The sequence below is a fragment of the Pezoporus flaviventris genome, unplaced genomic scaffold (assembly GCF_033815535.1).
Source record: "Pezoporus flaviventris isolate CSIRO_AGI_PZ_B2104156 unplaced genomic scaffold, CSIRO_AGI_Pfla_v1 ptg000054l, whole genome shotgun sequence".
NCBI lineage: Eukaryota > Metazoa > Chordata > Aves > Psittaciformes > Psittacidae > Pezoporus > Pezoporus flaviventris.
Window position 1 is genome coordinate 5,034,737 of NW_026892602.1, and position 72,089 is coordinate 5,106,825.

A 72,089-nucleotide genomic window follows, 5' to 3' on the forward strand; every position below is an offset into this window, starting at 1 on the left:
ATGGGAAGCTGATAGGTTGGTTGAATTTACATTTTAATCAGTGTATTTATGATGGAGGCAGCCGTAAGAAATTCATTGGCACAGAGGTAAGGACCTTCCCCTGAGGGATCTGGGGGAAGCAAAAGCATTTTAATATGGCTACTCACTTTCCCCTTCTTTGTGTGACCTGGTCAGCACATAGGTAGTTGCTGTCAACTTATACCTTAATATTATGAAGGAGAATTTCATTTTCTGACATGCTAAGTAGTAAGGTAAAATGAGAAGGATAACCCACAAAATACCTGAAAACTTCTTCAGGAAACAGTTATACTGTTGTCAAAAGAAATAACCTGCAACTACTTGTGGATTCTGACTGTGTGGCTGCTATGTTTTAGATGTAATTTTGTTTAAAAAAAACACATTTCTTTTATACCTGTAAGCCCTTCTACTGTAGTAGAAATCTTGATTGAAAACAGTCACCGACTGTCTGTTGAACAAGGATTTAGAGTAGGTAGGCATGCTGGAATACTCTCAGCCAGTTTACAAGAGGGGTTCATGATCCATTGTTCAGGTGTTTGTTAGAACAACCGTCTCTGTTGCTTAAAAAAAAATCCACATACATTTGTTACTTGCAGATACCTCAATTTCTTGAAATTATACGCTTTCATATAAAAATGTTTCCAAGTCACTTTCTGTTTGAAATTAATTTTTCCTATATATGTGCACATGCTCTCCTTTAATAAAAATATTTAACTAATGCATATACTAATAGTAATGCACATACCAAACTTCTGTCAATCAAACAAGCATTTATTCTTAGTTAAGCAAGTTGTTCATATGAAACATGAGAGGTAGACTAATTATCTCGCTTTACTGTTTTTATTGACATGTTTCAGAAGTGAATAGGCACATGCATCACTTTTTCTTGATGAACTCTATTTGATATTGTTTTGTATATCTGTTCCACAAAATGAGCAATAGCTGGGTTTACTTTTTACATAGTACATTAAAGTAAGGTTTTGTAGTTTAAGTATTAGTTTTGTGGTTTTTTTACACTGCTTAGAGTAACTGATTGACAAAACTAATTCATAGAATATTAAAGATTTGGTATAAAAAGGAAAATTATATCAAACAAGGAAACGAAGCACCCCATGCTAAAAATGATTGCTTACTTTTATGTCACACTAGCCACATCAGATAATCTTAGGCAACATATAGACACATTAGGTTTGCATTATAAATGTTTTAATTATCCAGAGTTCATTAGTTTCCTTTTTTCCACAACTCAAAATAAATGAAAGTTGGATAGATTTTGCTATTTAGTAGCAGTAGCTACGCAGCATCACCAAGTGACAGTTTCATAGGCATCATGGAAATACCTTATTTCTTTAGAAAGGAGACAGATTATTATTATCACTTATTATTTTAATGCAGAAATGGGAGCTTTCTACATTTGTAATTAAGATAGGTTGCCACTTCAATGCAGAGTTGTCTTTTTATTGTGTCTTTACTTGCTCAATTCATATTGTGCCTTTTGCTTAACATGTGTCTTAGATTGGTTTTCTGGCATTGCAAAGGTGAGAACTATTGTTTCATCTTTCCACCAGGGAGGAAAAGTATAAAGCATGGTCTACAAATTATTTTTTTTCTATTTCTCAGTTTGTTTTGAAACACAGATATGAAATATGGTTGTTGCATAGCAGATATGTTGAATGATGTAATTTTGGTTTTATGGTTTAGTCCAAGATGCCTTAAGGATATAAAATCTGCTCAGAAAAAATAGTCCAATACCCAATAAATTATGATGACATCTTCTAAAAATGCATGACTGGATAATTTTCCAGCTAGATATGTATCTGTTTTAAATAGAATATTAGGTAAGTAAGTTATGTATAGACAACTCCAGAAATACGGTTGTCTATTCACAAATACTATGTTGTCAATGGATTGAATAAACAAAGATGTATATAATAACTTTATCACAGCAAAAGTCAGAAAATGGCTATAATTCCCACTAAGTTGTTGCACAGGTACTTTAGAATATATAAGATCAGGCACTTCCATTTTACAATGTTTCAGTTCTCTTCAGTTTACTGCCAAGAGCTCTCTGGGAGTAAAAATTTGACAATATTCCAATAGGAAAAATGGCATAGCAGTGGTATGATAATGATTTGGTATGTAAGTTGTTGATGTGAAGGTATTAAATTAGTTTATATACACTAGGAGAAGAGCTACTTGAGCTAGGTATTACTGCCTACTAAACAATATAAATTCTCCAGTCAATGGGAGCATACCCAGGATTTTACATGAGATTCTTTTTCGTTGTAGGATCCCCACCACTGGCTGACTCAGGTGTGCATGTACAATGTTTTTCAGAGCCTTATACTGTAAAAGCAGTCTCAGAACACTGTCTTAGGCAATTTGTTATGTATGTGATATTGCAAAGAGTACTTAAAGAAATATGTACCTGAACATGATGGCTATACTACAGACAGTGGTGGTTTTCTCTGCACAGACCAAAACTAGTTAAATTCTGTCTCCTGTGCAGTAAATAGCAGACTAATACTCATTTCTGAGAGGCAGGATGTTGTTCTAAAAGTTTTACTGTGGTTTCAGTGTGGAATATGATTCTGCTGTACCCTCTGCAAATAAACAGATTTTGCCCAGAATTAACCACCCAATTGAATAGCTTACATGGATGCTGGTTTCCTCAGTTCTCATCTGAATTCTGTCTTCTCTCTAAAAAGGAAAAAGAAAGCTTCTTTCTGATCAAAGCTGCTTCCTGCACCTTGTATTTTTATGACAGCTGATTTAAATTTGAAGGTTACTGGGAGTAATGAGGATAGAATAATTCCATTGCTCAGGAAAACAGGCCATTTAATCTGAAAGAAAGAAGGACACTGTTATCAATACTCAATACTTTTGCAATACAGAATCTGGTAAATGACCAAGCCAGCCTAATTGGCCTAACTGATTAAGCCAAACTTTCTCAGGTTTTTTGAGAGTAGGAAGAAAAACAACCAAAAAACCCCAAACCAAACATGTAAGCAAAGAGTATATACTTGCATGCACTGGAAAGGAATGTGGTGTTTCAGGAACACAGAAATACTAAGATGCATACTTAAAAAGAAAAAAAGAAAATATTCATAATTATTATTAATTTTCTGTAAATTTTCTAATGCTGACAGGTTCTACAGATTGTGGTGAGATCACTGGCAGTGGACTCATGCTTTTATTTCTGCAGACTACACTATCACTTTAATACCACTTGTCTATTTTCACCACACATGAAAACAATCAAACATTTTGTTTGAAAACTATAAAATGAAATACAAAATTTTTCTTTTCTCTGGATTGGATGTGTAAGAAATGCATTTTCATGAGACAAAAAAATAGCAAAGTTACCACGTATATTTAGCTTATGCTTGTATCTTTGTGGTTAGTTCCAGTTCACAATGGAAAGCAAAAAGTATTTCAAATAAGTACTGTCCACTTAAGTGTGAACTTAATCCCATTAAGTTACTTAATTCATGTGCATGTGAGTGCTGAAGTGTTACTGTTACTTGAATGGTTTTGAGGGGATTATGAATTTTTTTGCTTCTGTGAACATTGCAGCATTGAAATTCAAATGTTGAATGCTTTATATGAAATTCTAATGTCTTAAAATTGTCAAGCATATTACAGACTGTGCGTTGTGCTCTTTAATGTGAATATTGTGCAGTTTTAATTTTTTTATAGACTATGTTGAACATGACTGCAAGGGAAGAGAGTATCAAAATCTGCTTGTATAAAGATGAATCACAGTATATTTGCCTTTGGATGATGAACTCAAATTTTATTAACTATTAAGAAGTATCTGCAAAATTACTTGCCAGACTTACCAGATATGATAGTTAAACTTCATTTCTTTTTTGTTGCCATCACTCCTCTATGATAAGGAAGGACACTTTTTAGCAACAGCTTTGTTCGACTTCCTTTATTATGTTTCCATCTATTTTTTGTTCCTGGATTGCACCTGCTCAGTAGTTATCTAATCTTTCTTAGAAGTTTACACTCTCAAGTAAGAGCTTTGAAGTTTACACTGATTAGTGTTTTATGGCATAAGAGATATGTATAGATCCTTCATTTGCAGTGTTAAAGCTATTATGCACGTGGTGAAAAGAGAGACGTTAAAGTGCAGATGACAAATATTTAAAAAATTTAGTAGATTAAAGTACTGAATTACTCCCTACTCCTTATTCAAGGTCCTGAATATTGCAAAAAATTCTGCTAGTTTGGATTTTGAAGACAAGGGCTCTTCATTTGTATTTGCACACTGGCAGACATCAGATGTTTTGGAAAAAGTTAGCACATAGGTGTAGAAAAGAACTTTTTAACTAGAACTTTGTTAACATAGCTGATTTTAGTCATTTACCATAGTACTGCACCTCACATTTTTTTACAATTTATATGACCATTATTCATCAGATTCTTGGGAGGTTTGTTGTCAGAAAGGATTGTATTCAATATCTTTGCATGATAGATCTGGTGTACTTCTGAATGTAAAAAGTCTGTGGAATGACGATATTTTTTAAGCAGTTATTTAATGTTTGTGCACTGAGAAAACACTGAAATACAGGTTACCTGAAAGCAACTGTTTTTTTTTTTTTTTCATAATACTTAAAGTTTGATAAATACATATAAACATGATTTTTAAAAAAGCAAGCATTTTACTAGTTCATAAAATTGATTTGTGTTGTGCCACCTCCTCTGAAAGCTAAGAACAATGAACTGATTTTGTAGATATCTAAATGAAACATAAATATGAAAAACAAATTTATTATGCATGAAAATTTTAAAAAGCATTAGGAAAATTGATATGTGTTGTCATCAGCCTTTGAATATACTTGAGTGCAGCAAGTTCGCTATTATAAAGATATCAGTGCCAGGTACTGGAATTCAGGTTTGTATTCCTAGAAGAATAGGGGAAGAAAAGTAAATAAATATTTTCAGGTGCAAAGAAAGGTCTTGAAAGTTCATGAAATTAAGGTGCGAGAAAAATTATCTCTAGCATTAATATTCATTAATCAGTAGAATCCACTGGAGAAAGACTCACTGTATAGATTTTCTTCACTGTTATTTTTATTTTAAGATAGCATATAAACTGTATCCTTACCAAGGAAAATATAACAAAAAGGCTGCAAAGACACTAGAGTTAATACAGAGTAATATGTCCTCAGAAAAGCTTGTTGCTAAAAATCAGGTGAATTTAAAAATAGATATGGATCTCTGTGCAACCATTTGATTGGCTACATTTGATTATTTCTTATTTGATTATAAGATGCATAATTAACATGGAGCTTGAAAGATGCGCTGATCCTAGGATGCTCCTTTCATTAAGAAAAAACTCAGTAAGACAGCCATGTATGCAGTACTTGAGAGTCTGTTCTTCATTGCTTTAAGCTGAACACAGCCTACAGGCTTCCATCTGTTCCCAGGAAGTATGTTTGCTTCGCAAGTTGAGAGAATTGCACTGAGAATACTCCAGAGAGCATTGTGGTTAATTGAGTGCTTTTGGTAGAAGCAGTCTAGATACCACCTTAGGTTCCTTTCTAAATCATTCTGTCCTCATTATATTACTTTTTTCTGTTCTGCCAGACAGACAATTCTAAAATCAATTTCTTAGGCATCTTCTGAATTAAGAAGAGTTGGTTTGAAAACTGAGCTCTGTGTGATATTGTAGCAGTAGCAGGTAATGACAAGAATCTTTTTGTTATTCAACATAGCAACAATGAAGCTCTAGGAAACAGTGAAAGGGCAATACTAATTTTGTTAACTCTAAAAAACAAGCTCTTTCCATCCCAAATGTAACATTTGAAACTTATATTCTTTACCTGCTTTGTTCTGGAGCTGTTAATTTGTTCTTTTTTTTTTTTTTCTTTGCACAGTCTTTTTTTTTTCAGCCCTTTTTCAACACATCATTTGAAATGGCTTCATCAGACTAACTCAGAGGGTGGGGTTTTCTTTCGTTCTAAATTTGAGTGTATGCCTTGCAGCTGTCATCACTCAGTGACGATTATATACTTGCTTTCTATAAATATGTAATGTCTTATGCAAAATAGTAATCATGTTTTCGAATGATTAAATAGTCAACCAAACAACAACAACAAAAACCACTTTCCAAACCTCCCACCACATTTTCACATGATCTGGCAATCTGTGGAGATGAAGTTTTAAGGAAAACATCAAATGCTGGCAAAGTGTCACAGTACAGCCTCTTAATTGGAGGACTGGTCACATAAACTGCATAGTAAAGCAAAATAAACTCAGGATATCAGCAGGGAGAGATTTTTAGAACTGAGATACTTGATGGGCCAAGAAAGATGACAATGAAACAGGCTGGTGAGATTTCATCAGGCGCAAGCTCTTGTGGAGATAACTCTAATGGAAGAGGAGAATGACTGACTCTTGGAGGTCAGATAGCACATCAAGAAACTTAGTAGGAAAGCTAAGAATTGAACGAAAGTAGCAAAGGTTAGAGTCAAAGTAAAAGCTAAGATACTGTTCTAAGAATGAGTTACCGTAAGATTAAGAAAAAAGGAAGCAGCAGAAATCTGTGTATTGTTAAGCTAGTGGATGGTAAAAATGAAATAATATTGTTCTCCAAAAGACTGTAGCGGGAAAAGCAGTTGAGAGAAGGATTTCCTCTGGTGTGAAATGAGAAATCTTTTCAGATCACCTGTATAAGAGATTTACTCTAGCTGTGGGAATTCTGAAATATTTCTGGTGCTCTGCTGCATTTATTAACAAAGATGCACTCAACTGAAAAATGCAGGTTAAATGGAAGTCCACAGATTTCTGTGGGGTCTTGAAGCCCATCATGGTGAACTCACAGAGTCTTGGGGCACAGACACAAGTTGTCCTTTATACTTTAGTGAGGGTCTTATATACTTAGGTTTCCTTATTTCTCAAATAAGATTGTAGGAACTGTTGCTGCTTTAGAGTCTCTTGTGCTTTGCTTTAGAAATTGAACATCCATCTCAATGTCTGTGCTATTCTAGAAATGTTCAGGAATAGAAGTGCGTCTTCTGGAATAAGCAGAGCAGGGCTCTCTGGAAATGCTTAACTATCATTAATTCAAAGTAATAAATAGACTAGGGACTATGTGGAATTGTTTACTGTTGCCTGTCAATCCTGGAATTTCTTTTGGAGGTAATAAATATGAATAGTTTTTGCAAAACCGCAGGAAACTAAGATTAAACAAAATCTGAAAAAAACTACATTATATATGGCAGCTGGTAAATTTAACACACATTACATTAATATAATTTCTTTGAATTATACTACTATTTTGATAGTCCATTTAGAATAGAAATACATTATTTATCTGATGATTGATTTCACATTTACATTTTCTGTAATAGGGGCAGCAGCAATAGAGCAGTAGAAATTTTAGATGTAATTTTTTTCCATATATTTCAATACAGAAAGCATTTATGTGGATATAGATAAAGTAGGATTCTATTGGGAAAGGCTATGCAAGTTGTCAGCTTCTCAGAACAGCTTGTTTATGACAGTTTTCCTGGTCTTGATTGTCATCCCTGCTGTGGTGCTATGGGAGTTATAGAAGTGGGATATTGCGTTTTCTATCATAGTTCCTGAATGTGCTTGAAATAATTAAGCTCAATGGAACTACGTTTTGAAAACAATTTTGAGCAGCTTTGACCATCTCATGTACAGTGTAGCTGGGCAATTATTTATATTAGTTTATTTGTGATAACCAAAAACTGACTGATCGTAATGAAAGCATCAAGATGTTCAAAATAGGGAAAACTCCAAATATTTTGCTGTGTTGAAATGGAGGGGTAGGGAGACATCACATCTATGACATGCATGCAACTCTGTGAAAAAGCAATTTGTTCGCACAAATCTTCAAATTTGCATGAAGAAATACTTTGGTACATTAAAATTACACAGGTATTTTTTAAAGATGATATTGGCTTCTTTGAAGACTAACTTTTAAAAGTGATTTGTACCTTGAAAAGCGTTCTTGACAATAATAACTAAAATATACATTCTCTTTGGATGCAATTTTATGTATGCATGGTAAAGTGAAATGAGTGTTTGATCTTCAGTATTAGCAAAGTGGGCTAAAATTAGAATGCAGGTTAGATTTCACTGCAAGTTCTGTCCAAGTTTTAAATAAATCTGTATCAATGAAATAGTAGTCAAGTTAAGACCTAAAATGCAAAAATCTCTATTTCAAGACCATCTATACAATCCTTGCTTAATAAAGCTGATAAAATTCAAATGTGAAAGCAACCAGAATGCCTGGGATTAATTGGAAGAAACTTAGGTAGTTCACTGAAATACATGATTCCTGCCTTCCTTTTGGGGTATTAATATTAAATATTATTTTATACCTCAACTCCATTTACCCTAACATTAGTGGTGAGAGATTTGCATTGACTTACAGGCTTTACTGATGTTGAGAATTCCCCCAAATTCCACTATTTTGAATTTCTGGGAAAAATCCCTTAGGTAAGCATTCTTAAGTAATGGATTCTCTGTTGGGGTAGAACACCTTTCCCTAACTACTGACAAAGTGGGAGATAAACATGCTTGGAAAAAGAATGTACTGAAGAAACTTAGTATTGTGTTTTGGGGTGGGCTTGTCTTGAGTTTGTATTTGGCTTGGGGGTTTTGTTTATTTTTTTAATGTATAGCCGATAGTGTGCCTTGAAAGTTGAAGTGAGGTTTATTCAGTGTATTCAGAAAGACTGCAATTTGATCTAATCATGGCCTGGACTAAGAATGTAATAAATTGTCAATGCAAGACTTTTGCATTCATTTGCACTAATACAGAGCATCTAATTTCTGAGAAGTAAATCACAGTGGCTTTAGTACTTTATTTTCCATCTTGCATGTAAGTAAACTGCAGGATCAACTGGGAGGTTGAACCAATCTGCTATTTATTACCTCGAAATGTGACACCCTGTTTTAAATGCCTTTATTCCCTTATGATTTAGGCTGAGTAGTGCATTACATTTAAACAATATAGAAACCAGCTTTACTGTTAGTGGATTTTTCACTTCACATGTGATGGATTTACATTCGTAGAAAACTTTCAGTGACTCATGTTATTACATACATCAGAGTTTCAAACAGACTGATAGAGAGGGAGCAAGGGAAATAATTTCTATTACATTTTCCTGTCATCTAATAAGTATTAATAATTCCATAAGTTGGGTTTTTTTTGTTTTTTTTGTTGTTGTTGTTGTTTTTTGTTGTTGTTGTTGTTTTTTTGTTGTTCTTTTTTTCTAGGATTTTGTTTAAACGTACTTGAAAAACATGTTACTGATCAGTTGTTTCAGTTGGCTTAATTTTTTGTCTAGAACAGTTTGACATTTCTTAGAAAATTATTTTCCAAGAAAGCTGTGGCTGCTTGCAAAACATAAGGCATTTCAAACACTTTCCCCTAACTAGTTCTTTTGTTTTAATACAACTTTCCTCCATTCTTTTATGCAAGTAAAAAGGTAAGATTTTGGGGTTTACTTATTATTGTTTTTCATGGAGGTTATGAGAGGACAACAAACACTTTCTTCTTCTTTCAGCATTATATCACAGGGCCATGCACTGCTGTGATATCTTATAATGTTTACTTATGTCATATTTTCAATTAAATTTTTATGTTTTGACCTTCTTTTTAAGGTATTGATGGCAACAGATGCAGAACTTATGATCACACTAAAATCTCACAGATTTAGTTGACTAAAAAGAAAGTAACACCTATTGTAACCAACTTCTAAAGAATTTTGACTTCTAAGTCACACTGAACATGAATTAGTTGAGATAAAGTCCAATTTTTTATTTTTTTTTTAATGTCTCTGCTCTGTTTTTTACACTAGCAAATATTTAAGTTAAGCCCTTTTTTACAAAATCAGTGGTTTGTTGTTTTTTTTTAAAAGTTAAACTGATCAAATTAAAGAAAGTGTTAAGATTTTCTTGTGCAAATGGAAAAATAATCCATTTTCTCAAGTTCAGCCTTTGGATCTCAAATCAGAAAAACACTTCAATATATATTTTTTATTTCAGCACATTAATGTGAAGTTTTAGTGAGGCTTTGTCAAGTAACTATGACTTTTTCAATTATGTACTACTTAAATGGAAATCACCAAAAAAAAAGTTATTCTTACAAACTTTAAGAAATTTCTTATGCATGCACTGTTTGCAGTTGTGATCTTTGGCCACTGTTGTCTTGGAAGTGCATTTTATATTCAGAGTAGAAAATTTGATGTAAGGAGGAAAGACATTCACACTACCAAATTTTTCCATCTACTTAACAGTCAGGAAATACCTGCTATATGGGAATAGTGGCAGAAGACTATTTTCTCCCATGAATGACCACAGCTGATTAAAATTTTGGCATAGAGGTTAAATGACAAGATAAAACATATTCAGGCACACAAAATTGTGAAAATATCTTGAATCATTACCTGGTGTCTGAATTGGTTTGCTTTGACTAGTTTTTCTTCCCCTCCTTGTTTTATTACAGGCATACTCTATGTTCAATAGTAAAGAGACAGGAAAGCATATGGCCTCCTGTTTGAACTTCTGTAATTAATCCTTCCAAATACTATTTCCTTGGAAAGTTATTTTTAATTTTATTACAGTCTGTTCTTGTGTTCTCCTACACAATCACTTGGGCAACATTTGTATCGACAAAAACGACATAAAGCAGCTCTTAACTAAAAGGAGACTGCTGTTTTACACAACATGTAAATGATTAAGTGATAGATTTTTATTACTGTTTGTGTGTAGGGTGCACTACAGCATTTGAGCATTAACCCTCCCACCACCACGCCCCAAATCTGTGCAGCCCTACAACGTGTGTTTAGAATTTTTTTTGGTACTTAACATCCTGTGGCTTATTTGTTAGAAAGCTTTCTAAAATGCTTCTGAATATCTCACATATTTTCCAGAAGTCCATGAAATGCAACCAAGTTGAATTCTACGGTATTTTTCACCTAAGAAAGAACATATATAATAATCTTGATTACAGTTGAATAAAATGCATGGAATTATGACATTATTAATTTACCTCATGTCATTTTATAGATATTTTCTTTCTACATAATTTCAGAGATTGTCTTGAAATGCAGGTTGGGAGAAAATCTTCCCCTAGTTTAGTCTTGAAAAGAGCAAACATTATTCTACACTTCATGCTTGTGAAAAGCTGATAATAAAACCTACTCTTCTAAGATACCCCATTCAATATTTCTTTTGTCTTATTCCCCTCCTTACCCCAGTACATTTCTCATGAGGTTAAATAGGGGAGCTTTCTACAGTTCTATTAGCCTGAATGATGCTGGTTTTAATTGGGAACACAATTTCAGTTAAGAGGTCTACTGGTAAGAAATAAGACTTACTAGAAACAGTGGACAACTGTGGTTTAATTCAAATAAACTAAAGAGTGAAGACAGTGTTTAAAACATATCTCTTAGCAACTGAATTCCTATTCAACGATCACAGTAAGATCACATTTCCATGAGCGTGGTCAAGGTCTGCCTCTTAGGAATGTCCAGTTGCTGTTTCTGTTCCTTGAAACTGAAATTGGTGGTGTTCCAGAGAGGACAACACAAGCTTGACTTACATACATGCAATGCTCATTAATTCATGTGGAGTATTAGGTCAGTAGCTCTACAAAACCAGGACTAGATATTGCCATGTCTGCAAATTCAGTTGCTGTTTTTCCTTCTCAATTCTGTCACATATAAACACTGAGTTTAAATAGAGCACTTCTTATGGCCAGTTGAAGTCATGACTTTGCTGAATAGTAATGCTTTTTCTTAGCCTATATTTATGAATTATACAGCTGAAATGCAGCTGTCTACATGTTGACTTTAAGCTCAAGCATTTAAATGATGTTACTTAGCAATATCAGTTCATATATTTTTAAGCATGTTGATTAAATTGTGTAATATTTTTAGTTAATTATTATAACCACTTTTCTTATAAAATATCTATATGAACTAGCAATTAAACATTCAAGTTCCTTACTTATTGAAAAATCATACTTTTAGCTTTACTCAAGTTTTGCATCTTGTTTCAAAAGACTGTGATGTCCTTGGAAAAGTCTGTTAGATTTCTGCCTCTCTAGAAAACTTTATAGCATTTCAAAACAATGTTCCATTTATTTAGGATGCAAAGACATCCCTAATTACCATACTTACTGAAAGCCATAGTCTTTAATGTTATTCATGTCAAAGTGTATGATGTTGTTGTAGTCCATACTCTAACCAGAAGCAGAGATCAAGTTAGTTTCTGGAACTGTCAGGCAATAGTAAGATTTTGTTAATGCTGTAAATTGTGTATAATATATTCATTGTCATTTAATTTTATTAATACTGCTTTAAAATGTGATTTGTTATAGCTGTAAGTATTGTAGATATGGTAAATTTTTTTGTCAAACAACAAGCCAAATCTTACAGTCCCAAGTGAAGTGATCTGAAGGGTATGGTGAAGAAATATTCCTGATGTTATAAATTATCAACTATCTGATGTTTTATGCAATCATCTGCACTATTAAATAAACGACAGTCTCAGACTTTTAGGGAATACAAAGTGTAACTGTGGGCTTCATTCCTGCAGAATTGCTGCAGATGCTAAAACTTTACAAAACCTCAAAAGGCAAATAGAGGAACTTTCAGGAGAAAAAACACTGCCTCATCAAGCAGTGCTGATGGAATAAAGCTGATTTTGAAGAAAACAGCATTTTATGCTCTCCAACAGACAGTCCTCATTGAATCTTTTCTGCTGCTAACTGTTGCAGAAAGGATCAGTCATTTTGTGGGTAGTTTGTATGTAGTAGCTGATTTGTTTGTATTGAAACAAAAAAAATGCAAAAAAAAAAAACCTGTGGCTTTTCAGCTTGCATAGGATTAGTGCTTTTGAGTTACCTGATTTTCAGCAAAACAAAGGTATGTACGTAAAATTAGAAAAGTGCTTAGAATTAACAATCCTTTTGTGTTTGGAGTGCAGATGGATAAATATTCCTCAGCTCTGTGGCATGGACTCAAAACTGTAGTTTAATAACTAACTGTAGCTTTAGTAAAGTGCATCACAATGATCTCTTTAGCCTTCTATGCCACAGAAGCAAGTCTGGTGTTTCTTTAGTATCTGTCCTTCAGGATAACTTTGTCATCGCTCTCAATGACACTTCTGTTTCTTGAAAAGGTGGGGTTTTTTTTCATTTTTCTTGTGCTTGGATTCAGTTTAATTCTCACCAAATTTTCACACTTCAACAGTAAGAAAGAGATAATCTTCATACGTTAGTTGCCTTCTATGACTTGTAAATTTCTAGAGAAATTAGATGAAGGGAAATATCTTTAGATTTAAATCTTAATAAGCTGTGTACCAGATTCCTAATATTCATAAAGAGATTTTTATCTAACAAGAAGAATAGAAGAGAGCACAATGTAACTTGCTTGTGCTTTCACAAGTTTAATCTGCCTACAAAATAAATGATGAATCTGACACTAGTTACAAGCAGTGGAAGGCTTTACCTTTGGAAGGTGAGTCATTATAACCTAATATCCATTTTAATGCTGCTAGGAGAAACCTTTTATGAGGTTTTCATGTGATGTATGGATTGTGCAGATTTTATGAAATAAGCAATTAAGTGGGTGGTGACTGTGAATCAGGATTATATTTAAAAGTACACTAATTTACTAGAGTAGTAGTATAATTATTTTCAGCAGTCCCACCTGTAAGACCTTAACATATAGGCATTAGCATATGGATGTAACTCCCCCCAGTTTATATACTGGATATGTCGTGCTGTGGTATGGAATACCCCTTTACCTAGTTTGGATTATAGGCAGATCTTCCTTTACCCTTTAATAGTTCTTTGCCCTTACTTTCTGTTAGTAAGCTTTCTTGCCATTATAAGGTATTATGAGTAAAACTCTGAATTCAGGTGACTCTTGCAGCCTGAGACAACGTTGCAGGATAACACTTCTTTACCCCTCTTAATATCGATTCTTTAATACGATTATGTTAAAGACAACTGATTATAGGAAGCTGATGGGTGCCCATTGGTGAGATATTTAGTAGTAAAACAGTTTCAGTGGCTTGTGAGCTAACAACCTTAGAGGAGATAAGACGCAAACATGGATTGAATGCAAAAATGTAATCTGGTGTTAACTCTTTCTGAAGATAGAGAATTCTTGAGAATGTGGGGTGGTTTTTGTTGGCATGCTTTTACAATACTTCCTCCTGCCCACCTAGTACAGTTTGTGGTCTTCTGTATTGGAAGACTGTTCATCTGTAAATTGTGGGTTGTGCTATGCCATCTTGAAATGAGCTGCCAACTGTATGATACAGAAACTTATTGTCACTCAGGGAAGAGTGTTTACCTTCTTCGATAAAAATGGCCATCACTGATTGAAAGGCACAATATATTTCTTACTAATTTATTAAAAAATGTTTAGTTATAATTTGTAAACCCTAGTCTGCAGTTGAGTTGAAAGATTTGCATTATAAAGTAAAACATTTCAGTTAAAATTAAATTTGCTCATAAATAATTCATTTGGCAGTTATTAAATCACATTCTAATTCCCACCTGATGTAAGGAATTTATCAGAGTACTTTAATGGCATGCAAACAGCTGGCTGTCGATTAGCCATTCAAGGTTGGAAAGCTACTGGCTAGTTTACTTTGTTAGATTTGTTCTTTACAGGGACTTATTTTACAAGCTGAATGGTGTTGGAAGGCATTTTGGTTTTAGTTTATGAATATTTTATTCCTGTGGTAAAGGAAAGATAAAAAGAAGTTTGCATACTAGGAAAAGTTTTAGTACCACATAACTAAATGAAATGGCAGTTAGATGGCCAAAGGCCACTTCAGAATTAATGTTCTATTTGCTCTTGCTGTAAACAAAATCCAAATCTGCTTGCCCTTCCAAAGCTAAGAAAATGAAGTTTTTACCTGGGAGTTCAGCATAGAATGGGAAGATGACTTGAAAACATCAGATGTGAATTACCTTAGAGTTATTCTTTGTCCACCATCAATCTGGAGCATACAGTGTGTATTCATGTCACACTGCCATCGTGTTTTTTGTTTGTTTGTTTTGCATATGTCTGAGTACAAACGGAATGTCAACAAGTGTAAGCAGTATGTGAACCATTTGCACTAGCATCTCTGTACAGTGCCTGTAGATGTCCTGTGATAAGGACACCGTTATCTTTGCTACTGAAATGAAGAGGGAAGTAATTTTCCTACAAAGAAGTAGGTAGCAGAATGATGCAGCCTGTTTTGGTTCAGGAGTAGTTCCTTGCTTAGATAAAAGACAGACAGGAGCGCATAATCTAACCATTGGTTCTTATTGGTACCAGGGTTGTTCATATCGTTAAATACAGCAAAGAGGTTGACTATTTCATAAGCCTTCAGCTCTTGGTTGGCTTGTAACTGGATGTACTCTTTATGCATAACATTTGGTTTTGTTACGGGAATGCCAGAAAATTGGTGGGTATGTGAGCCATCAAGGGAGTCCACAGAGGCCTGGGATTGTAACTGTACTGCTTGTATTTTTGCAAGTATTCAAGAAAAGGAGTTTAACTTCGTGTATTTTACTTTTGTACTTAGGAAATTTGTACTGATCTGGAGTTCAGACTCTGATCAAGAGGTCTAATCTATATATTACTTTAATCCCTCAAATAGTATCTGTGCATGTAATTTGCATCGTTCATGTACAGAATCCCTAAAGAAATTGCTAGGGCTCTTCAGGGATGCCATGTGCTACCTGTAGAGATCTAGATTGAAAAGCAGATTCCAAACAGACTGAAGAAAACAGGTGCTTGATACAGTGGAAATAGTTCATAGATAATACAGATTTTCAAGTGATACAGAAATACAGATATTTATGTTTACATTTCTGGGACAATTCTTCAATATTACTCTGAACTGAGAAGGAGCACAGGAGGGCTATGTATGATCATCTCTTAACTTTCTAGATTAAATTTGATATCAGGAAGAACACATTCTTGCTTCTGTCTGTTCCTGTATACAGATACTGTCCTTCATTTCATTTTGTATTATTACAACTTTGTTTGTTCTCAGAAAAGTATTTTTTTAGTCTTTTTGCCTTTTAGGTTCACTATTTTACTTTTGGTTATATTTTTGAGGGGAACTTCACCTGAATTATTTAATACTGTTTATATAAGCATGTACTTGAAGCTACATACCTGTATGTCAGGGGTGTGGCTTTTAAGTATGTTAGGTAATAAATAGCATGAATACAATCAACAATTTGAGGAAGATTATGGGTTGCTGTCTTTTTAATCATGATCCTTTCCAGATGTAATCTGTAGATAAGATTCACGCTTGTGTGACTTGAGCACTGATAAGATAATAAAGGGAATTACACTCAAAGGGCCTACCAATGTCAAATCAGTCACTTGTTTTTAGCCTAAGCTCAGTGGAAACAGAAGCAGAAGGACTCTTACATAAGTCTCATTGCTAAACATGGTATTTAGTTATACATAAGACACATTCAGGGAAAACCTCAGGTGGCAAATGAAGATGCTTCAGAGCATTAATCCCAATATAGTAACATGCCATATACTGACAAATATATCCAAGCTTAAGTAATTAAATCTTTTTTCAAGACACACTATGATAAGGAGTAAGTGTCCTGAGCAGATTAAATTTTTTTTTCCTCTCACATCCTACTGTTCAGCAGTGATCTATTTGAAAGCTGTTCTCTCTGCCTTCTGTTTTTTTTCTTTTAAGATCACTGAGGATTGCTTGAACACTTATAGCGCCCCGGTGAAAACCAGACACTGTGTTCTCTAGTCTTTTAAATACTAATTTAACACCTCCCATTATTTGTATGTCACATTATCACCATTATTTAATCTCGTAATGTTGTTTTCCTTTCAGCATACCCAACTTCGTCACAATGACAGTCTAAATATACCTTTATATAAAACAATAGTATCCTATCTATTCTATCCAAAATCTTTAGTTCAAAGAAATTATCACTGAAACTGTTGAATGCCTTTGTCTCACCCGTGAAATAATTCCATCAATATTTGCATTTAAAAGAGTACTGAGAATAGTTTAAAACTCAGGAAGTTCTGTTTCATTCCATCTACTTAATTTTGGTTTACTTTTGTATAAGTCAAAAGATCAAGCTCAGATCAGTGTCAGTGCAGTTCTGACGTTTTGTGTCTAGCTGTGTTCATGCATTTATTACAGGACAGACTTTCAGTTGAGGTTAGCAGCCTCTGGAGAATTCCTGCTTCACTGACTGTGTGAGAAGAATTAGCCATGGGGTTGTGGAGTTTTTTCTTTTTTCTTTCCTGCTTCTGTGTAATGGCTTCCCCTCTGCCTGAAAAAAGTAGTTGCTTCCATTTTTAAAAGTTGTTCAGGGCAAAACACTGCATCTAATTGCACGTCCCCATTTGTGTTCGATTTGGAGTTCCTTGCTTTCTATGTTCTGCATTAGAAAGGGAAAGGAATACTGAAAGGTAGCAATTCTGTATTGCTAAAAAAAACCCCTGATTTTTAACATAGTCATTGATGTCTGTATGAAGAAATAATCAGTAATTAAGACTCCATTCACTTTTTAGTGATTGTGAAGTTATTGCAAGAGGCACTGGTACTTGAATATTCTTAAATGTGTGTTTTGTTTTGTTTTGTTTTTTATCAGTCCTAAAAGTAAATGGGAAATGACAGTGTTTTCGCACAAGCCTACACTTAACCTGAAAGATGAAATGTAAGTTTCATGGAGAGCTGAAAAAAAGGGGGAAAACAGTATTTTCCTTTTAAATGGTGTAATGCATCCTAACAATTTCACCTGCTTAAATGATTTGTTTTCAAGGTGAACATCAGGTGAGGTGGAGTGCAGTCTAAATTGGGGATGGGTGAAAGGCCTTGCAAAATGTATGTAGTAGGCTTTTTATGAAGGTGCATAACCTGGTTCATGAAGTTTTCAAACTTTTTTGTTATTTCTGTCAGAGGAGTAAATGTTAAACTAGCTGTATGATACAAGTACCATAACATGTGTCATCATTCCTAACTGGCTAGGTTAGATCTAGACAAAACTAAGAGGGAAAAAAAAGGCTTTAATTTATATGTTGAAGGTCACACTTCTTTTAAACCTTGCGTGTATGACACTAATATGTTGTTAATGGTCATATCTAATACGATGGATTAAAATCTAACTACATTTGTACTGGGTGTCCTTGTGTCAAATTGCAATTTGAGAACACTGTTTTCATAACTTTTTCCCAAAATGATAAAACTACTGGAGGCTGTGGTGTCTCCCTCTCTGGGAATATTCAAAATCAGTCTAGACATGGTACTGGTCAACCAGATCTGCATGGTCCTGCTTGAGCTGGCAGGACTGGACCAGATGACCTTCAGAGGTCCTTTCCAAACTCACCCATTATGTGATTCTGTCATTTTCCTTGAAAGTTAGTTAGATGTGGTTAAAGTGTATAACTATAAACTGCTTTATATAGGTAGACAGTTGTTTACAGTATAGCTTTATTGTTTCTGTGCACTGGGGGGGAAGTAGTGTTCAGTGTCATAAAGAAGCACATAAAAGGCTGTACTGCAGTCAAGCCTAAATGTAAATCAATGATTTGATATTACTATGAGTTTCTCCTACTGAGAAGTAGGAGAAAAGATCACAGATTAAGACATTGATTTTTAAAGATGAAATGGCATGATTATTGCTATTACAAGAAGAAATCAAAAATAGCCCCAGTTGAAGCTGCTCTACTGGATGCATGAAACTGTTTTTCTTCAGTTTTAATAGCATGGAACCTAGATTGTCAAAAGAAGATCTCAATCCAAACTAGAAGTAATGTAATGTTATGTTTTGAAAGGGGACATTAGACAGGGCCTATTTTAAAACCAAGCCCATAACAATTCTGGCACGTGCAATGCTATTTTCAAATATATCCTTTTGAAATTTTCCTCCCCTACCAAAGATCTTGTGTCTCCTAATAATTTCCCATAATGTACCCAAACAACAGATTTAATCCAAAATCGTATGTAGCACAAATAATTCTCAATCTGAAACACATATATGACTAGTGTGGAATGAAAAAAATGCCTAATTGAATTAATGTAGGCACTGTGTCAATGATACAGCCATTGTGATTAATGAAGATCGATTTCCTACAGAATGAATATTCTACATAACAGCCTACTCTTGTCAAAGATGAAAAATATCAATGAATTCAGATTTAGTAGAATGATATACGGTCTAAGTAAAGTACTCAAAAGTGCAAATTACCATTTGTTATTTGTAATTTTTCTACTTGGGTTAGGCTGTAGCTTTAAATGCCCTTCTGCATTGGCTGGTGTAAATGTGATTCTTGGTGTGCAAGACTGAATTAAACTATCACTCAAATTATTCTATTGTAATTGAGGGAAATGACTGGGGAAAATGACTGATGAAATGGGAGGGGTGTTGGCTTCATCTCTTCCTGTTTGTGAACACAAATGTATTCTCCTTGTCAGAAAATTCTGCTTGTTTTTGGGAAAGCAGCCAACTGTGAGTTCCTTTGGTAAAGAAGCTATTCTACCACTATGGGCTGATTTCAAAGTGTATTTTCAGTTAGTCTGAAATGATAGGAAAAGAGTGAAAAGATTGATTTATGTTTTATGTGTGACATATATCATAGAAAATGGACATAAGTTATTTGCCTCAGTGTGTCATGCTATGAAGGTATTTGAGCAAATGTTCTTGTCAAATACATATTTCTGCCAAGAAAAAAGCAACAAATGTTTATAAGAACTTTATAAACATTTTAACTTTTTTTTTAACTTTAATTTCTCATTGCAGTATCAGAGAATTATATAGTAACAAAATTCTTCTGTAAGAGTCTTAAAACTTTTTTAACTCAATATTACTGATCTTTAGTTAAGAAAACAGATTATTAGATTAAGTAGAAAATACTAAACGTTTATAACTTATATTTAGAATCCATTTTGTGAACATCTTGAGATTGCTTTTTTGAAGAGACCGTCGTGTTATTCATTGGCACTTACACGATACCTTTCTTGGTTTTTATAACAGTTGATAGATGCAATAGGAAGATTATGTCTAATAAAATGACCCATTCTTCCACATCATTACACTATAGAATTTCAGAAAATAAATGTATTCCTGACTTTGACTTACTACATTAAAGAAATCATGAGTATGTCAGGAAGCTTAAAGATTTAGAATCTGTATCTTGAAATTTTTTATCATAAAAAAATTCTTAATCAAATACGAAGCTGCTATCTGCAGCTAACTAGATCTTGATTGCTAGCTGCTGAAGAACCATTAGAGGAAAAAAACAACTTTGGTGTCAATTTTCATTTCCTGGGTTTGTGAAAAGGATGAAGCAATACCTGTTCTTCCCACTAATTTCAGCAAGACTGAGCAATTTTCCTTTTCTCTGTTAAGCAATTCAGTAATCTGGATAACCATTTTAAATTTAATCATTTGTGTCATAAAGAGATGTCCAGGTTTCCCAGGTAATATCAGTACACAAGTTTTACTTTGACACACTGATGTAAGTTGCAAAGGGAAGTGGATGTTGAACTTGCATAACTGAAAGGGGAGGTGGGTGGGAAATCACCTTGGAAAATAAGTAGGACTTACAGCTGGATATTTGTAGGATTCTCTTCCTTTCCCTTAGTTCCCCTACATATTGTTCAAAAAAACTCTTGAAACTTAAAATACAAAGGAAATGGTCAACACCAGAACTCCCTGCTATGTTGTACATTACCATTTGCAGTTTTAGCCATGCTTATCTTTCCCTAAATACTTCACTGTTGTTACATGTTTTTTTTAATAGTTGTAATTAGAGAATATTTTTAAAATATTAAATTTGTATTTAATGGGTGAAATTAGTTCCATCTAAAATAAGCCTTTTTTGGTTTTGCTTTTTTTTTTTTTTTTTCTTTAGCAGAAAGGAATACTTGGAATGCTGCTACTATATCTTCTAGCCTACAGTTCATCCAGCTTGAATAAATTCATTAATTAAAAAATAATAATAATAATAATAAAAGAGATGATGTATTATTCACAACAGTCTCCCTTGCTGGTAAAAAAAAATCTAGAAGGGATTAAAATACAATAAATTCTCTTGTCTTAGTTAACATTGTGCACATTAGGTATATACGCATTGATGAAATAGCTTGGTATGACTTTATATATCTGTGTTGGGAAACCTAGGCTTATTTTAAACACCAAACAGTGTATACTCACAGGGTTAAAAAGATGTTAAGGTTCTTAATTCTGGTTTATTCCTTGTTAACTGTAAGTGTTAACATGATTAGCTCAGGATTTTCCATAAAGATTAAGTAGTGAAGGAGTTATTTTATTTATAGCAAATAGTCCTACTTCTGCTAGGAGAAGTCCTAGAAGTAGAACAGATGCAGTATAGTGAGATAAAGTATTGGGAAAATAGTAAGAGACTAAAATTTATTCTTATAAATGTAGAGAAATTGCATATGCTGGACTAGATTCAGATTATGGGTTCAGTTCTCATGTGCTGCTCTTAATTGTGAAGGGTTACACGAGCATGGAGGTAAGGTCAGGTTAAGAATAAATGTGTTTACTCTTTCCAAAATTCCTAGAGGACAGGGTGTAGTTAGAGTATGCTGTTTAGAGGCAAGGCATAGGAGCAAAGCTATTGACAGTGGGAAAGGCCCACTGAGTTCACTGGCATGGAAATTCAGTATGCTGTTGTTGAATTTGCTGAATCATAACAAAAAACATTTGGTTAGAAAACTCAGCAGTTAAAATTGTGAACAACTGACAAAATTTATAAAACCAGCAATGAAAGCTGCTTGGTTCTTTTATCTGTACTTGAAACATGGGTATGAAAGGAAAATCTCTCTTGTGTGCTTCAAGACTTCAGTATCACAACTGAACCTGGCTTGGATTGTTTTCTTCCAAAAATCTATTTCAAGTGTTGCTGGAAAAGAGCTTTAATTTCAGAATTCTCTTCTCATATTGATCTGAGATGGTATCTCCTTCTCAGAACACCAAAATGCACATTGACTGTCCGATGGCCTCAATCCTGAGGCACAGTGTCTAACTTCTTTTTTGCAAATTTCACTTTTAAATGTTTGCTTCAAGCTGTGCTTGTTTGTTTGTTTGTTTGTTTAAATGTCTTTTTTATTAAAAAGATAAAAAGCTTAGATGAACTCAGATGAAATAGTGGTTATTTTGCATGCAATTACAGGGGAGATGAAATGCTTGTTCTTTTATCTTGAAAAAGTTTGGCAGATAAATTCCAGTTTTTCACCTCTTCTTCAAATGCAACAAAACCTAAAGCTCAGTTAAGAGGTCATGTTACCTTACGGAGAAAATACCTTGCCTTTTTTCTCTGAGTTAATTGGAAATAAATTTTGTTGTGTAAAAACCTTTGTATTCAAATAGTTGTTTTATTTTTTAATACAAAGTCAGGAATATGTTGTTGTTATAGAAAATGTTATCCAAATTACAAAATACAGACAACAAAATTGTAGTTTATTTCAAAGTAAATCATAGATGAAGTAGAGAGTAGCAGCATGACAATGTTTAGAAGGTTAGAAAAGAATGTGCACAGTTTCAGAATGGGGTATGAGTGGGAGTGGAAAGAATGAAGAAGTGAAAGTAGGTGAAATTGTCACTAAAAAGGCAAAGTGTTTTCTGTACTACTTGTATTTGGGTATTAGAGAGATGGAATTTTGTGACTCTCTGTTGACTTCCACTATTAAGTGAAAGCCAGGGATTTTTATTTATTTATTTTTTTTTTTAATAAAGACCCTCCTGTAAAGAAAGAGGGAAACAATAGCTAGCTGTCACAACAAGCTGATATATACCTTTGATCAGCCAAACGAATGTTGCAGGCATTTCTTATAGAAAGGAGATTGCTTATCGATCTATATCAAAATATGCATGCTAATCCCAGGCAGCAGAGAGTATTTTCAAGTGGAGTTAATAATCTGATTGCTGTCCTGTCTGGTGCAATTCACTGATCTCAGTGCTCTAATCAGTCTAGGGTCTTGCAGTCAAATGTATTTTGCTGCTTAAATTTGGATTTGTGACATTGATTGAGGAGTCCTTGTAAAGGTGTTGACAAATCAAATTGTTTGTTCCAGTAGTGTTTTGCTAAAGATCAAGTCCAAAGTAATAAGCAGTGAATTTGTTCATTACTAGTAGGGTGAAAAGAATGATAAAATTCACCTGCATCATTATCACAGACACAGTATCAATAAAAGATATGTTTTCAGTGAAGAAAATGTACTAGTATTCATGGCTAATTGTGAAGAGTGATGAAAACTAAAATATAACACTGTGATTCAAGAGTTAATTAATACTAGAGTGGAGAAAATAATTATTTTTTTTAATGACAGTTTTATAAAACCAGGAGAAGAGATAAAAAAATAAACAAAAAACAACAACAACAACAAAAAAAACAACAACAAAAAAAAACACTTATTATAAAATGTGAAAGTTTTTTGTTTGGGATTTAAATTAATTTCTTGGTTTAAAAAATATTAGCAAAAAAATGTACAGTTTATAATAGAGGTGTTTAAATCAGTTTTATTCATGTACTGTAGCTATGGTTGTACTTACCTGTCAAATAAGTGAATCTAGACAGCACAAAAAATATTACTTATGAATTTAAGCATCAGAAGTCATGGGTATGAGAACAGCTTCACACTGTCTGTATTTGTCCCAAAAATTGTCATACCTTATGCATGGAAACTGAGTTTGTGTCTTCCTGCTTATGTCTCAGCAAAAAGAATATCCAATCAACCATTTCTCTAGTGGTGGTCAAATATTATGGTCTTAAAATATGCCCTTTTTTTCTCTATTCAGAACTCTTCTCTGAGTAGGATTTCAGGTGTTTGGTCAAGTGATCAAATCTGGAGCAGTCCAAAACCAGAGCTTAAAGAATAGTTCTCACTACATTCAATTGGATAGTCTCCGTCTGCAAATCCTGGCCCATGTGCACACATCCTTGGGTGTCCTAGGGTTGCTGCGCATTTGCAGTTTACTTGTGAAGCATGTCTCCAGTGTAATGTGTCATAATCAAGATGTATTGTATGCAATGGCCTTACTTGAATTACATATTTCTTTCTAATGTAGCCTAGACAAAAGGATAGTAGTGTTTTTTTCAGTTAAATGAAATATTTATAAAACTAATAATAGCTAATTTTTTGCCAAAGGGCAAAAAAAAAGGTAAATTTTGCTAGGGAAAAATATGAAAGTATTTTAAATTTTTAAGACATTTTTTTTAATTTTCTTTAATATTTTATCTTTGACAGTAGAATAAAACATTGTCATTTAAACATTAAAGGAAATTAATAAAGCTTGTTAAAAAACCTTGATGGAAAGGGTTTTTTTAATCTCATGTCGTATCATGAATATGAACATTTTGCTTAATTCTTCTCTGGAAAGAACTAGAGTTGTTCAGAAAATTTTGTTTGGTGGCAGGTTTGGAGTGTTGAGATTTATGCATGTTCTGTGACAGAAAAACGTGTCAAAACCTTTTTTAAATTGGGTTTATATATACTAAAAAAAAATCCTAACCTTTTGAGAAAGTGAAAGATTTGTGCTTTAGAGATGGTGGAAGCCAAGCTGAAGGTTTGGGTTTTTTTGAGCAAAAGCCTCTGTTACAGATTTGGATTGAAAAGGATTTAAACATTGCTCACCTCTGCCCAGCTTCTTGGTGTGTTGGTCTGTCTCTCCCATGAACCTCTTCAACTAAACATATTATTAAAACATCTGCCAAATATTTGCACCTTGATTAAGAAAAAGAAAAAAAATACTGTGTTTCAGCTTATTTTTATTAAATTATTTCATCCACATTTGTTAGCTGCCCAGCAGGACGTCTGCTGATGGTTTCTTGTAATGATTGGTCACAAAACTGGACTGGCTTAAGAAGAGTGGCCTTGTGAGCTCTTAGGGTTTCTGAGTAATCATAGGGTCATTCAGGCTGGAAGGGACCTCCAGGGTCTCTATTCCAATCTCCTGCTCAAAGGAGGATCAGCTACAAGATGAGGTCAGGTTACTCTGGGCTTTGTCCTCTGTCTTAAACTTCCAAGGATGGAGACTTGCAGGACCTCTCATGTCCTCATTGTCCTTATGGGAACAGTGTTTTCCTTCTATTCAGTCAGAACCATCAACCCTGTTTCAGCACATTTCACTGTCCCTTGCTCTTCCACTCTGTGTTCTGGCTAAGTGCCTCGCTCATAATCTTATCAACCTCCAGTATCAGACAGTATAAATTAATGTCAGTGTCAGGTGGGTTGTTTGCAGTTTAGAAGCAGACTGTATAAGCTGGGGTATACCATGGGACTGGCAACAGGTGGGTTGGTGTTTTTTGGGATAGGGGGAAGATGATGTCTATAACTAGAATCTCCAGGTGAGTGTGAGCCAGGGAATTTGTTGGGCAGTTGTTCTAAAAGAACATTAGCACCTGGTTTGCATGCCTTCCTTGCTATGTCAGAGAGATTGACGATCCCAATCCCAGAGGTGACTCAATTTCTCAGTTGTCTCTTTTTATCTCTAAAAACAGTGTCCTAGAAATGAATTTTTTTCTTTTTTTTTTTTTTTTTTTGGGGGGGGGGTGTGCGCTGTAAAACTGAACATTGTGGTAGGAAATGGCATGGCAAACAGCAAAAATAGAAAATACCAGAGAAAGTCATGTATTTCCTAATCCTTCCCATAACTGGGCTCTGAGTCCTTTTTGTATTTCGGCTTTCTTCCTACTGTGCATTGATTTAAGGACTAGCCAAATGTTACTAAATATTTTTCCTTTTGAAATATGATTATGTTCTCAGTTTGATAGACTGATCTCTTTCTTTTTTTCCTCTTGACATGCCTGTAATTCATCCCTTCAAACATGTTTCTTCTGATGTTTCACTGTTCTTTCTGCCCCCCTATTTAATTTCAGCGTCTAGGGCCTAAGACTGTGCAGTCTAAAAGCTTTTTGCTGCTTTTTTTTTTTTTTTAATTATATTGGTAACTTTTTTTCCTGTAACCAAAATATTTCCCTTACAAAAAAGGTCTCCTAGATTCAGTGACATAGATAATTCTGAGTCCTTTATGTATCCTCAAATAGTCACTCACACTTCCACCCGGACACTCCTTGTTAGCTTCTTTTTTTCAGGAGTTTTGTGTCTGAGAACAATGTCATATCCCACAAAATCCTTTATGAAACAGAAAAAATGTAAACTGAATAACCCTTCCAGAACATGTTTCAAAACCACAGCAGCCATCTGGTTTTCCAGAAGGCCTGCTGTTCTTTTCATGTTTGGGGGAATAGTTTGATAACAAACTTGTCTAATAAATATAGAGCTGAAAGACAACAAAAAAGTCTTTGCTGTTTTTCTTGACATTTTTGATATTTTCCTAATTTATAACATTAAAAGCTGTTAAAACAGATGGGATTTAAAACATTCTCCTGTACAAACACATGGCTTAAGTTGTGTGCAATATCAGCATGTTGGATTGTGCATACTCTATTAGATTTCACTTCATCGGTTTTAATCTACATGAAAAATGTTTTAAATACTAGCAAGCATTTTTTGTAAAGGTAATCTGTTAACTGTCATAAACAAAGTTGAATTTGCACAGTGTAGCATAATCATTAATTATCTGTGTAAACAGATTGTTTTATGATTGAATTAATGAAGACTGGGAGGCCTCCTACAATCCTGGGGTGAAATCGGTGTGCTCAGCTCGCTCCCTGAAATGCCTGTACACCAATGCGCGCAGCATGGGAAATAAGCAGGAGGAGTTGGAAACCTGTGTTAAGTCAGGAGATTATGATCTGGTGGCAATTACAGAGACGTGGTGGGACAGCTCACATGACTGGAATATAGTCATGGAAGGCTATGTCCTTTTCAGGAAAGACAGGCCAGCCAGGCGGGGTGGTGGGGTTGCTCTTTATGTGCGGGAGGAACTACAGTGCACCGAGTTTTGTCCAGGGACAGATGATGAGCAAGTTGAGAGTCTGTGGGTGAGAATTAAGGGGCAGGCTGGCAGGGGGGATACTGTTGTAGGTGTCTGTTACAGACCACCGGATCAGGGTGAGGAAGTTGACGAGGCCTTCTACAGGCAGCTGAGAGCGGCCTCACAGTCACAGGCCATGGTCGTCGTGGGGGATTTTAACTTCCCTGATGTTTGCTGGAAGGACCACTCGGCAACCCAGCCGCAGTCCAGGAGGTTCCTCCAGTGTATGGATGATAACTTCCTCCTGCAAATGGTGGATGAGCCGACCAGGAGAGGAGCGCTGCTGGATCTCATCCTCACTAACAAGGAGGATCTGGTTGAAGCAGTAAGGGTTGAGGGCTGCCTTGGTTGCAGCGACCACGAGATGGTGGAGTTCAGGATCTTGTGTGGCAGGACTAGTAGAATACCAAGTAGAATTGCAACCCTGGACTTTAGCAGGGCAAACTTTGGCCTTTTCAAGCAATTGCTAGGGGAAATCCCATGGGCAGGGCTGCTTGAAGGTAAAGGGGCCCAAGATAGTTGGTTGACATTCAAGGACTACTTTTTCCGTGCTCAAGATCGGAGCATCCCGACACGTAGGAAGTCAAGGAAGAGGGCCAAGAGACCTGCGTGGCTAAATAGGGAATTGCTGGGTATGCTCAAGTGGAAGAGGAGAGTTTACAGGTCATGGAAGGAGGGGCTGGCCACTTGGGAGGAATATAAGGCTGCTGCTAGAGGATGTAGGAAGGCAGCTAGGAGGACTAAGGCATCCTTAGAATTAAACCTGGCAAGAAGGGTCAAGGACAGCAAAAAGAGCTTTTTTAAATACATGGCAGACAAAACTAACACCAGAGGCAATGTAGGCCCACTGATGAACGGGATGGGTGCCCTGGTGACAGAAGATAAAGAGATGGCAGAGTTACTGAATGCCTTCTTTGTCTCTGTCTACTCTGCTGCGGGCAGTCCTGAAGAGCCCTGTACCCCTGAGACCTTAGATGAAGTCAGGTCGACGGAGCGGTTTGCCTTAGTCGATGAGGAATGGGTTAGAGACCAGTTGAGCAATCTGGACATCCATAAATCCATGGGTCCAGATGGGATGCACCCGCGGGTGCTGAGGGAACTGGCGGAAGTCATTGCTAGACCACTCTCCATCATCTTTACCAAGTCTTGGGAAACGGGAGAGGTGCCTGAGGACTGGAGGAAAGCAAATGTCACTCCAGTCTTCAAAAAGGGCAAGAAGGAGGACCCGGGTAACTATAGGCCGGTCAGCCTCACCTCCATCCCTGGGAAAGTGATGGAACACCTTATCCTTGGTACCATCTTAAGGCATATCAAGGATAAGAAGGTTATGAGGGGCAGTCAACATGGCTTCACCAGGGGGAAATCATGTTTGACCAATCTCTTAGCCTTTTATGAGGAAATAACACAGTGGATGGATGATGGCAGAGCGGTGGATGTGGTCTACCTTGACTTCAGCAAAGCATTTGACACAGTCTCCCACAGCATCCTCACGGCTAAAATGAGGAAGTGTGGACTGGATGATCAGGTAGTGAGGTGGACTGCGAACTGGCTGAAGGAGAGAAGCCAGAGAGTTGTAGTCTATGGGGCTGAGTCTAGTTGGAGGCCTGTAACTAGTGGAGTGCCTCAAGGGTCAGTACTGGGACCGGTATTATTTAATATATTCATCAATGATTTAGATGAGGGAATTGAGTGTACTATCAGCAAGTTTGCTGATGACACTAAGCTGGGAGGAGTGGCTGACACGCCAGAAGGCTGTGCTGCCATCCAGCGAGACCTGGATAGGCTGGAGAGTTGGGCAGGGAGTAACTTGATGAAATATAACAAGGGAAAGTGTAGAGTCCTGCATCTGGGCAGGAACAACCCCAGGTTCCAGTATAGGTTGGGGAATGACCTGTTAGAGAGCAGTGTAGGGGAGAGGGACCTGGGGGTCCTAGTGGACGACAGGATGACCATGAGCCAACACTGTGCCCTTGTGGCTAAGAAGGCCAATGGCATCCTGGGGTGTATTAGAAGGGCGGTGGTTAGTAGGTCGAGAGAGGTCCTCCTTCCCCTCTACTCTGCCCTGGTGAGACCGCATCTGGAGTATTGTGTCCAGTTCTGGGCCCCTCAGTTCAAGAAGGACAGGGAGCTGCTGGAGAGAGTCCAGCGCAGGGCAACTAAGATGATTAAGGGAGTGGAGCATCTCCCTTATGAGGAAAGACTGAGGGAGCTGGGTCTCTATAGTTTGGAGAAGAGGAGACTGAGGGGTGACCTTATCAGTGTCTATAAATATATAAAGGGGGAGTGTCACGAGGACGGAGCCAGGCTCTACTCAGTGGCAAACAATGATAGGACAAGGGGTAATGGGTACAAACTGGAACACAAGAGGTTCCACTTAAACTTGAGAAGAAACTTCTTCTCAGTGAGGGTGACGGAACACTGGAACAGGCTGCCCAGGGAGGTTGTGGAGTCTCCTTCCCTGGAGACATTCAAAACCCGCCTGGACGCATTCCTGTGTAACATTATCTAGGTGTTCCTGCTCCAGCAGGGGGATTGGACTAGATGATCTTTCGAGGTCCCTTCCAATCTCTAACATACTGTGATACTGTGATACTGTAATGCTAAAATATAATTTTGGTCAAGAAGCAAATATTTATTTGACCATATTTTGTATTAACTTGATTGTATTAACATCTTAAACCCAATACTGCCCAATCTGATTAAATGCTTAGCTGAAATTTGGTTTTGAATGAGCAACAGTGTATCAGTTTGAAAGTCCATATCCATCATCAGGGAGTAGGAATATGCTAAAGGATGTGGCTAGTTCACAAAACCAATTTGATACAAATTCTGTATGTGCCTGTGCACTTTACCATTCTTCTCCTTGATTCTCCTCAACTATGTTCATTGAATGCATAGTTTTCTGAGCAGCTTACGAAATGTTGGAAATGTGGAAATGTGGGAAGTCATCAGTTATTAGTCGTATTGAAAGCTGCTGTCAGAGATGCAGGGAAAACCTAAATGTTATGTTATCAAATTCAAACAAATAATCCATCTATTCATTAAGATAACAACATTCACCTGTATTTTTATGGAAAGCTCCACCCATATCATACTGTGGCTCATGATGTTGTAGAGCTCTTAAGATCTTGAATGGTTCTGAGAAATTTTGAGATCATCTGTACTGTCTATTCTCCCTTTCTGCACTTTGTGTTAAAACATGTAGTAGATGTTCTCCTAATTTGAAAAATCAGTATATGGAGTAATAATGTAGCTTATTTTATTTTTGCATAGAAAAAAAAAAAATAAAGAAAATGAATCTTGGTTTTGCCCCATTTTATTGGTTTTACCAAGGTAGAGCATTTTAAATGACTGCTACTTCCCAGGAGGCAATCTGTTCTGTAAATATGAAATTTTCCTTCTTGGGGGAACTCCTGTGGTGCTGAAAATTCTGGCTTTGATCCAGCAAGTCACTTAAAGCACCTGCTTAGCTGCTGGTATGTTTAACTGAACAAGTTTGTGATCCGAGTAGTCAGCATCCCTTGAAAACATCAGAAGGTTTGTGTAATCTAAAACAACAATTAACCTAGTCTGATTTTTTCAGAAAGATGAGTTCTGTATCAACTTTGCAGAAAATTGAAGCTATATAAAATGTGCCTTAGCATGCCTTCCAGGAGAATCTGCTCCAAGATTTTGCCAGGCACAGAGGTGAGACTGACTGGTCTGTAATTCTCTGGGTCATCCATTTTCCCCTGCTTGAAAACGGGGGTTATATTTCCCTTTTCCCAGTCATTGGGAACTTCACATATTTTTCAAATATGATGGCCAGTGGCTTAGCAACTTCATTCCCCAGCTCCTTCAGGACCCGTGGATGGATCTCATCAGGTCCCATGGACTTGTGCACATTCAGATTTTTAAGATGGTCTCGAACCAGATCCTCTCCTACAGTGGGCCCAAGGTCTTCATTCTCACAGTCCCTGCATCTGCCTTCTAAGTCTTGAGCAGCGTGGTCAGAGCACTTACCAGTAAAGACCGAGGCAAAGAAGTCACTAAGAACCTTAACCTTCTCCAAATTCAGAGTAACCAGTTCTCCTGTTTCTTCCAGAGAGGGCTCGCATTATTCCTAGTCTGTCTTTTATCAGCAACATATCTATAGAAACCCTTCCTGTTATCTTTGACGTCCCTGGTCAAACTCAATTCTAACTGGGCTTTAACTTTCGTGACCTGATCCCTAGCTTCCCAGATAATAATGTTCCTGTATTCTTCCCAGAATGTAATACCACTATGATGTTCTTCACAGTTCTTTCTTGTAATTAGATATTAAATCTGCGTTTCACTTTGACTTAATTGTTGAACAGTGTGAGGCTGTTTATACTTGTATTACCACTTAATCCACTTCTCTGACCACCTAGATATTTGCTTACTGTATATTACACTTTTTGGTTTGTTTTATTTTTACAGTATGAAAAGTTTGTGTATATGTACACGTTTACCTTCTTTCAGTATCCTTAAAAATCTGTAAGTAATATTTTATTATTTTGTTAATTAGATGATGAATGGTGCATAAGAATTTTGTCTATATAGGCTAAAGAATCAGGAGTCACAGATCTGATGAAGAAAATCCAGGATGTACTTGTCACTTTTTTCTGAATTCTGTTGTTTTTATTTAAAGATCCTTTGGAAGGCCTGATTTAAAGAAAGTGCTTAAATATGTATTACAAAATCTTAATTATAAAACATTCCAAGGAAACTGAATCTTATGAGTACGTAGATAGCTTTTTTTTAGACCAAAATTGCATCAAGATTGTTCAATCATACAGAAGGCAGCTCATGTAGTTTACCAGGCCAGTTAGGAGTGTTGAGTTTGGGATCAGCAATGACATAATCTCTGCCACATTTTCTAACTCTGGGAAGTTGGAAAGGGACTTTCCATCTGACACATTTAATGTGATTAAGTATTTTGTTCAATTGCAATGGTAGTATGATAACAGGTCTAAAATCTGTGAAGTGAAAGGTGCCTAATATTTGAAAGAATATTATGCCATAACAGTTTATGCAAGATGTAGATCATATTGGAATTTATTTTTTCTTATGCTATTGATGCACAACTCAGTTATCTAGTTACTCTTATGCATGTTTTAAAAAGACTTGTCACTTCAAAGAACTTGTCCCTCAGCCTGTACGCATTCAAGATTCTAGTAAGAATCCAAAGATAGCTTCTTAGGCTACAAGTTTTGTGATATTAATTAATTTTATTTTCTCTCTTCTGATATACTTTAAAAAAACCTAACAAAACAAAACAAACACACACACCCCCCCTCAAAAAAAAACAACAAACCAAAAAACAAAACCACCTAAAAGCAGCAAAAATTGCTCGCACTTAAATAATCCACTGGGTTTGAAAGAGGTCAAGCTGCAAAAACTTGAGTTTACTTTGCCTTCTAACTTTAAGTGTTACATGATTGGATACCTGTTTATATTCATGTATGAGAAACTATGAATCGATAATAAATTTAGACTCTGGATGTTTGGGAACAGGTAATGTTTTCTTAGGGTTTCATTGTGATGAAAAGGGGTTTAATTTTCTTGAGTGGCTTTTTTTCTCTTGTGCTTTGAAATACTGTAAAGTGCACAGCTCAATAGATCCTTAAAGTTATGCTGTAGACAGGTTTGTGCTTATCACATTTCTACTTAATGTGATCATATCTTTTGTGTGCATGAAGGTCAGGTTTATGTGTTCCTCGCACCTTTTATTTTCTTTGTGAAAAAAATGTGTAGTTCTTAATCCATAACTACCAGAAAGAATATATTAATTCCTAACCAATGTAACTTTTATTCTAAATTATTCTGCATTTTTCCATCATTTTCTTTGAAGTATGAATATTTTTCTCAAATCTTACTCTATACTTTCAGCTGAATACAAAAATGTAACTGTTCTTAATTATTGTATATGGAACAACAAATCTATAAGCTATAACCTGACTCAACTGGGGTTTACATTATAGACCACCAGCAAATGTAATTGTATGCTGTACACTTGATGAAAAATACAATATATATCCTCTCAGTAAGGGTTCTTTATTATAAAAGGGCTAGGTATTGCCTGGGTATTAACTATACTGTACTAAAACCCATAAACACCTTTTTACACATAGAGTACACACTTCAATGCAGCAATCAAATGCTTTTCTATAAATAACAAACTTATGGAAAAAGAAGCCTTTGATTGCTTTCCAAGAATGCATTGAAACTTTAGAAGGACTTTATTTGATTCCAGGAGTTGAGTGCTAGTTGGTGCATATCAATATCGGATCTCTCATTATTATTAAAAAATAAGCTCTTATTTTAATATTGGAATCTGCATGGTTTAAAAATGGGAGTTTATCAGACTCTGATAAATTTTTATCATTTTCTGGTAATGCTCTGAATATTTTAACACTTTTAGTGCGCAAGAGGCAAGTATTTCTGAAAGTGCAATATACCTACTAAGCACGTAAGTTAGTGTGTCAAATAGTGGGATAAGGCTTGGAGGGCAACTTTTCTCTGGTAGTTACTTGAAGTCACCTCTGTGTGAGCTTTGAGTGAAGTGTCAAACTTTTCTTTACAAATAATTACTGTGAAAAAAAGCCCATTTTGTTTTATGCCTGTAACAGGTGATGCCTAAATGCTAAGTGCACATTTGGTTGAATGTTAGATGGTAGCTGCCTGTGACATCATTCATTTAATTTCATTTCAGCCTGAGTAAACAGCAGTTGTTTTGTCTAAAGGTGGGACTGAGTTATGTGTGGCCTAACTGCACGGCAGATGGAATGTGGTTGCCTCTATGTATGAATACTATCATCTAGCTATTAACATACATGGTGCAGATGGCAATTTGTAACCAGGTACACAAAGCTGAAAACTACAGCAAAGTAGTGTAATCCATGAAAAGCAGTTTGGCTGCTTTGCACTGCCATATATATGCTCCTCATATGTATATGAATTAGTGAAAGGTGGCTAGCAATGTTACTCTTTTTATAGGAATTTCTTCTCATATCCAAGTTCTAAAACTAAACCAAAATACTGTAATTATTTCTTTAAAGGAGATGTGGAAATCTTTTGCATAGTAAAATATAAAGTATTTATTTATCCTTAAGAACTCATGTTTTTGAAAGAACATGTTTTTCATTAAAAATGTATTTTTGCCAAACTGTACATCTGGAAGCTTGAGACACAAGGAAGTTAGCAACTTGCACAAAATGATACCTTGACTTAGGAGTCTTGATTTCATAGTCTTAGTGGTTTGCTCTGGTTAATCAATCACATTGCTTGCTTCTGTTGTAAAGTGTATAACTGAGAAATAAATAATATTTTTCTGTCTCCTTATTAATGAGTACCACTGGCTGGAAGAAATAGTTTGACTGGCTTATTTGTATTTTATGGAAGCATATGGGCTTCAATGTACTTTTGGCTGGCTACAAGAAAATCTTTTTGGTTGTCCAGCAGCTGATTTGGAGGTTTGAAGGAAACATCACCTTCTCTGCCTTGTCCTTGAGGAGTGCCTTGGAGCATGAAAGATGTGGGATTTCTGTTTACTGAGTTCTCCAGATTTCTTGGGTCCTTGCTTTAGAGTGTCGGTGGTGACATAAGCTTTTGAGCATATATAGCTGTATCACTACTTTGGAATACATGGGTTTCCAAATTCCTTCAAGGTAACAATTAGCTTCTTAAAAGCACCTATATGCAGTTACTTTAAAGACTTAACTCCTCAGGAACACCAAATGTTATTGTCAAGAATAGAATCAAATTGTTTTGTTATAATGACGGTGATTTCATTTCAAATTATTTTGTTATATGTACTGGGAGTTCACTTGCAAAGAGCTGACCATGGTATTTATTTTAATACAGTAATCCATTCGTGAGAGAACTGGGGGTTTTAAGGATTTTGTAGCTTCAACAGCTTTGCTAGGTGTCTAGCACTTGGTAAGATACTTGAATAGATGCTTCACTTGCAGGGAATGACCCTGAATTGCACTAAGACTTCTTTCTGTTTCTTTCATCTCACTATCTTCTGTAGTGAGATTATAGTTGCCTTCAAGCATAATGAATTCATTTGAATTCTGTTCTCGACTGGGACATTTAATTGTTCAATCTATTTTTTGCATTATAGAAATTCTGCTAGACCCAAAATTCTGTTCTCGGGTCCATGGACTTCCATGGAAAAATTTTCTTCCTAAGGCCATGTTAATAAGGAGTGAGCACCTGAATGCTTGTTTAGAACTTGGAGTAATTTGAAAGTTATGTATGTACTGTATGGACTATTTATAAGGAGGCAGCTGAGAAAAGCAAAAATTTTTTCTAAGGGCCTTACATTCGTTACCCTGATGGACAAGAAAATAAGCCTGAAAATCTGAAATGAAAGAGAAACATTAAATTCCAGATTGACAGGTAGATGTTTAAAATAAGCCTTCATACTCCAGAAAAAAATATAAGGTGAAATGGGGGAAAACATATTCTCTCTCAAATGTCTCAGTCTTTAAAATTAAGATGGTGGGTTTATTAAGCAGGTCTACTCCTGTTATTTCCTTGATAAGTAGGTGAAATCATTCACACACAATGAACGTTATAGAATTTTGTGTATCTGAATTCAGCTTTTGTATTTGCTTCTAATAATGGTATAAATCATTAGTTTTCATAAGCTAACATAAATATGATTTGATGCAATGAAGTAAATGAGGAGCTTTCTGATTTTTTGGTCTTATTCCACAGTAAATATTTAATTGAATTTTAAACATTAAAGGAGCACTTGGGTTTTTCTTATACTATTTTCCCAGTAGAGTTGTAGATCTTATTAAAAACATTCATTATGTTGGTAGGGCACTTTTAAATGAATCAAGCTTAATACCCTAGTTCTTCACCTTTGAAGGAATGGGCTCAAAAATCTGATTCAGGTCACAAGGTAAATTAGCTTGGTAACCTAGAACAGCCCCTTGTGGATGCACAAACTGCTCCTTGCAAGTCTCCCTTCAGCCCCCAATAAAGAGAAGTCAGTGTTTTCATCTTTACCCAGGACTTAAAAAGACGTTAGGTTTGCAAGGTACAGGCATGTTCTGGCATTAAAGAAAATTCTGTAATTGTTTGTTTGACTTAAGGATCTCATTATAAAGGTTGTTTTAAAACAAAAACAGCCTTGAAAGTTTTGCAGATTCCTATAAATAGCCATCCATGTTCTGCTCATGGCCTTATTTACTCTGACAGAATTCTCAGCCTTTATAGTAGGCTGCAAATCTGTTCAGTCTGATGATAACATACAGTAGAGCATCACTGCAATTAACTTCTATTACTTTGCATTTTTTTAAACTTCTTATACTTCTGGCTGGATAAACTATTTATTTAAACGTAAATTAAAAATAGAATGCTGAATGTGCAGAAAGCTATAATATCAAGTTGCTTTTATTTTTTTTTACACTCTTGCAAATACAATTTTAAATGGTCAAAACTTTCACCTGTCTGGGAAAGTGGCTTTAGCAATCTATGTGTTTTTGAAAACTTCAGTGATGTTTTTTCCCCCATGTTAGCAGTTTACTCTAAATGCAATCTTTTGATTTACTTCAGTCTTTCAGCATTTATGTGTTCTGCCCTGCTGCTGTTTAAACTCTCTGATCAATTTTGTCATTTTCCATCTGATTATTTTCAGAGTTTTGGAGTTGTTTTTTTTGTTTGTTTTCATATATGTTGGCATATCTGTTAAGTTCCTTTGTTTTTTGTTGTTAGAGTTTTTTTATCCTGAAAATACTTTTTTATAAATACCTATAGCTACATATGCACACAAGTGCACATGCCCACAAGTATATAAGTCCTTCATATGGGTTCTAGTAATAACAAATATTGACTAGCCAGCCTCCTCCAGTCTGTGTTTCTAAGTCACAACTTGCCTTATTTTAATACATTTAAAATACTGCTATAAGCATATTTTTTCTGACTCATAGCCTTAATGTGTTTGCCTGCACTTCTGAAGGACCTGTCAAGATTTTCTGCCCTACAGTGGTTTCTTGTAGATTTGTCATCCCTGACTTTACCAGGCAATGGTGATGCTCAGCTTTATTGCAAACAATGTTGATAAGCACTTTTGTCCTGTGTATTGATTCTTTTCATACTTCTGTTTCTCTCATAGAAATTTCCAAATATTAGTTGATAGGTTGTCTGACTTTCCTTCTACCTATGGAAAAAAAGAAGGTGGGGTGATTTTTCTTCTCTTGTGACATTGAGGGACAGCCAAAAGGGCATAACTTGGTTGGAAATTAAAGAGATATAGACATTACGAAAGACTCGTTTCAGCTTGTTGCATTGGAAAGTATGTCAATATTTCTGTCCTTGGCCCATTAAATAAAACTGTAGACCCACTTCTGAAAATGACATTTTGAAATAAATTTCAATGGTCACCCTGTCCTCCTACCCACAGTACCCATCTGTCATCCTGAAGGTTAAAAGCCTTCATAAGAAGTTCCCTTTGCTTGTTTGCACAGTGCTTAATGCATGTGTGTTCTTGCCTATAGATTCTGCTGTAATACTTTGTGCTAAGGTTTTATTAATTTGAAATTCTCTTTCTTGGCTTAAAAATAAGCTGTGATAAAAGAGGTAGTGTGGTTTTTTTTATTTTTTATTTTTTTTAAAGAATTCTTGGCCTTAGTATCTAATCACTGGTTCAAGAGAAAAGTCACCTGGAGAGAACGTAGACATACCTGTAAAGTTGTATTGATAACAGAAAATTAAACTCATAGCATATTCATTTTCAAGTTATTTCTAGCTTTGTTTGAAATTCTCAACTTCATTTAGTTGATATATAGACTTCTTTTTCTCTCTTTTCAAATGTGTTACTCTTGAAAGAATGTCGAAGAAATAATTGGCTTCTACCTATTCTATACTGTAAACCACAACAGGGTCTAATAATATTCATGGCCAATAAAAAACGTAAGACTGGCAGGCTGTACAACCCTGTTTAACAGCAAAGACTTTAGGAAAGCACACAGAATCTTAAGTTCTTTCATTATTTTTGACATTGATTTGTCATTAAGAAAATATACTAGTTCAGGTTAAATTGATCTGAAACATCCATTAATATAGTTGACAGATTCCTCTATTTTTTGTTTGTTTGTTTGTTTGTTTGTTTCACTGCTTTGATATTTCAAATTAAGCAATGCAGAAGAAGCTAATTGTACTTAATACTTTTATCTGATAGGTTTTATTCTGAAAAAATGAGGGGAAATCTTCAGTGACAGGGAGGCACAAGTCTGTATTAAGCTTGCTGCTAATAATGTCAGATATAGTTGATATCATTCATAAAATTGACTAAACATTATTTTCCAAAATGTATCAGAACAAATTCAAAACTACCTCTAGAGAATTAATGACCTCAAAGTGCTGAGTGATGCTTGGATGGAAGGGAATATTTCTTCTCACACTTTGGATGGAAGGGAATATTTCTTCTCACACTTTTTGATATTCCACATAGATTTATATCTTATATTCTTGATTATCCACATAATTTATGCCAGCTAAACTACTTTGTGTACTCCACATGGTTGATAATCCTCAAATACTCTAATTTCTACAGTTGAAAGTTTTGGAGTTCACCATTTCCCCAACGCAGATGTCTTTCTCTGTCTTTTCACTGAAATCCTGTTTTGCTCCTTACCTACTTTCCTCGAAGAAACAATTCTGAATGCTGGTCTGAGATATAAGACATGCTTAGCTCTTTCAAAACAAGAAGATGCAAGTCTTAACACTCCATATGCTTTGATTTTTTCTCTGCAAAATGGTTATATTGTTGTTTTTTTTTTTTTCTTTTTATTTTTAAGCTCCTGTTAAGGCTGTATTAGCATTTATTTTGCTCACGTCAAGATGTTGTCTCAATGAAATGGTATGCAAAGATGAGGTAGTAAATCATAGTGAGTACTGTATAACACTACATTTGAGACAACTTCATTTATACGCTCTCCAGCATGCCTGTATTTGAGGTACATGTTCCTAAGAAGGCATTCTTTGAACAACTCCTTTTCAGAGTCCACTCTTATATGTAATTTTCCTGTTCTAGATTCAGTTTTGTAAGTGGCATTGGTTTTGCTAAACATACAGTAGACATAAGAAACTGAGAAATATTCCTAATAACTATCAGTCTTGGCAGAATTCTGTACTAGCTCTGAATAAGAGCCCTATCAATATTTGAATTAAAAATGGGTACAATAAAAGTGAAGGCAATCATATTTGCCACTAAGGGTGTTTTTATAATGATACCTTTATCACTGGCTGTTTTGATTGTAGTGTTATGATTCAAGCATCATCAGCCATAGAACACAGAGATTGTAAGGGGGATTCTTTGGATCTTAATGACTGCCTTTGGGGTGGGAGGGGAGAGACGGAAAGCAGGATGGGAGAAGGAAAACTCTTGTCTCAACATCAGGCAGGTTGTGACAAACAACCATAGTGAAATTCAAACAAGAGCATGTATAGCAGCCTTGATTACTCTTAACTACTGTTTTTAGTAATCAGAGCTAGCACATCTTTTAAAGGTAAAAGCTGTGCCCTGTTCATATTCAGTAGGATAGTAAATAAAGTCACATGCAAATATTTATCATCTTTCATTGTTTTATGGTTTTCTTGGTATTTCTAGGTATAAATCTTCATTTGGTATGAAACTTGAGGTATGTCCAGTGGTTCTAAAGTAAAACTGTTGGCTTTATTTTATTCAAGTATGTAAGGTAGACTTCCTGTAGGAAAGATTCCCTAAACCGAAACATGTAAATAAAAGGATCTCAGACTCCAGTTTTACCAGGCTAGTGCTTTCATGTTGAATTTAGCTGTAGGTTAAAAACAACTGCATTTTACTCCACTCAGCTTACTACTCTCCAGAAGGCTCTAAGGAAAAAAGTAATTGAGAAAGCCCTGTGTTTACAGATAACTTCCCCTAAGCATTACCTGAGTGCCTACGGGATACAGACAAATTTTGGACTGAGGGAGTGAAGCGGTTATACTTGACATTCTGGACCATATTTTAATCAGTTTTAATAGCTCTTTCTGTCTGTGGAGGATATTTGTACAATGTCACAATCTGTAGATATTTCATTGTAATTCTGTCACATCCAAGTGTAAAAAGCTATCAAACTTCATAGTTCAAATTTCCTGTTTATGTTTCAAATTTATCAGATATGGAGATGATCCAGATATGCCTAATCATGTTCCTTATGCTTCTGCAGGGTAAGACATGGAAGGAGGAACACTCAGGAAGTTTAGAGTTCTTTCTGATACTCATCAACTTACAATTACAAGAAGACTGAAAGGATGGCATGTTATATACTAATACATAGTAATTTATTAATTACTGTTGGGCTGTGTATGCATTACACATATGCTGAAGCTCCTCCCTGAATGAGTGGCTTTGATATTACAAAGATAGATGGGAAGTAACCAGTTACAGTGGGAGGAAAGAAGACAAGAGGAAGAAATGGTCTGTCAAAATAATGTAGCTGTTTAAATTATTACGGCAAAGATATGCATAACTTGTTAATTTTCATTGGTATATACAGATTTAGAAATTTTTTTAATGTTGCTGAACAGATCTTACTCTATCAGTGCTGATTTTCTTTTACTTTTTTTTTCATTTTAGTGGAATTAGCAAAAAAGGAAAAAATGGAAAAAAAATTACTTTTATTGGAAATTGACCCTATTTCCTAAATATTTTTATAGATTACAAAAAAAAAGGATTTTCAAGATGTTAGGAAATATCTGTAAAACCACCCATAGGACTGTAAAAACTGTGGAAAAAATTCCCAACATCAGCAAGCTTTCATAAAGCAGATTTTTCAAGTACACTTTTGAAATGAAATAATTAAAATGCTCTCTCCATTCAGTTACCATTTTATTTTAAATCAAAGACTGTCATATTGACACTTCATGATTTTTTTTTAATAATCTACCATTTATAATGACCATGTTTAATTGCTTTAATTTAAAAAGGCGCTATCTGATTGCCTGCATGCATATAACAAAAAACGTAATTGTCTTGTGCAAACCACTGAATAGATTTAGGAATCTTCAATAACAAAATTACATTAATAGCATATGCTATTAAAGATGATTGATGGCAAAATTGGAAGCATACTGGTTTTACACCACACAAAAGAGTACGGTGCTTTGAAGATGGTTCTGAGAGTGTCAACAACAGTACAAAGAAGAAAAATAGTGTAATGCTTAAAGTCCCACTTTACTAAAAAGAAAGGGGAAGGGGTTGGTAGTGGGGTAGATCAAATTTTATTTTATTTGAGATGACAATATTTCTCTGCTCTTTCTGAATATCTCTTTTATTTGTGAATACATATATCAATATATATTGTATTTATATCTGTTCAAATACCTACTTTATCTCACAGAAGTATGAGAAGCTCTAACTTATAGCCAGGTTTCCAGAGACCAAAAAAGTCTCAGTTCCACCTTATGTCCCAGTTGGTTTAAGCTACCTTTTACTGCACTTCCTACTAAGAATGTCTAAGTGAACATGAGTTCTATTAATCAGTTTGCAACATTCTGTACCTTGAAAACCTGATTTTGAATTTCAAAGAAATCAAAACTCTATAGACAAAAAGAATAAAGGGAAAGTGAAGAAGAATGTAATATTCTTAATGTGCAAGTTGGTTTGAGAATAGCTTCTGGTTTATTGATAGCATGAGTGTAATGTGAAAGTCTCTAAAACGTCAGTGTTTTATAGCAGGCATATTTTTAATACATGTATGATTCCTGCAAGGACATGAATAAAAATTATACCTAGTTTCACATTGTGATTCTGACTTTTTTTTTTAATACCTTTTAAAGTAGTACCTATTTTTTCATGTCCTTCTGAGATTTACAGTGCAGATTTTAAAGGACATTTGATATTCATTAATTTTCTAAATATTTTCTTGTTTTCCTTTTATATTCATATCTAAAGTAATTCTTAGAAATGGAGATGGCTTATTTATCAGGTGCTTAACCTCTTTTTTTAATCACTTTGCTTAGTAACAGTGTAGTCAGGAACACCACAACTCTGAATGGCTTCAATCATAGTTGTTCTCATATTGTCATTTTTCAAATTAATAAATTTTGAAAATTATTTGACTCATCTTTTCTTATGGTAAACACATTTTGCATATATTGTACTTAAACATACTTTCATATGTAATGAGTGTCTGTGGAGGGGGAACCATTTTAGAGAATGGCAGAAATGCTTTACTTTTTTTAAAGCTGTATACATATTTTAGCTTTCTCACATAATACTAGGCTAGTGAAACATAGTATTGATTTCAGCATCCCTGGTGGTGTAAGTTTAAAGCCAGTCTGAAAAAGAAGCATCACTGCAATAAAATATTTGTGTTAATTTGTGTAAATATTTCTGAAGGGTTCTTTTGATGCCCTCTACAAACATTTTGCTGCAAACTTTTGTTCATGATTGCTGGAGGAAACTTTTTAGGGTTTCTAGTTCTGACATATACAAGTGAAGGGGCAATATAGGTTAGAGTCACACTAAAACCAACTTGTTCAATACAACCGGCTACCCAAATCTACCTCCACGTTCCTCCTCTACGAAATAGACCATGTTTCAACTTTGCAGACTTTTTTTAGTTTCTGCCCTTGTCTTTAAGCTGTGGCTTATCCAGAGGACAGAAGTTACCTTGTCCCCTTGTGGACCGTCATTATGGGGAAGTCCACCCGCAGCTTCTATCTTTTTCTGCCTTGAACTGATTAACTACTGTTTAATGTTATTGTGATACACACAGGGTTTGGTTATCAAGGATATCTAATTCCTACCATGTACTGGCTGTTTGTCATACTATATTGTCAAAACATAAATTTAGATTTTACTTTTACTGTAGCTTTCATGTGTAAATGAATGCAGAATTAGGTTTGCTGAATTCAGGTCATTTTTTTCTAAAGAACAATTTGCATGATTTATCATATTTTAAATGATAGTTGAATGTAAAACTGCATTTTTAAAAAAAAACATCCAGGGTCTCACATTGACAATTTCAAGTTAATAAAATTATGTTACAAACATCTAATTTAGAATGCTACTGTTTGGGTTTTTTTTTATATCATGTGTACCACTACAACATGTAAACAGATATTTGTACTAGTTGGAGAACAAAATTAATAATTGGATTTTACTGATTAGATTTTATTGTGGAGCACAGATTTAAAGTAACTCATTTGTTTTTGTCTGGTTTATTTTGTTTCTTACGTTCTTAGATAATTGTGAGTGAGTCATATTTTGGATATAACAGTGCATGTTATTTATGAATATGGTAGTCTTTTTTCAAAGCTCAGGCTGCTGGAGCTCTCAATTTTAAAACTGCCTTTGTCCAGTTACAAGGAAAATGAGCAAGTACTTTGGTCCATGTGACTTTGATTCTTTGTCTTGGTTTCTCTGTACTGTATTTTTGTATCTTATAATGTACTTACATGATAGTTATATTGCAAACCATGAAAGCTCAATTTTGAAATACTGAGAGTCATTCAAAAATTATTTGGGGGGATTTAGTTGATATTTTGACATCATTCATTATGATGTCAAGAGAATTTTCCATCTGTAGTAATACCTGCTGACAAATATTATTTTTAGCTTCTTCTGAAAATTATTTTGCATTGCAAAATGGCTTATTTGTGATCTCAAAGACGCTCAAAATCCTTTTAGTTTACCTGAACAGTTGTAGCTGCATTTTAATACCTCATTAAAAGATTTTAAATTTTTTTGAAATAGAGGATTTTTCTTTTTCTGGCAAGCAGGTGGAGGGGTACTGCCTGCAGGACCCACTCTGTCAGCATGAAACCAGTCTCATAAACTTTTATTGAAATGAGCTCATTACTTTTAATTTTTACCAGCTCTTTTGTGGCTCAGGAGATAGTTTTCATTTTTTAAAAACAACCAATCAATTACTTAAATACATTCATTATTATTAGATGTACAAGTCGGTCTTTCTAAGGATGATATTAAACAAAAATATATAGTTGACACTTAAACTGTTGTCAGAGCTTGGTTTCTGGACCTTGGTCTTAGGACCAAGAAGATTTAGGCACATATTTCATCTGCTGATTCGGTAGCTGTTCCCTTCTCCACCCTGCTTCCTCTGCTAAGGTATAAACTTTATTCAGGATCTACCGAACATCTCTTGTGTATAATTAGCATTTCTCTGAATGTAACAAATTCAGTTATCAACTTTGAGGAAATATAACTTCAGATGGTAGAGTTGATTAAATGTGTAACTTTTCTCATAGCTGCAAATTGCATAGCATTTTTTCAGCAATATGGTGAGAAAAGTACTTTTATAATAGTAACTTGCTGACAGTATTTGAAGTGAAAATTGCCAGAGTTCTTGAATCTTTACACATTTCCGTGACTGATCATCATTTCCTTAGAATTCCAAAGGCTTGTGTGAATCATGCCTACAGGGTACATATGTTAGACGTTAATGAGAAAATACTTCCCAGAAAACAAATGTAAGATTCTTAAAGCTTTTGAAGTGCACCTACAAGGTTGAATGATGAGAGCTTTGTAGAGCAGAATGGAGAAATAATTCTTTTGAGAACTAAAAAGTAAGAATTACCTCAGTCATCTAAAAAGTACTTCTTATTTATCAAAAAATAATTATTTCTGTATAAGTTTAGATCTGGTTTTGGTGACGTATGCTAGAAATGTCTAGTCATTAATGTACAGAACTAGTCTCTGACGATATGGCCTTTCAATAATTCATGTGGATACAACTATCATACCCTATTAAATGTATCTTAGAATGATATGCATAGTAGCTATACAATCAGAAAAATTGCTATATTAAACATTCATCTAAGTACATCAGTGAAATGAAGGTCTGATTTTATATTTAGTGGGGATAATTCCTGTTGTATACATCATTGATGATGTCCTTCCAGCTACAGAAAACCTTACAAACTTCTCAGTTGTAAATACGTTTATGAATTTCTTTGTCACCATGTTTCAGTTTCCAACTAGTACTTCTGTGGTTTGTCCTATGTTAATATTTAGCATTATTTTTTTTGCACTGGGATTCAGTATAATACATTCAATGTAGTCTTTTAAAGTTTGGAGCAGACCATTGAAATCAAAACAACAAAAAACCCTAGTAAAGCATGCATTTGTATATACATGTAAAATTAGATTTTATGATACTGACAATTTGTGTATTATGTTAGACTTTAAAGTAGGTCTGGTCCTTACTCAGGGCTATTGCTGCTCTTATGCAATGCAGGACTTTTTTCCTCAAGTGAACTAATTAAAATCAATACACAAAAGAACTTACCTCATTAGTAACAGTAGTGGAATAGGGCTTTACCTTGTTATTCAAGATCAAGATTTGACTGTGGTGCACTTCTTGTGCAGTCACTCAAAGCATTGTTAATGTACGTATGTCAGGGTTACATTTAAGCTGTTTTGTCACTGATTACAATAAAGTAAGAGAATATAATGGTAAGGATATGATGGCCATTTTAAAATGTACCTGCATGTTTTCTGGTTTCTACAAAATTCTTAGCAGAGAAACATACCTTGCTTGTTTGAACGTTCTTACATAAGTTTTGTGAATGTTTAAGACTATATTAAGACAAGCTGTCAAAAAGTAAGTGGATTTAAATATAGATGCAGTTGAAGACTGAAAAAAAAGAATTGTAAGCTTACTGAGATGACACAGTTGGTTAAGATTTTCAAAACTTATCAGTCACTTTGGTTGTGTTTGTATTTGCAAATGGAGTTAGCCTAAATTTTTGAAGAATGGTCAGCATGCACTTTAAGTCTATTCAAAATGTCACTAAGAGGATTTGGTAGGTTAAAGGGCATAACTGAAGGTTGAGGTCTGATTTGTATTTTTAGTTATTTTTCCTGTGTAAAAGTTGTTAGCCATCAGCACATGGCCAAAAAATGATGCTTTTTCCCTGTAATGTAAATAATTAGGGTGTCTTAGTGTTCACAGTACTCTTGGCTGGGGAAAGTGAAATCTTCAGACATTATTATAAAGACTGATTATCTTCAGCTGAAATTCTACAGTACTAATAACCCATAATTTCTGAATCTAAACAGGAGATAGAAAGCTGCACAATTAATTTAAACTACTACTAACTTTAGGGCTTGGGGGTTTTTAACAAATCAACTTCTTGTTGACTGCCTAAGGCACAGAGTCTTTCAAAACCTCATTTCTCCTGCATTGTTTTCAGTGTTCTACAATATATGGGGGGTGCAGGGGTGACATTTGTATACTTCTTAAAAATCTGTCTAACTCCCCTTATACGTATCCAGTGTACTGGATATGACTAGATGGTGATATGCTGTCACCTTGTCATCGTTTTCAGACAGCTAGCTGTTCATTGGTGGAAATATATGATGGTTTTGTTACTCAGGTTAAGGACACAAACTGAGTGCTTTAGAAGTTCTCTGTCTCCAGCACTGGTATTTTGAATCATATGAAAGAGCAAGTTTTTCAGCTAAGTGATAATGTCTGAATTTTTTTTTTTCTCGCTATGCATAGAAGACTGTTGAACTAAATTAAGAACAGGGATTCAATATTTATGTTTCTGCAAAAAGATAAAATAACATAAAGATAAAATATTTTAATTTCTTATACAGAAAAGATCAATGCTTTGGCATGCTCAATTACTATAGGATTATGTTACAATTCACCATGTCATTCTTTTTTTCCTAAATGATTCACAGTTTTACAAAAATTTTCAGTTAAAATTTTCTCACCTGCTTCTTTCTCTGTCCCAAAAATTTCTGGCACAATTAAAAGACTTTGTTGGGTGAATTCTTTGATGCAGTTTATAGGTAGATATGCCATAAAATTAAATGAATAGTCAACTGTATCAGAACTTAGATTAAAAATATAGAATGAAAGTAGCAACTTTCACAAAAATAGTGAAAAAAAAGGAATTAAATTCAAACAATCTATGTAGCAAAATATAATTATGTATCTTTTTATAAACATGTACAACACTTGTCTGTAATATGAAACAATATACTATCAGATACAGAAAAATTAATTTTATACTCTATTATCAGACAGTTATAATACAGTAGTTATGTAAGGAATAATAGTACTTTCACTGTTCAGTCATAAAGATCAAGAGATTGAGCATTTTTCCTTAGGAATTTAGAGACTTTGCACATTTACAAACACACATAGTTTACAATATATGATTTATAATTTATAAATATTTGTAAGAATCTTTATGAACATAGACTCAGTTTCACATTTCTCCTAAAATGAAGGTTGTGTTAGTGTCATTTGCTAGTGCAAGAGGTAAGTAAGGACTTCTTGTAGTTAGTTGTTATTTCTGATAAATCTTTCAAAATTTGTTTTTCTTCCCCCCCCCCCCCCCCCGAGTTTTATTTTGTCATACCAGGACTCTTAAATGAAGTTCACACCAAATTTGATGTCTTTAAAAGCACTGGTGATAGACTTCTATAAAAGTTTATTTTGCTTTGAAACAAGGCAAAGTATGCCTGTACTTTTACTTTTAGTTGTACATCAAATAAAGGAAACTGTACTAGCTAAGGTGTCCTGGGTTCAGCAGTAGCAGTCATTTTTCTCATTCTTAGTAGCTGGTGCAGTGCTGGCTTTTTTTACTTTCAGCCTGGGAACAGCACTGATAACACCAATGTTTTTGGTTTGGTGCTCAGTAATGTTTAGTCTGACCAAGGACTTTCTGAGTCTCATGATCTGCCGGGGAGGAGGGGAAGCCGGGAGGAAGCAGAGACAGGACAACTGTCCCAAACTAGCCAAAAAGGTATTCCATACCACAGCACATCATGCCCACTGTATAAACTGGGGGCAGTTACCCAGAAAGGCTAGATTTCTGCTTGGTCGGGCTGAGTATCTGTCGGCAGGCGGTGAGCTGTTCTATTCTCTTCCCTTGTTCTTTCCTTTATTATTATTATTATTACTGGTGTTAGCCGCAGTGCTTTTGTGTTATACCTTAGTTACTGGACTGTTCTTATCTCAACCCATGGGACTTACATTCTTTTGATTCTCCCCCCCATCCCTCCAGGAGCAGGGGAGGGAGGAAGGGGGGGGAAGTGAGAGAGTGGCTGTGTGGCTGGGCTTAAACCACTACATAAGATTACATCCTTGAGTGATTCTTAGATATTAAAAAATAACGCCAATGTTTGTTTTGTTCACCAGAAGGTACTTAGTGTAAATCAGCTGGTGTTACTTAGACTAGACTACACTCGCTGAAATTGTCATTTTTATATATTCTGTAATCTCTAATCTGGGGGTTGTTGAATTTAATGGATTGACTTAAAGACTTTAGTCATCTATTGAATCTGAAAGTTTTGAAGCAGACGACTGGTAAATGCTATATGTTCCTTACCTGTGATCATCCACTGCTATTATGACTATTGCAAAATGTTCTAAAATTGCTCTGCTATTATAAGATAGCTGGAATGTTTATAAAGAGTATAAAAAAATAAACTCATTTTATAAGGTAGGATTTTTATGAATATCACTGCCCTTTGAAGAACATGGATGAGGAACATCAGGTGTTTGGGAGCATGAGCTTGCCTCACCTGAAATGAAAACTGATTTCTGCTTTAACACCTAAAGCAATATGTGGCACAGCGGTGAATCTAGGATAGCTCAGTCTTTGGAACAGCTCGGTTTTCCTTTTATGCAGTGCTTATTGGGGAAGACGGTTAACGCACTTTAATCTCACTGCTTTGAGCAAAATTAAAGATTTGCATGATATTAAACCCATTCTTTCTCTTAATTTGTTCAAGAGACTAAAATGTGTTACTGAGTAACAGTGTTGTTGGAACATATTAAAGGAAGCCAACAAGGTATAACAAACTTTTATCAGGACCCGTCATGAAGATTAATCTTTCAAAAAATAATAGTAAAAAGTCACCTACTAAAAATCCTATACAGTGAGGTTAGGTGGTCTGCATTATGTAGGAGGCTAAACCTTTTCAAGAGATTTGCTTTCTCAGAAATGTAAGGCTTCCCTATGTAGGTAATGGAGACACGCTTGTAGAGGCAATGGCAATTCCTTTGCAAGTGTCATCAAACATCTTAAGCTGTTTCACTTGAGCAACGATAGTTCTCAGTCTTTTCCTATCCTTTGGAAGGACCTGAAATCTTATACTGAGTGTACAAATAAGGCAGTATTGATAGACAACTGGAGCACTAAGATCTTTTGACAAGTGAGATTTGTATTCTTAAAACTGGTATCTAGCACTACCTTTTACTGATGTTTTAATAACTCCTATTTAGATTGAGATGCAGATATTTCTGTGTTCTTGAGTATCATTTTATGTATTTAGAACTTGTGGTTTGAAATTTTTTGTTTACAGATGACAAGAACACTTTGAATCATCTTCGAATAAATTGATATTTTATAAATTATTGACAATGAGGCTATGTTTCGTATGATCTTAGTATATATAAGCGCTGCCTCATGCTTTTTCTACTGTTTTCCAGATATGTTCATGTGTTTGCAGGATGTTATTGCTTATGATTATGAGACAGCAGTTTAGGATCTATCTATAGTTTCAAAGGCTGCTTCTGCCTTCAAGGGACTTCAATAAGTACTCAGTAATATTGAGTTTATTTCGGGATTTGTGCATGTCAACAATTGTCTTGAACTTGGAGACATATTTTGTGGGGTTCTCTGGCTGGAGGTAACCTCACTCATCTTTGGAATATGGCTGGCATACAACATCTGTATTCCCTCTGACATGGAAATATTTCACATACACGTTACAGTACTTTTGATAAATCAGCCAGTGTGTAGCTATTAAAAAAAAAAAAAGCAAAAAAAAAGCAAGTGATGTCTTTTCCAAAGTGTCTTTCTCATACACACATTAGTAAAAAGTTCAGAACATCTTCCTGATTGTAAAACTGATGAACACCTTAGTGATTGTTTGGGGAAAAATTTCAACAGGCAAGAACATGTTCATTTCACACCTTCTGTTAAGCAGATAATAGGAAAAAGAATAAGAGATTGGTAGAAGTGAGCCCACTATTTAAAATTGGGGTCATAGAGCACAAAAAGAAAATAAATCTTCAATATGCTTATTGTGTGGCTCACAGATACATCTCAAATGTAAAGAGAAATAGTGCAACTGTTAGTGCTTTAATCAAAGCAAATTCAAAAACATAGAAGCTATAAGAAATGCATTTGCTTAAAAAGTCTGCAAAGTTGTTTAACTGAATAAATCCAACACAGTTTCATTACATTTAAGACCAGCTGTTAGGCACAGTCACGATGCCAATATAAAATCAACATATGTAATCTTGGCCAAGTTGGGTTTTTTCCCCTCAAAAGAGAATATTTGTGCCAACAGCATATGCTGCAAATGGGCTAAAGCACAGTTCCATTACCACTGCAGGGTACATAATTACCTAAATTTACCTAAATATGGAAAAACTGTAACAAATAGGGAGGCTTGGCAGATATTTTGGTTTCACATTTGGTATTTGGCATAACACAGTGTCCTGTTTAATTCCCATTTCTGCTACTTAGTGTTTCCTTTAATTGTGGAGCACATGGCAGCTCTTGTTCTATTTAATTTTCTCATACTTGCTTTCACATTTTGGCTACAAGCACATTCCATGAAAAAGCACGTAAGTATAGATTATACTGTACTACATCCTGAGGGTGTAGTGTATAAAAATAGTAATTTCTGATGCATGAAAGCTTCTTGCATATAGAAGTTAATCAGTATTTTAAAAACAAGAACAAGACAGAATTCATATGTATGCATATACTGAGAATAGTTCAGGTGTCCAAGATTGGTAGAGAGGAAGGAAGGGAAAAGACCTATTCCAAACCTCAGCTAGTAGCTTTGTTCTATTTGGCATCTTTTTCCATTGAAAGTCTGGGGACTAATGCTGCTTTCCTTTATTCTTATTGTGTGTTACATATGACTTCCCATTTTTTATAATGTTAATGAAAATCCTAAAATAACGAAGATTTTCAGTGACCTTGAGGATAAGGTCAGGAATCTGGTATACATTTAAAGCAGAAAATTGAATATGTAGATCAGTGCTACACTGAATTTAAAACATGTGCATTGTCACAAAGTGAGTTGTTTGTTTTGATAGAACAGATTACATTATAGATATATTTTGCATGTTGCATTAACATACTTTTATTTGTCTTCCAAAGTTCTCAGAGGTTCTGCAAACATGTCATTTTTCTCTGTGTTTGATACAGAAGGGGCATTATGCAAAGTGGTTACTTTTTTTGGGGGGGATGGTGTTTGTTTTTTTTTTTTAGTTTGTTATCTTGTTGTTTGGTTTGTGTTTTTTTTTCTTCTTCTATCTCCACATATACCTCCATGCAATCCTGCTGAGAAGTTGTGCCATAGTACTCATGCGATACAGCATGAAAATCTTTATTTTCAGTTGTAGGGTTCAATGAGCCCTCATTAACCATGTTACTCTTTTATTGATGTACTCAGTAACAAAGATCTGTTTAAAAAAAAAAAAATTTACCTGTTGAGAACAATTTCTTGCCATTTCAGTTGCATGGCCAGGTTGTCATGAATAACCTTTCAGCTTCTATGGATAGCACTCCAAGCCCTTAAACAACATGCTAATAAAGTTTGTTAATGATGTTTGAAAGACACTACACTGAAACTCTTGGGTTTTGATGAGGCTTTTATATTAATTTAAAAAATATATAATGCTTGATACAGTAATCAGCACACTCTTACAAAGTAACAGAAAGTCACAGAACAAAAAATGTGGCCATACGCTTAATTTTCCTGAGTTTGAAGTAATCTGAGCATTTATAAGTTGACAGACCTCTGCTATATATTAGACTTTTACTCACACATGAGGAGGACTATAGAAGGCTGTAGTGGCATAAGATTGCACTGCTTCTGAAATTAATGACCAATAGGCCCATCTTATACAAAGCCATGAAAAAGCGAATGTAAAATGAGCATAATAATTGAATAATTATGGCTTCTGTTACTCCAGCACCTCTTAGTGGGAAATTAACTGAAGAAATAGCAGGTTCAAAGATGTGTTAACATTTCAGTAGCATATATAACTGAAATATGAGGGGGCGGAAGGGTAATGGAGACAAAATTGAGCTCTCAGATAATCATTTGGCACGCAGGTAATTGAGCAGCTATCCAGTGATATCCATGAGCACATGTAAGGAAAGCTATTTATTGCCGTGTGAGATATTTTATGCAGAATTTGTTTTCTGGTAGCTATTCAGAACCTGCAGTCTCAATAAGGGTAATTGGGAAATGAAAATATTATTTTTTTAACATTTAGAATTGCCACCCTTACTGATACATGGGAAGAATCTTATGTACATTTCATCTGATAAATAGCTTGACAAAGGCGTGAGGATGTATAAATAATAACATTAACTTTGAAGTGGCTTGTCATTTTGGAGATCTTTGTATGTTAATAAAATTATCAATCACATTCCATACATAGTAATAGCAGCTTAATCCATAAAAACCCAAATACATTCTCTTCTTCTTCATTTTGCTTTACAAAGCTCGCAATCATATTTACTAATGTTAGTTGAAGAATGTTTGCATGCATATATTTTCAGAGTGTAAGAGTAGCTATCAGAAATATGAAGGAATATGTAATTGTGAAAAAAACAGTAAACCTCATTAAGAAAGGTTATTGCACCTATAGCTTCTTCTCTCAGTGCTCATTGATTAGAGATTAAACATTATCCTTTGTGCTATTCAGATTGGGATTTTTAATTAGGATGTCATTATTACACAGATATACTAAATGCTAAATTGATTTTTGAGACCTTCTGAAGTAATGGCACTACTTCTGCAAAATGAAAATCATAATAGATTATTGACTTATACTTGGCTTTTGGTTCAAGGGCACATCTCCAATGTCAACATTTTCAATATCTTTAGTTTCATGCAAAGAGACACTCATAATTAGGCTTATATTAAAAGTTTGTGCCTATTGACTTATTTTTTATTAATGACAATAATATAGCATTGATTGCCCTTGAATTATAATATCAAGCAATGACACTTGTTGCTGACTTGTAAATACAACATAAACTTTCTGTATGGTTAGTTTCTTTTATTTAAGAATTTGTGTTCAGGCAAAGAGTATGATAAAAGCTACGGAAGTTTTTAAGCAGGCAGTGGGAAGTTGATCTTCCAGGAAGAAATTCTTGTCTCTATATAGAATGTGTTAGGTGCTTGGGTTTTATAATGGGTGCTTAAAGTAACTTTCAGGGTGGACTTGCAGCCCTTCTAATCAGGCAAATATATTTCTGTACTAGTGCCCATTTACCTAAATTAGCTGCAAATAGTTCCTAATCCTACTTTCTCGATCAGACCCATTGTCTTTGCTTTTCTGTAGCCTTCCAAACAAGCTTATCTGTCTTGCTTGAGGCCTTTTGAGTTCTAGCAGTCATAAGATCTTTTGTTTGTAACCAGGCTGCAAATGTGAAGACTGCAGCTTTCTCAGAATACTTTGAAAGGTCTAGCTCAGTAACTGCCAAAAGTGTGCGGACATAAATTGAGAGGAATCAGGAAGGGAAAAAGTGATTCCCGTTTCTTTGAACTAATCCACACAGAAATCAAAAGTTTCAGAGTACATATTTTGGTTTTTGTGACCTAATAAATCTCCATTGAGTTGTGAGAATGCTTTGCGATAAATTTTGTTAGAATTGTTATCTGATCAAACTGAGATTAGACTAGCTGTTGACACTTGCTAGTTTCCCTAGATTTGGCTGATTCCATTAACAGGTTTACTTTAGCAGGGCAAAACTTTCCTACATTTTTTCACATTTACAATCAAAAAAACACTTTTAGAAAGCAGATTCTTTCCAGAAGTTTGCTTTCCTTGTCAGAAAAGATGTTAAAGATATCTTAAAGGAGTTCCTCAGTAATGTAATTTCAAAATATAAAAATAACAAATATTTCTGTTTTAAGCCATACATGTCATGTATACCTTTCTGCATTTGAATACTTCTGGTGAAATTCTGTCTCATTGCATTTACTTATGTAACCTAGACTTCAGACACTTAGTGAATTTTCTGTTAACATTTTCTGTTTTAGAGCAATCAAGTTGAATGTTATCAAGCATTTCAAGCAATATTGAGTGAAGTCTCAGGACGCTGGATTTAAAATGCTCCAGATCAAAAATAGGCACTTTTTTATCTTTTTTTTTTTAAGTTCAAAACCAAACACCTCTTCATATACCAAAAGCTAATAAAAAATGTGAAAGAAAATATTTATTATGCCTTTAACAATGCAAATGACCTTTGAGGATGAGTTGATCCATTCCATAATACAATGGCAGGTATACTACAACTTTAATAAGGGGGAGAGATGTACTGTTGTAGCCTAACTAAAGATATGTAAAGCACAAAAATCAGCACAATTGTGTTTAGTAAAGAACTCTTTCTTAATAAACTTTTTTTCATTTTTTATAAATGGAGCCAGTGAAATCAGAAGACATAAGGGTAGTATTAATATCAAGGGAGAAAGGTGGTTGAGAGAAGATGTTCTGACAAACTTGGAGCATAGTATAAGGATATAAAAGAATGTTGCCCCATTTTGCTAATGTACTAGAAGAAATAACATTATCACTTAAATATGGCATCAGTGGCTATAGATAGCCAGATGCCATAGAATGGCATCAATGTTTTAAATTTCTTAGTAGGGTAAATTTGACTTCTTGAAGTTAGTCGGTGATTAAATCTTGTCCAAATCCGTATAAACAAAGTTACTTGTCAAGTATTTACAAATCCAACAGAAAAGGTGGTGTTGACAAATCTGTGTCTCCTGTGCTGGCTCAACGAAATCTAGCCTTCATGCTCTGATTCTCTGGGAATGTCTCTGGAGAGACTCCTGGCTTTAAACCAGCATTAAGTAGAATCATTGTAACCCAGTCTTCTGCACAAACCAGAAAAAAAATTGAACCGAATTTGGAAACAAGACCACAGTGAACACTTTCATACTGCACATTTTCTACACTGGCTTTTCTGATTCAAATAGATACGCTATTAAAAATAATTTCTAACATACACTTGAAGCTTGAATTTACAACCAAATGATTTCATATTTACAGTTGGACGTGATGATCTTAAAAGTCTTTTCCAGCCTAAATGATCCTATGATTTACACCACTGCATGTGCAGTGGTCTAAAATTTCAGTACAGATCTACAGAGAGTTGAAAATATATACAACAATGTTAATATGAGAAACTACATATTTCTTCTTATTAATACAGAAGCTGCATTCTATGTTCCTTATTTTGAGTGTACTAAAGTAAAATGGTAGTCTAGAAAAGTGGAAATGTAAAATGGAAATGTTTCTTTTCTTTATTAAATACTTTGCAAAATGCAGATTTTATTGGTAGCAATTTAATGTATGACGTCTTCCTGATGTTTCAGTGTGTATTATAGAAGGATTTGTGATAACTTTGAATGTACTTCAAGTATTGTTAAATAAAGCTGTTTCATTTGTCAGGGATGGATTAAATTTGGTTTAGACACAGGACTTCTAGGAAAGTTGCCTATTTACTTATTCTTTTGTAACACATATTTCTTGAAGCAATTTAGTTATTTTTGTATAGTGTTCACCCTGAAAACAGGAGGCAGTTCTTTACAAGTCTCTCAGTGCACCTCCCTGTTTGGTAGTGGGAGCTGATGTGATTACATGAGGCAAAATGGAAAAGATCCTAAAATACAAAACAGAATCATAAACTGTTTACACTTCTTTCTCTTTCTAACTCAGTCATCTAGAAAAAAATTGGCAGGCTCATTGATTGTCATTTACAGCATATCCTACCAACATAATTATGTCTAATCTTCAGCATGACTAACATAATTGGAAGTATCCCACAGCAGGTATATTTCTCTAAAATAAAAGTACACAAATTTCATATGAGTTCACTTACTGACAACTAAAGGCACATATTACCTTTATTCAGATTAAAACATTTTTTTTTCAGATGCATAACTGCAAATAATTTGAAGGGAGGCGTAATTATATTTTCCATAGTTCTACTAGAAGAGGATTGCCTGAGCAGCTTACGTACTCTCAAGCAGACTAATATTCAAGCTGTTTGCTGTCAAGATTAGTAATTATATTTTTTTTATGTGTAATGCACAGAATATGTCCATCTCAATATAGATAGACCTGTCTATATAAGATATAGGTAATTCTTAAAATAAGTGAGTATAAGAATCACAGAATCATAGAATCATCGAATAGTTAGGGTTGGAAAAGACCTTAAGATCATCGAGTTCCAACCCCCCTGCCATGGGCAGGGACACCTCACACTAAACCATATCACCAAAAGCCTCGTCCAACCTGGTCTTGAACACTGCCAGGGATAGAGCATTCACAACCTCCCTGGGCAACCCATTCCAGTGCTTCACCACTCTAACAGGAAAGAATTTCTTCCTTATATCCAATCTAAACTTTCCCTGTTTAAGTTTTAACCCGTTATCCCTTGTCCTATCACTGCAGTTCCTAATGAAGAGTCCCTCCCCCACATCCCTATAGGCCCCCTTCAGATACTGGAAGGCTGCTATGAGGTCTTCACACAGCCTTCTCTTCTCCAGGCTGAGCAAACCCAACTTCCTCAGCCTGTCTTCATACAGGAGGTGCTCCAGTCCCCTGATCATTCCCGTGGCCCTCCTCTGGACTTGTTCCAACAGTTCCATGCCTTTTTTATGTTGAGGACACCAGAACTGCACACAATACTCCAGGTGAGGTCTCAAGAGAGCAGAGTAGAGGGGCAGGATCACCTCCTTCAACCTGCTGGTCACGCTCCTTTGGATGCAGCCCAGGATACGGTTGGCTTTCTGGGCTGTGAGCACACAAGACAGCTCATGTTCATTTTCTCATCAACCAACACCCCCAAGTCCTTCCCTGCAGGGCTGCTCTGAATCTCTTCTCTGCCCAACCTGTAGCTGTGCCTGGGATTGCTCCCACCCAGGTGTAGGACCTTGTACTTGGCATGGTTAAACTTCATGAGGTTGACATCAGCCCACCTCACAAGCGTCTCGAGGTCCCTCTGGATGGCATTCCTTCCCTCCAGCGTATCAACCGAACCACACAGCTTGGTGTCATCGGCAAACTTGCTGTGGGCTCACTCAATCCCACTGTCCATGTCAGCGATGAAGATGTTGAACAAGACCGGTCCCAACACCGATCCCTGAGAGACATCACTCGTTACTGGTCTCCAGCTGGACATTGAGCCATTGACCACAACTCTTTGTGTGCAGCCATCCAGCCAGTTCTTTATCCACCGAGTGGTCCATCCATCAAATTGATGTAGCTCCAATTTAGAGACAAGGATGTCATGTGGGACAGTGTCAAACACTTTGCACAAGTCCAGGTAGATGACATCAACTGGTCTACCCCTGTCCATCAGTTCTGTAGCCCCATCATAGAAGACCACCAAATTGGTCAGGTAGGATTTCCCCTTAGTGAAGCCATGCTGGCTGTCACCAAGACCCTTCTTGATTTTCATGTGCCTTAGCATGCCTTCCAGGAGCATCTGCTCCAAGATTTTGCCAGGCACAGAGATGAGACTGACTGGTCTGTAACTCCCCGGGTCATCCATTTTCCCCTTCTTGAAAATGGGGGTTATATTTCCCTTTTTCCAGTCATCAGGAACTTCCCCTGACTGCCATGATTTCTCAAATATGATGGCCAGCGGCTTAGCAACCTCGCTCGCCAGCTCCTTCAGGACCTGATCTCATCAGGTCCCATGGACTTGTGCACATTCAGATTTTTAAGATGGTCTCGAACCAGATCCTCTCCTATAGTGGACCCAAGGTCTTCATTCTCACAGTCCCTGCATCTGCCTTCCAAGACTTGGGTGGTGCGGTCAGAGTGTTTGCCAGTGAAATCCGAGTCAAAGAAGTCATTCAGAACCTCAGCCTTCTCCAAATCCTGTGTAGCCAGTTCTCCCGAGAGCTTCCTGAGGGGGCCTACATTCTCCCTAGTCTGATTTTTATTTGCTATGTACCTGTAGAATCCCTTCCTGTTATACTTAATATCCCTAGCCAAGTTTAATTCTAACTGGGCTTTAGCTTTCCTAACCTGGTCCCTAGCTTCCCGGACAACATTCCTGTACTCTTCCCATGACACCTGTCCTTGCTTCCACTTATTATAAGCCTCTCTTTTCATTTGAATTTTCCACAGGAGCTCCTTATCCATCCAAGGAGGTCTCCTGGCCCTCCTGCTCCACTTCCTTCTAGTTGGGATGCAACACTCCTGAGCTTGTAGCAGGTGATCCTTGAATATCAACCAACAGTCTTGGGCCCCTCTGCCCTCTAGGGCTGTATCCCATTTAACCTTACTAAGCAAGTTCCTGAAGAGGCCAGAGTCTGCTTTTTTGAAGTCCAGGGCAGTGAGCTTGCTGCATGCTCTTCTCACTGTCCTGAGGATCTCAAATTCGAGCATCTCATGATCACTGCATCCAAGGCTGCCCTGGAGCGTCACATTTCCAACCAGCCCTTCCCTGCTGGTGAGCACAAGATAAGATGGTATTTTAATACCCACAACTGAAGAACTTAGAAATCCTGTGCATGTTCTTAGCTGTTACTTTTTCATAATTATGTTGTGCCCCTATAACACTACAGAATGAGGGAGCATTGATATCAGCACTTTGTGTTTCACAAAGGTGCCTTGGCAGAGCAGATCAGCTGGTCAGAATACTTCAACTGCTCTACCTAGAACAAAAACTTAGGAAAAAAAGGAAGGTGATTCTTCCTGGTAGTGGAGTATGGCATAGAGTTTCAATCTGCTGGTTATCTTGGTAAAAATTTTCAAGTATTTGAATATTTCAGGTTTTCTCATTGGCCACCATTACAGCCTCTGAGGTCAGAACCCTCAAAGATGAGTTGCTGTATATGTGCATACAGAGCTTTTGTGTGCATTTGCGAGAATTTCAGCAAAACCAACCAAAAAACCCACCCTACGCAAAGTAAAAGATCAAACAACTCTACCACATCCCAAACCTTTAGAAGAAACAACTACTCATGCACTAGTGTATGCCAGTCTACTGATAAAAGATTAAAGATTGAGATTATGGTGAAAATGACATCAATGAACTATTCATGTTTAATGAAGATGTTCTCAAGTGCTTATCTGAACCAGTGTTCAGATTTTAAATAGCACCCAGAACTTTTCATAGGTGAGTGTTCCTTTTTTATGATTGTTAAGATTTGAAGATGGAGGTGCAGCTTTATAAAGAATTATTAGACATTATTGGTGTATGAAAAGATTTTGTGAAAATGTTTCATTAATTCTTATAAAAAAGCTCTTTTCCTTAATTTTTTCATTAACTTCAGCATTTACTTGCAATTACAGTTGTTCAGTGAATACAATGGTAAAAATTAATAATTCATAGCTTTTGTCAGAGAACACAAAGAGAGATATTTATTCTATCAAATACTGGTTGAAATGCACCATCTTTAGTTGAACAAGTATACAAGTACTGAGGTCTGTTTACTTTTTTTCTGCATTTGATAAGTGCTGTACACATGAATGTGAAGCCCAGAACTGAGTGCATTATTCACCAATATGTTCAGACCATATGAATGAAAAGATCATAGATTTTCTGATTTAACATGTATGAAATATTCTGGTAAGATTTATTTTGCAGAAAGATGGTACAGGTTAATTTAGGAATCTGGGGATGAGCAGGGTAGTTTCGAAACTAGTCTCCAACAGGTATACCATTGCAGGTGTCTACATTGAAAAGTCAACTTTGAAGTATTGGGAGATATCTACAAGGAAGATCATAGTGTAAATATGCAATTTATGGGAAAGTATGGGCAAACCATGCATTGTAGAAGAGGAAAAAACTTATGCTTAGACTAATAAATAGCTCAAAGGTTACAAAGTGTCCATTTTTCACTATCCGTTCCCGAAATCAAGTATTTTTGCCTAAAATAAACCTTTTTAACCTGAAATTCTTTATAACACTCTAATACTTTCTTATTTTGATTAGCATGTTTTTTATTCCCAATAGATACTTAGCTGCAGATCTATAAAAGCATTTAGACATCTAACTCCTGCCTATGGGCATTGCTTGCAATCAAATGTGTTTGCTTCTGTTTTCTGAAATAGTTCTATGGATACCTACACAAAATAGTTTCTCAAAATCTGTCTTAATAAGAGTTAGTAGACACTTAATGAGAGTCAGGTACGCTATCCATGAAAAGTCTAACAATGTGTAGCAGGGTCTTTAACAGGATGATAGAGAAGATTTTCCAAAGTCGCTTATTTTATTTGCCCAATCTGGACAACCTAAATAGAAAAGACTCTAAATTTGTGTTCAAATAATTACAATATACATTGTCATATAGAGAATTTTATCCTCTGTAAATTATTCTTAAATAATCTTATCTTAGGTTTTTTTTTAACCTTAGCTCACTGAAAAAATTTGCCATGCATCATCTTTCAGAAGAATCATCACGCTGTATCATGGGAACAGTGTATGTTTGAGTTCAAAATTAATTACAGTAGCTGTAGAGGATTTTCACATTTTTTTTGTCAATGATTAAGTTAAAACTTTAAGTATAATTCATAGGTAGAGAGCATAGGTTTGAAATCCAAATGAAAATGCATCTGTAAATCCCTTTGAGCCAAATCAATATTTTTTTTCAACAAATGTAATATTAATTTGTCTCTGTGAATTGAAATAGTGAATGCAATTGAAAGGCAAGCCAGAAGGGGAAGATAAATCTGCACCAGTTCTGTTTTAGGGAAAGTAAAGATGGTTATATCACTTTTTGTTTCTCCAAATTCTTTAATAACATGTTTCTGCATAGTGCTGTATATTGATAAAATCAGCTTTGGATCAGCATAAAAATATGTGAGTTTAGAGAACTGTCTGCAGGGGATCCTAATTAATTTGAAATAATCATACTCACTTAGGGGACAGTCTCTGAGGAACCCACCATTAAGGGAGGGGGGAAGTGTAAGATTCAATTCATATAAGAAATAAGAAAATGTTCAGGAAGTCAATTTCACTAAAACTGGTTTTAAGTACTCAGAACAGGAAACCATTCAGCATGGATGTTAGATCTTTCTAATGACTGTCTAACTAGAAACAGGCTATCTTAATTCTCAGCCCCGAGCAAGTACAAATGGCTTTGCTTCCAGACTTCATTACAATATTTATTGCAATTTGGATGGAAGACTTTTGACACCGTAGTCATAAAAATTACAGGGGACCACATATCTGCGTTTGATATGAGACAGAACGTAGGCCTGAGAGTTCCAGTCTCTAGCAGGCTTTAACATTATTTTTTAATAGTTTTGGTAGCCAAAGACCCCTCCAGTTCAAAAGCTAGTGGTGGTCCAGTATATTTCTTTCAAATGTATAATTTTTTCCTCTCTTCTGAAGAAAATGTATATTGTTCTTATTGATGGCAAGAAGGCTGAAGCTAAAACTAAGCATACCTAAACGAGGAGTGTATATGGTTTGTAATTTCAGTTTAAAAGAACTTCCGTAATATTTATTAAATAAATTATTTTCCTTCCGTGTAACCAATATGAGTACTTTGTGAAGAAGTGTATTCTTTTAAATCACTAGACTACTTACACTAATATATGCTTATGATAGTTCACTGCTGCCATGAATGTCTGTGATAGTTGATGTAATGCTGCATTGTGAACACGGAGAAAATATTCTTCAGACAGCCCTGAGTGTGTCCTTTCTGTAATCATTCTTTTTTTTATCATATTATCTATCTCTTAAATTACAGTAAGAGAGCTTTTTATAGTGGTTTGTGTACCATTTAGCTCATTTAACTCTTACTTTCCAAGGTATCCTAAAATTTTGAAATGTTGATAAAATAGAGAAGCATATCCTTTGCTTCCAAATTCTGAAAGGGTTTTAGAAAGGAAATAGCTCAGACTTCCATGAAAACATTTTCATAAGTTAAATTTTTTCACATTTATAAATGTATGCTAGATCTTACATCATATAATACAGACATTATACTTAATTATACTTTTGTTGTACCTGATCATCAGTGCAAATAGTGATTTTGTTGCTAACATTCACTTGCATAAAAATCAAGACAGCCAAGTGGCATTTAAGCTATAAAAATAAGTTACTTATTTGGCTTATTTCATGTCTTATTTCAAGCTGGGTTTATACTGACTTAAGCATAGAGGTGGTATCTGCTCAATATTCTGTAGTCATCAGAGTTTAAAATACTCAAAAGAGGAAGGCTGCTTTAGGTGGTCTGCTTTTGTACTGTTTTAGACTATTCATTTGGGCTACTTTGAACCAATTGTCCTATTCTTCCTCAAATTACAGCCAGTAGTTTTGATAGTTTTCCTATAAAGAGAGGGGAAAAAAAAATCCATTATTCAAATAGCTCAGAAAGTAATAAACCCTTAGAAACTATAATGTTAATGAAGTAAGCGCAAATATGATAAAATAAGCCAGCAAATTAGCTTTCCTTTAGTTTTGTTTCCTCCCATTTTCCTACACCTCTCTATTCTTGTCTTTTAGATAGAGTTTAAGATGATGTTCCTTGTACCTCAGTACCACTAATGACAGTTTAACAGGAGTTAATCACGGACTATTCATTCAGTCAGCTTTAGAGAAATGGTTTTTTTCGGTGTCTGGACCCTAAATTCACTTACTGTCCATGTACAAATTCAAATTAATGTTTTTCATTATTAAAATTACCTATATTAGTAAGAACTACAGATGTTAAGATCAAATGTGATCAGTTTCTAGTTTAATGCTCTAAGTCACCAGTGTATATTCCACGGTATGCGTAGGACAATAAATATTTATTCACTTATACAAATAGCTATTAAATAGCAGAGCCAAAACACTATGACTACTGGTGTGGTGAGGTTAAAAGTTTAGAGTTACATTTTCTAAACATACCAGGTTAGCATCACAAAGTTTGGAGTTGTCGGACTTGGTGTTTGATATTGATCCATTTTGGTTTATCCAAACATGTTTTGTGCTGATCAATAACACAGTAACTAGATTTAGATTTTTGAACAAGGGAAACTGACTTATTTCATAGTTTATCTCTGAAGGGAATCCCTTGCTGTTTGTTTAGTTAAATTCCTGAGTTAATTCTCATCTTAAAAACAAACTAGCTAGGCAGTTGATATTATGTAAACTAGGCCTAGTGTCTATTCCATAAGCATTTTTGGAAGCTTGTAATGCTTCGTTTATACTCTGAATTTGATGTTTACATATCCCAAATGTGCTGTTTTGCTGTTTCTGTTTTTTAAAGCTACCACAAATGTCTTAACCTTACTCACCAAGCATTTTATTTAATCACTAAAGTTGATTTTTATTTCTGAATGTAAGGAGCTGTTATTCAGTGTTTTAACAGATCTCAGACTGCTCTATAAAGGAAAGTATATTCTCTTTCTTCCATGTGGAGCAACTGAAGGGAGAGGAAGTGGTATTAAAGGAATTTGGGAGTAGAGCTGAGATCTAATTAATTCACATAGTTAAATTAGGAACTTAGAAATTCTGTAGGAAGTTTAATTAGTGGCAAGAAATGCTCTTTAAAGAAGGCATAAACAAGGTAGGTATTTCAACTAAGCTAAACATTCTCACAGTTATTTTGATAGACCCAGTGCATGGCATCAATTGTAGGCAAGCTCTGGAATTTCTGAGGTTTAAATAGAATGTAACTTTGTGTAATTTATAGTTTCAGGAGGAAATAAGGTCACATAGTATCCAAAGTAGAGAATCCTTTCATTTTGTTCAGATATAGGCAGTAAAGTCAACAATATAGTTTTACTTGAAATAAATCTACTAATTTGGTTTGACTGGGATTTTAAAAATCAATATTCAGATTGCTCTGGTTTGGGCTGGTCTGCTCATTCTTCTTCTTTCTTTTAAGTAATTTGAAAAAGAATTCAAGAATTTATCACGAAAGAAATATTTTCATGAAGTTAATTAACAATTTATTTTCATATTTTATTGCATTGGCAGTATATGTTATTACATTCAGCAATAGGACTATTATATTCACTTTCTCCAAAATGCCTTTTACTTAATTGGTCAGTAGGATTAAAAACATTCTGATGTAGTGGATACATTTAATGGCCTCACACCTCACTTCTCATAAAGCTGTATTTCTATTCCTGTTCTGCATCCTTTTGAAGCACTCACCTAGCAATTTACTGATGTAATCAATTAGCCTACAAAAGAAGTGACATTTCAGAAGCTGTTTGGGAATTACTGGCTTTCAGATCTACAGCAAAAGAAGCTTATTTACAAATTTGATTATTATTGCTTCTATATGTTGTTTAAAAGTTTGGTTAAAATTAATTTTGTTTGCAGCAGTTTATTTCAAGATGAGATTCTAAGTGGAGCTCAGGACATACTTAGAGGTTTTGCCCAGACTTTTTGAGAACTGAATTTCACTCCCATTAGCATTTGTTTTAAAACAGTAAATAAATATGTATATTATAGCATCATAGAACAGTTAAGGTTGGAAAAGATCTTAAAATCATCTAGTTCCAACCCCCCTGCCACATTCTCTCTATAGTTAAAAGGTAGGAAGATATTTTGTTGATGAAATAGTCAGTTGAATGACACATCTGGGACAGGATTTTTTAATTCCAGTGTTATTTTATGTTTTCTCCTTTATATGATTGATTACTGATTATCAACCTCTTGAAGTAAATGTACGCTTGACTTGTGTTAAAATCCAGTGTGTCTTTCAGCTAGATCACATTTTAAAATGTATAAAGGTACAGAGTGTGGCGTCAGTGTCACCTCTAACAAGTGCATAAAGAAAACTCCATTTTCTAAAAGTGATTGTTTCTTCACTCTAGGCTTTGTGTTTATAAGAGGTTTTACCTTTGTCTAGTTCAGTCCCTTTCCTCAATTTTAGTGAAAAAGTACTGTGAAGTACCTGCTGTTTTACAGAATAAGTGTTGTGATAGTGTTTAGAATAAATGGCTAGATAGTGACACAGGAAAATCTTCATGGACTATATGTATCACTGCTGAGTTGCAACGTATCTCTCTTTAGGTGCATTTGTTGTTAAATTGTCTAATCTTCCATAGAAACTAGATTTCCACAGAGAATTTGGGTATATATTTACTATTAGTTTCCTCCATACTTAGCTTTCATATATATCTTAGTTTTGCAATAAAATGTAATGCTTTTTTCTTTACTAAAACAGGAAAATGATTCTGGGAAAAATATCTGATACATGCAAACAGCAGCAGGAATGGCTTAATAGACATGTTTTTCACTATTTGCATGTTGTTAAAGCAAAAACATAGTATTAATTACACTTAAGATGATGCTAGGATTATATTCCAGAAAAATTTTAAGAACTGACAGAAAAAAACCACTTTCTAATAGCCTGGGAAAGTAAAGGAAATGCAGGTGATGGAGTGATCATATTTCACAAATTATTGAAAACTACTGAATATTATACTAAAAGAAAGTCTTTTTCTCTAAAGATTATTTTGAATGAAATATGAACATTCAATTTTGTGTGCAAATATAGGAACCTGAGATACTTTAAATCATGTAATCTATATCTTCTTACCTTTCTGCTTATTCATTGAAGGTCATTGATTCACAAGGGGGATAAAATCAGGTGGTTTCATGCTGCAATAGGCTGTTTATTTGTTTAATTTTAACTGACAAATCCAATAAATAATATATAAAGTTTCATTAAGAGGAGTAGGCCATAAAAGGTGCTTAGTTGTAGTCAGATGTTCAAAAAGTTTCTGGTTACTAAGCACACAGCAGTCTATCCTACTATGCCTGCAGCAGTTCTTGTTATCACCCATGCAGCATTTTGGCACTATGTATAATATCAAAAGCATCATCTTGGTTACAATACACATTACTTGACATTGTGTTAACTACCCATTCTATTTTCAGCTAGGGTAAAACTGAGATTGCATTACTAGCTTCCTGAGGAGCTCTCAGAATCACATTAATTGATTATATATTTTATTTCTAGTTAATGTGAAGTGTGTGTTATACCCAGAAACTACTTCATCTTTGAATTGTGCTTCTCCATTTTCTTACACTATGCCTTGCATTTATATTCTGTACTTTTCTTTCAGATCGTATGAAATGCATAGTGAAATGTTAATGGGATAGAGTGAAAATAGCTATAATCTTAGCAAGAATCTTTAAAAAGTTGTGGGTTTGGGTGGGTACAAGATGTGCCGCAGCTTCCTAATATGTAAGAGGACTCCTGTCTCCTGTCTGCAGAATCTTTTCCTTTGGTTAGCTGGTTCTAAATATAGCTATGTTTTTGATGCTATTGCTTGCACCAGGTACTTGAAAGGTCTCTGCCTCTCCAAGTCTGCTCTCCTTCTGTCAAATACAGTTGTGTGCAGTTCAGTAATATTGTAGCTGTTAATTTACCTCAAGTCTTATATAAACAAAATCAATATTTAATGGGCTGATGCTGTAGAGTCTCTTAGTCCCAAGTTCTGAAGCATGTCTTTAAAAGTTACCCTGACAGGTTCTAAGAATGTGTATAGTGTTTATCATTCTTGAAGATGAAAGATCATTTTGTACTTGTATTGTTTTCTAGGGGAGGACTGTTGTTGTCATTTTGCTTACTCTTATAATTTGATACAGGACAGTGTTGACAGACTCTTGTGCCTAGGTACTATGGGCTGTGGTCTGTGTTGTGATCTAGATTACTAAGATAGTTTCCATATTGGTATTAATAAAAAGGTATTCTCCTCTGTGTGCCATATATCATATTTTTCCCATCAGATCTCTTTTGAATTTTATATAATTTTCTATTGTTTTTTTCAGTTTTAGGTGTCTCTAAGCCTGTGTTTGGCAGTTGATCAAAGTATTCATGCAGGAAACCTAAGCAGCTGCTTTATTGAATTTTGTTGCAACTAATGCCAATCAAAATCATCACAATAATATTATAGCCCCTTTGTTAACAAAATATGGAGAGAAGGCTAGTTTGGTAAATAGAAATGTTTATTGTGAATTAATATTTTTAAACCTGTGAATAACTTGTCTTAAGCCATATGTGTTTAATTGTATATTGTGTCCATGCAATACATTGTCATGGTAAACAGCTTAATCTTCAAAAGAATTTTTTCTCAACTTAGGTCATAAGCCAACAGTTTGACTTTTGAAACTGTGCCAAATTCAAAGAATAAATGTCATCTCCGATGTGATAGTTAAGGTGTGTCATGAAGCAGAGATCTGTAAGCACTGATTCAGTTTCATCTTTTCAGTCTCCAAACAACCTCTGTTTCTAGTGGCAGATTTAATAGCATGATTTACAGCTCTAAAAGGCCTTTATCAGGGCCAGAAAAATGACAAACAATAAATATATGGAGCATAATGTTAACAGCCACCACACAATACCTTGTCAGTTACAGCTTGATAGTGATACATTTTAATTTTGTCTTTCATAAAAAATCCTGGCATGTATGCCTCATTTGAGCACAGACTTGGAAGTCAAGTGTGTCATCCAACCATGCAGTTTATCACCAGCTATATTTTTTGTCCTTTTCACTTAATGTCATCTCTATGGCCACAGGCATCACCCTGGAAAAATAATTTTCAAAGCAGCTTATTTGTTTGAGGGGGACTGACTGAAGTTCGAAGATGTTTGGTTTAGAGGAGCAGGTTTAGTTTTATGTTTAATAACAATTCTGAAGGGTTTGTGTGAGCAGTACCAAACTGAATACAGAGAGAGAGAGATTAGGGAGATATCTTGATATGCTTAATATTTTCATAAGCTGCCAAAACTAATAGAAAGAAGAGCAATTTGTCCTTTGAACTTCCATTTACCCAAAAAATCTCTCCAAATAGACTAACATATGAATCCTTCATGGGCAGAATCTGGAGCAGTTGCAATTGTGTTTGCAGGGTGTTACAAGAGCTGCTGCTTACCTCTGTAAGGAACGGACTGCAGCCTTTCTGCAATCCTGTACGTGGTCACTGACCATGAGCTAAATGCAGAGGGAGGACTTAGAGATTAACAGCTTCCTACTTTAAATAGGAATATAAGACAATTTTAAGGACAGATAAATAGTTTCTTACCTATGAATTGTGCTTTGTTTCCCATCTTCTTTAGTGCACTGTTGTGATGCAAAAATAATTAGGAATATTATGAGGTTTTGTTAGGATTGTTGTTTTTTTTTGTTTATTTTGCTTTCATTACAGAAGATGCAATTTTGCTAGTGCAAGACTCATAGCTTACACTATATCCTAACTTCGAACATAGAAATATATGTGATTTTTACTTGAATTCTGTAGAAAGCAGATGAATAATTATATTGCTTTTTGTTACTGATCTATTAAACATTTTGCTCGTTTTAAAAGAAATTACACTGTTTCCTCTCAGACTTCTCTAAATTGCATGATGAGTTTAGTTGCATGTGTGATTTTTACTAATTTAAACTAACCAGGCTAATTTATTTGTAAAACCTCTTTAAATAAGGAAATTCCATCTTAAGCATAGGGTGGCTTTCTGTTTGCTTCAAGTAAAGTGGCGGTGAGCATATGAGAGGTTTGCTTTCTGTTTTACAGTTATGGTAAAGCCTTAATTTTTTTCAGTGTGATCCTTTGCAGCTCACAGGGCTGTCCAATGTGAGCAATGTTTGCCATCTGCAATTTAATATTGAAGTCTTGTAAAGTATCAGCTGTGTGTAGCCATGGTTATGAGCACCTGAAGTAACCATTAAATCAGCCCCTAAACTTCTAAACGTTAAGAAAAGAAAAAAAAAAAAAGGTAACTATTGATAGTAACTGTTGATAGGCTTTAATAAATAACTAAATTCTAAAATAAAATAACCTAAAAGAGCCCTAAGTATTCGTTTCATTGATGTTCTGTATTAGAAAAGATGCATAAGAAAAATGGGACTTCAAAACTCATGCTTAGTGATGTTGCTCAGAGGCTTAGAGGAAGGAAGTCTGTAATTCTCCTTCCAGTTCCAAGCAGGTAAGTGCCCACAAATGCACACACACGTTTGCATTTCTTAGCACCTGGTAAGGGGGACTTTCCTTCTAGCCATACAGTGCATGAATTCAGGAAAAGAACAGATGAAAGAAATTATAGCAACTTTCCACATCATCTGGGTTGATGGCTGTTACCACTAGCAGCTTGCTGTGGAGAACTGCTAGAAGAAGGGGATTATACGGAAAATGGACTAGTGAAAGATATGGGATAAAAAGGAACCCCAAGGGAAGAACTCCTTTTGGGTATTTTGCCATTACATTAACTAATGGAGCTTAGTGGTTTCCTTTCTTCACTGTAAACAGACACACGCATAAGCACACATGTATATTCAGACTTCTAAAGGAGGGGGAGAAGAAGTAACAGTTTTCTTTGCAATAATTCAGAGCATATGGTAAAAAAATATTGTTTGTTATAGCTCACGGGCTTATGATGTTTAAATTAAAATAGATTTTCCTAAATAAAAATAGTCTTTATGATACATGGCTATTAAAACGGTACCATTCTGTTTCTCAGCATTGTTAAAAAGTAATGTTTTTTAAATTTTTTATACCACCTTGGATTTTTGGCTAGCATTCAACAGACTACAAACTTGCTATTCAGAAATTAATGAAAAAAATGAAAAAATTAGTATAGATAATAAAGTATCTCTGTAGCCGAAATACAGCTTCTCAGTTTTATTTTGAGGATTTTTCTGCTTCTTTTCTAATTGCTTAGTTTTCCTTTTTTTGATTATTTTTATATTTATTTGCATAAGAATTTTAACTCAATACTTTAAAAAAGGAAAAATCAGTGAAGAATATTTAGTTGTGAAACGATGGCAGAGATTTTCTTGATGATGTCAACTCTTGTTAAAATTGAGCAGATTGTTTCCACAGCAAACATCTAACAAAGGAGAAATCCAGGTGCTTTCTTACTTTCCATTCGCCACTTCCCTTTTACCTCTAAGTTTGATCTTATTTTCCCTTATAAAATTAATTATTCCTTCATTAGTTTGAGGAATATAAGGGAATATGATAGGTGCTTTAACCTTGCTACAGTGAATAAAACTAATTCTATAAGATTTTGTGTCCCTGTAAATGACATCATGTGCTATAAAAGTACAGTAAATAATAAAAATAGCTTCTCTCAATGTTCTCAGGCCAGAGGTTCAGATAGGCTACATATCTGAAGTTCTCACTGACTTTAACAGGTGTTGAGTGTAAAGCATTTCTGTTAAACAGATGCAGCTTTAAGTCTTGGTATGAATCAAGTGTTTTCTATTCTGTTTGCTTTCTTTTGATAAGCAGAATATTAAACATTATTATTTGGTTTATAGTTTTATTTGAATGATGACAAGATAATCTTACATTTTTATATGCAATGTGCACCTAGACAAAATTTTAACATTTTTCAGTCTTAGCTTTGCTACCAGTGAAATTTTAACTGTACAGCAAAAAAAGAGATGGTATACTTTTAATAAAAAATTTTGAAGTTTGCTTTTATGATGCTGGACTGTAACTAAGGACTCTACCTAGACACTACCGCTTCTGAAATATTCTGGTATTAGAATAAGGCAGAAAAAAAAAATGGATTCCCAAGTAGTCTTTAATCCTCTTTCATTTGCTCATTGAAGAATGCTTCCTTTCCTGCTGAAAGTTTATCAGTGCAGGAGTGCTGAACCAATGGTTTACATTGCATTGACCTCTCAAATTAGAAATGGTGCCTGCTCTCATCCTTTTTTTAGTATATTATCCTGAAAATTGACCAGGTGACCTAAAGCTTTGCATTACAGGGGAGCTGTTTGGATCATGTTTTCTTCCCAGAAGCCTCCTGTGTGAAAGTTAAGTGACACTGAACAAACCTGAGACACAGAAGTTGTTACTTTCTGTTTTTATTCAGACAAATGTAAGCTCAGGTAAAGGGACAGGCTGAGATGTTGGCCAAATATAGCCTTGGGAAAGCTTTCTATCTTGATCTGACAGGTAAGGTATTAGAGTTTCTCGGGTACGGATTTGGCAGGAATATTGGTCTGTATAAATATAATGTTCATTCAAATGGATTTATAGTAAATTTTTACTCTACACATGCCTTTCTGGTTTTTCAATGTAAGAAACCATTTTAAGAACTTTAACCAGGTTGGTATACAAAGCTAATTATTAGCATGCTGCCCTGAGCATTGTAATTAATTTGCTATAGACAGGTGATTTTGAAGGCTAATCCCAAAAACTGCCTCTGGCAAATTTTCATTGAATCTTTGGTATCTTCTTGAAGTGTGAGTGCAAACAGATCTATTTTTCAATTTTGCAACTGCAGAACCTGATGACTACAATTTGCCAAAGCAGAAAGCAGTGCAGCAAAACAGCCCTAGGAACAGGGAAGCTGGGGTATGGCCATGCTGAAAAAGTAGACTGAAGCATTTGCTCAGTGATGAGAACTGCGAAGGTGAAACCCTTAGCATGCACTTTTACCTTTTTTCATCAGAATAAACAGTCTTTGAAACAGTCTTTGAGCACTGTACAAAAACATATAGAAGGGATGATAATGTTTAACAATGGTACATGATAGCCTGTCAAAGAGGAGAGAATGGGAGGAAATAAACTGGATGGGCTTCAGAATAATTTCCCCTTTTTCCAGGACACAGGTTCACAACATGAACTGTTGATGAAGAACTGAAAAAATTAGAAAATCTTGATTAGAATCTTGCTGGAAAACTGAGAAACCTGTAAAACCAATTTCCACTTTTATTGCTTTGTTTGTCTCACTTTTTCATGCCACCTAAGGCACATATTTTCTATAAATGCCATTTGAATGGATTCCAAATTTTGAAATTCATTTACTTTTGATGCAGTGTGCTTTCAATAATTTTTAAAAGCTGCTTAGGTATACTGGAGAAGGTATACACAAAGTGAAAGATGAATCTGTTATACAAAAAAAGAAGAGAAGAAAGAGGAACATGGCGGGGTTTTAAGTGACTACAAACATGCCTTAACCTAAAGCAATTAATATTGTAGGTTAAAAAAAAAGTTGTTAGTCACATAGGAAAATAAGATTTTATTATAAGATTTTCACATAAAAGCAAACTTCAAGTCTTAAGATTAACATAATTTTCTAACAAATTATATATACAGCACACACTGTATTTTAGAACTCTTAATTGTAGAACTTTTTTTTACATCTCCA